Here is a 72,089-nt window from a genome sequence, read left to right as displayed (position 1 = left end):
ATTATGTGTGGAACCCTAGCCTACTTGGGTTTTTTATGAAGTCTAAAGAAAATGTCTGATGCTTTGATGATGTCATGTTTGGGGTTTTGGTATGGGTATGGAAACCCTAACTTGTTAGGGTTGAATGGTAATGTCTAAAATCCTGAACCTTTGAAGTATTGGTAATTTAGGGTTTGATATGTTTTGTATTGAAACCCTAGATCATTAGGGTTTGGTAGGGTGTATAATCAAGGCCCTTATAATGTCCTAGAATGAAATCCTTGGCATGTGTGTGTTTGTCTGATCAAACTCTAGGCTAATCAAGTTTGTTATATGTCTAAATTTTATTGATGTTTGTATCTTTAGGTTTGACTAACACATGTTATGATATGCTTGTACATGATGATGTAATCCTAGATGTATGAGTTGACCTAATCGTTGATGGTCATGAGTCCTAGGGTTTGGAACTAAGCCCTAGTCGAAGTTTGATATTCTAGGATGATATTGTTTGTGAATTCTAGGGTTTTGTAGCTAAACCTTAGTAGAAGTTAAATTCTCTAGTATATGATTTGACAAATCTGGGATTTATGAAAGGTTGATAAAAACCTGAAATTGTATTGTGATCAGTTTGATTGTTGAAAATTAGTAAATGAAAATCTAGGGTTTACATCAAACCCTAGTAGAAGCTAGTCATGTTGTTGATTGAGCTATGATTGGTTTTGATTGTTGAATCTCATGTATGAAATCTAGGTTTTCTATGAAATCCTAGTAGGAAGTCTAACATATGAATTCTGAAAGTTGTTAGATGCATTGTTATACTGGTCTCTAGGGTTTTCTATAAATTCTAAAAGAGTTTTTCATATCTCTGAAAGAAATATTGAAGCCCTAGATATAATAAGATTGATATATGGAGTTGTTGATGTGCTTTAGGGTTTGTAATAAAACCTAGTCAAGAAGTTGAAATATAGAAGTAGAGTCTCTTACTGATTATGTCTACAAAGTCTAATGCTTCCATTATTGTATGATTTTTATGAGGTTAACTTCATGTTTCTATAGATTTGTAGTACTTGCTATCTAGGTACATAATCTTCAAGATGGTGAAGATGTTCATAAGTAAAGTTGATATGATAAGCATGATGAAGAAATTTATATGAATGATGATGGTCATGATAAATCTGATGAGAAGGATGGAAGCCATGAAAGATTCTCCGATGTCGTAGAAAAGAAGTTGATCTTCCTAGGTTAAGAAGGAGCTTGGGTATATTCCTTGTATAGGAATGATGAGATCCTCCCTGGTAAAGACAGAGTGATGGATATTGTTCTCTACGTCATGTTTCATGCACTAGACCAGGACACATCCATAAGTCTTATTGGAGGCCATTAGTGAGAGAAGGACAGTCCACTCTTGTCTTCATGGAAACAAGTATCGAGTTGAGAGGGAGGAATACTATAGTTATGATGGACACATTGAAAAAAGAAATTGGAGAATGCATTTTGAGGGGTTGCTAAGATAAGAAAATCTAGATCTGTTTGCAGAATATGTTGTTGCATGTGAAGTAGGAAAGGAAGATGTATGATTAAGAAATCTTCTATCAAGATTCGTTTGAAAGTCCTACTATGATTGAGAAGCAACATCAATTTTCTGGAATACCTTGGAGGTTTGTGTTTACTTATGTACATTTGAAAGTTTGTTACTAATTAGGTTTGTGTTTGTATAGGTAAATCTCTAAGAGGTTTGATAACATGTTTTACATGCTTAGTGTTATCAATCGTTTGATTGGGAGAGATTTGTTGTTATTGATTTGTTTGATCGGGAGGGACCGTTACTAATTCTAATAATTGAGAAAGTTGAGGCTTTGTGTGTGAGACACATTTTTTGGGTTTCATGGTTGGATGATCTTTTTATTAGTCAAATTCCCAATTGTGGACTCCTAGGATTAATAAAGGGTCATTAGAGTCACTGCATATTTTATGAGACCCTTCTTGGGCTTTCAAACGTTGTAAAAAAAATTCTTTTTGAGTCAAAGATGAATTATGTAACCTCCACACCCAGTGAGCCTCAAGAAGAACAAGTCATCCTCAAGAAAGGTAATTAGACCTCATTGGAGGGCTATATATACAAGGTAGTTTGAATTCACTTGGAGCATCTCACTCTCTCACACATAGTTCGATATCTGAAGCTGGAGTTGGGAAAAGTGCGGAGGTGAAAAAGGAGGCTAAAAGGAGTGCGAGTTTGGTCAAGAAGGGAGGGAAGGACAAAATTGAAGCTTTGGGATCTTTGTCTCTCTCTCATGTGGGTTAATTTAGGAGATCGAAGTCTCCTTGTAAAAGTTGAAGCTACCACTGCTCCCTGTTGATGTCGGAAGTTGTCAAGTCGAAGTGTTGTTGCTACTAGGTCGAATGTTGGATTGAAGAAGGAAAGGTTGGCTTGCTGTGGAGGAGGTCTATGTCTAGGTTGAAGAGTCTCAATAAAAACTATTGAAGGAAGAGATTTTGACTGTGCTTTCCCCTATATAGGGGTTTTTACATGGCAGATTGCCTACATCTTATGTCTTCTGTTTTTATGATCTTCATGGACATATAATTTTGTAATTGCTTGATGAAAGATAATATAACAAATAATTAAAAGAAGCTAACATAATTCACAAGTAATTATCAAGAATGATAAATCTAACCCTAAGTGTACTAGAATTGATTTCTCAATAATTGAAGGAGTCCACAACCCCCTAATTTACATGCTACAACCTATAAGATGATACTACACCCTAATATCATGTTTCAACCAGAAGAATGCCCCAACGTCCTGTAAGTCAGGCCACAACCTGAAGAGTGCCCCAACACTTTGTTTACCAGGTCAGAAGAATTCTTCATGCCCTGTAATTTATCAACCCAACTGAAAGGACACCACAACACCTTGTGCAAGGCACGACCTTACCTAGAACCACCCTACCACCCTGAAGAGTTCTTAAGCCATGACCTGAAGGTGTTTCCAATCACCTTCCTTGCACCACCCTACCACCCAAATCAACAGGAAGACCACGTTTCACAATTTCAGACTAGATCCCCTTGTGCTCTAAATCAATAAAAGAATTTTGTATAGAAGATTATGTTGTTCTACTCAAATATGAATTTCTTTCCAAAACCTATTGCACAAAGTTGACTATTTCCAAATCAATCCACTTAACAAACAATTCACATCACTGACCACTGCCCATCACTGACAATTGAACATCACTAAGTGTCACTACTCATATAGGCCATTGCACATCTCAACTGAACCACTACATTGCACAATCATTGGTCACTACTTAAATTGATCACTATAGAAACTGTACCAAATCAATCAATATGTAGTGGTCACTGTACCACACAACTCATGTAAGGATAAGAACCATATGCTCATGATTTAATCAACCACTTCACTTCACTTTACTGTACCAAACTTCTCATAATATTGCAACCATCCGACACTGCTATCAAATTATGGTACAAACCAAGGTGGCTTAGGTATCCCTATGACCTGAATAGTTCTCAAACTTGGCCCAAGGAGGGCTACCAAAATATGTCTAATCATTGCTGCTCAGATATTTAATGCCTTGGAGCCATCATCACCCACTTCAATCACTGTCCAAGAAGTCTGTCACAAACCCACTGTAACATTGTTACATAAATGTTGTCACATCACATCAATTAGGCAAGCTACAACATGCTTGTCAAGACAAGAATCTTGGTCATCACAAGTACATTCCCAAAAGACATATGTCATTGTTTCACTCTTTTCAAGGTCAAGATATCATATCAATGGCTAAGTGTCAACTTGTTGTCCTAAATGTCAGGTCAAAGTCAATACATCATGTCAATGTCAATCTATATCACTCTATGACATTTTATATCACTGTCAAGTCATATGTCAACTCACTGTCATAAACCATTGGTGAATTCAAGTCAAGAGACCAAAGGACTGTTATAGTTAAGATACTAAGGTTAATGCTCTTTGTTCATGTGCATAGGATCATTGTAATGCTGTAGGTGTCACTCTAACATGTTAAGCCAAGATGTTTTGTCATAGTCAATGCCATTGTCTACTATTTCAATCTAAGGAAACTCTTGCTACATACATAAGGTTAGTGTATCATTAGTTCTAGATATCAATCCCAAATCATATTGTAATGCATTGTTGTCAAGTCAAATAATCTCATCAACTTACTGTACATGTATCAAGGTTACTACTATGCCAAAGTCAAGACATTAAAAGGTCTATGTCAAGTATAATGTCATTGTAAACAATAGGTGAGGTCTTGTCATTGTTTGCATTGTTATACTAGGACAATTAACAAGTGTTTATTCATCAAAGGTCACTATTTTATTAGGACAATCAAGATTAAATGTCAATATACTAAAGTCATATCATGGTGTCACTGTACTTTGGTTCAGAATTGCAATGAGAGGTTTGTCAACAAGGTGCTAAATCAATCATTGACTTAGTGCATTTCATTCCCCAAGTTACTCACTTATGCATGCTGAGATTACAACCACTATATTATAGTGAAATTCAATGTCATACATTGATAATGACACCTTTAACAAATATGTCTTTAATTATGTAACATTCAAATCTATCCATGTCTGTCTTTTTCTACAAGTTAGCAAAAATGATTTAATTGTTCCTAAATTACTTCCTAAGACTATCTTCAATCCATTGCAACATGTATCAATACAACGATAACAGACTAGGCCATAGACATTTGAATGAAAGAAAATTGCCCACAGACCCAAGCCTTTCTCTAGTGTATAAGTATGAAAGGATCATGAGCTCATAATTCTCTGTTGTCCTATAAGTGTGCCTTAAAAGACCAAACTTAATAACTATTTAGTTACCTTATGTCATCGTTGGTCTTGAGAGTCATTCCACCACAAAATATAACATTAATTTCAACTGGAATGATATCTAAGGGTTGCAATCATTGATTAGATTTCACATAAAAGAGTGAATCCAAATCCATTTTTTATTTATTTATTTAAACCTAGAAACCAACACAGATAGAGTATCGTTGTTCTGTTATAATAGATTAGTCCAATGAAAACAAGGTCTTTATCCAACAATTTGATGGTTTACAAAGATGAGCTTTGAATGAGGGGCCAAATTCTTGAATAATACTTGCATAAAATTGTAAAAGGATCCCTAGCCAAAACCAAACCCTTCCTTAGGTACCTTCGTTGTCCCTTTCTTCATTTTTTTCCACAAAGCAGAATATTTTAGAGATAATTTCATAGAATGGATGAGTTAAGAATGTTATGACATGATGATTAGATTAGGTCTTATTTTATGGTGTTAGTTTAGGCTAATTAAGGGTTATGAAGATAGATGTTGGACTAGATTATGGATTTAAATACCTTTCCTTTTTTAATAATTTTTATCTTATTTAATAATATTACTAATTAGTTACATTTATCCCTAGGTTAACTTAATTGAGAAGGAGTTTTAGTCTTGGGAGTTATGATGAATGCTTCATATGGGTACACTTGTGATGATGCCTACAAGAAACCCTTATGCATAGTTTTTGAATTCCCACAACCAATGAAATACCATGTCACCACCCCTTGGGGTTTTAGCCTAGAAATTGGGGTCACTAACTTCAAAAGTGAATATCTCTTAAACTAGGAGGCCTCTCGGGGCGTACCACATGCCACCAAAAACATATTTCTAAGGAGAATCCAATGACATGGATTTCCAAGTCAAACTCAATGTTTCAACCCTTTAGAAACCCCCGATAATGTTGGGGTAACCCTTAGTCTAGGGAAGCTAGGAAGCTTGGTTGTCTAGCTCATAATGGAAACATCTAATGAGGAAGTAAACATCTAGTCCTAGGATTTTATTTTATTTTTAGGAAAATCTGGGCAGATCAACCCTGAAGAGGATCTTTTAAAGTCCATTGGCTAGACTAGCAGGGCCTAACCCAAAGGGCATCAAGGAGAATCGACCCAGTGACCTCCAGATCGGGGAGGTACTTAACAACGGGGACTCAACCAGTTGAGCGAACCCTTGGGGCTAGTCCTAGGAAAATTATATCAAGAAAGACAATATTTAAATAATGTATTTAGCTTTTTCTTATTAGCAACTGGCTACAAAAGAGGCAAGTTCTAACTATGCATTTTAAAAACTCTTGAAAAGGTTATCAAGCCTCATGATAATATAACTGAATGCTAGAGTATTTATCTTATCTTGTGTGATTGTGTTTGATTCATTAATTCTGAGCAGAGTTTGTAAGGTGCAGGTGAGAGGTGAGGCTTAGTAAGCCTCACCTTCGATCAAATTGCATATCAATTGGTATCAGAGCAAGTCGCTCCTTGGGGTCTCATCTTAAAAAAAAATTATGCTCTAAATTTTTGCTAGTAGCATCCTCCGTATTTTCGAACTGCTACATTTTCTTATGTTCTAGCCATTCTATTTTCACTTTCTTTTTATTATTTGTATTTTTCTTCACACATTCCCTTGCTACGATGTCTCAGTTCCTCTGCCTCATCACAACATCTATAGCATCCATGGCCACTTTTGTTACAAAGTCTACAACACATTTATAGTTTAGGTGTATCTCTGGTGTGGCCTGGTTATGTACCCCACCCATAATCCATTAGTTTTTATATCAGGAGAAATATTCAGAGCGAGTTCCCTTTGGAGATGTGCCCTCCCACCCCAAGCTATGTAGGCACCTTTTACCTCATCAGTAGTCAACATCACATCACATCAACTCCAACAACATCTAAAAATATTTCATCCATGGCTTCACACTTCAACCGGGAGGAGGAAAGTAGGGGACACTTTCCATCTAAACCGAGAGGAATTGGGCCGCCAAGCTGCCTGGCTCATAATGGAAACATCTAGTCCTAGGCAACTTATAACAAGAAAGGCAATATCTCAATAATGTATTTAGCTTTTTCCTTTTTGGCAACTGACAACAAAAGAGGCAAGTTATAAATATGTATTTGTAAATCTCTTTAAATTTTTATCAAGCCTCATGATAACACAAGTGAATGTTAGAGTATTTTATCTTATCTTGTGTGATTGTGTTTGATTCATTAATTCTTACCAAAGTTTGTAATACCCAGTTGAGAGGTGAGGCTTAGAGAGCCTAACCTCTGATCAAATTGCAGATCAGAACCCAAACCCCAGGACTTGGATTTTCAACCATCCATGCCAACTTGATGTAATCCGAAAATTACTAAGAAGCGTTCATTAACCATTTGACATCAATGACTGGTGTTTTTAGTCATAGTCAAACCTCGTCAACTCCATGGGTTGACATCAATGACAACACCATCCAATAGAGGGTTAATTTAGATTAATTAGTTTTCATTTACGTTTCTTACCAAATAATGCAAGTTTGAAATAAGTGAGAAGCAATCCTTTTAATGGTTCAATAATATTCCAATAAAAATTGCTCACACACATGTTCAAGGATGTTTGCAGTCGTTCATCAAAATTTTAATTTTGACAAATATGTATAAATGATTTTCTTTGTATTTGATTTGCTTCACAATTTTATGAAATTAATTATAATGATGATATGTTTTTGTATTGATGTAGCTTGATTCTAAGCATCACTGGTGAAAATTAGAGACAAAAAAAGAGTTCTCAGCTCCTACCTATTCTACATATCTCAAGCCTTTCGTTTTTAAAGAATTAAAGTGGCTAATCGAATAAAAGTTTTGTGGAAAAGAAAATAATACAAGTAACATTTGCAATTATGGAAAGGGACAAAAACTTGTGGAAGAAAATCATGAGTTGAAAAAAATAAGCCTAGTTCATTGTGAGATCCTCACTTGAGTGAATTTTAAAACTCCTTATTTGCAAATACGTTGAGTTGGGGTAGATTTCTTTCATGACAAGTGTTGTGGATTTTTTTTGTGTCATCTTTTCTCGTCCCAAGACATCACCCCGAAGGTTTTTGTGGGGATCTCATTTCGTTTCCCTTGAGATTTAATTCCAAAGACGAATCACATGCCAACATGTTCCTTCTATTTCTATATCCTCTCCCCATTCATCCACTATTACTCCCTTGATGATTTCTTAGGGCCATTCCCACTCAAAACTCATAAGAGTCGTTTCTCCTAACATATACTCACTTTTGTGGTACTTAACACACAATCATCCGTTAACATCGTTTTCAAATAAGTTATATCTTGGCGGTTTTGAGAAGTCTTTCCATTTGATTTTCTTCCAAGATTTGTTTTTCCTAAGATGGACCATTTTTACTGCACTTAATGCATAATTTAATGTTTGCCTTGTAATAATCATCTTAGAGATTTCATTAACTCTCCTTTTATTTTTTCGAAGAAAGTTTCTTCCAATATGGTCCAACTCATGCGCCATTGTATGGGTCCATCACATCCATTTACATTGGTCCACATTTCCACCTCCTTAGATGTCATCCTGGAAATTTCCACTTGGAAGTTTTAGCAAGAACCCATTTATATTTGTTTTGATATTTTTATTTTTGATGTGGCCCACCTACCACATGTTTTCTCACCACTGCTTTTTATTCACCCATTTAACATCCACATGTGTCCATATTCTACATCATTTCAAAATATTGAATATCAGGAATAACTCAAGGCACCCCCTTTGAGCTTATTCCAAGATAGTATCATGTGTGATGATGTTGGAAGTCGCATGAGCTCATGGGTCATATCAATATTCCAATAAGTGCTTGCCATCTATCTACCTCACCTAGCCACTACATTTGAAGCAAGAAGATTTTGGCATTGATGAACATGCATCAGGGGGAGACCCATGGTTGTTGTAGTGTTATGTATAGAGTCATCATAGTAGCATGCTTAGTTGAGAAGCCATAAAAAGATGACTATGATAGCTGGGGAGTCCCAGAATTTGGAGGAGATTAAGTCTCAAGAGATCAACTTAGTTTCCCCTGAAAGTAGCATAGTTAGAAAGTGTTTGGAGAGATATTTCCAATAGTATGTGGAAGTCTGCAAATGGCCCTTTGGATCAAGATTTATGATCAATCAAAGTAAGGAACTTGGAGCCCTTAGTAGCAGTCCCCCGAACCCTGTAACCTTACTTAAAAGAGATCTAGGATATCCTAGCACTGGGGTAGCGGCAAAAGTACTTGGAAGTCCGAAAGCCTAAAATCCCAGAAGTTGAGAAGAAATGTTACAGGATAAGAATTGATTCGGGGTAGCCGGAACAAAACCCAGAAGCCTAGGAAACCCAAAAGATTGGAAATCTTGGAAGTCCGGAAGCTCGTATGGAATAAAAGAAAAAAGGATAAATCGTTGGGATTTTACGAAAAATAAGAGAGACGAGTGACGAAAGCTCGTGCCAAAATTTGACAATTTGTCAAATATCAATAGGCGCACCCATGACTTGGTTTTGTAAATATTTCATGTGTTTCAGTGATCAAGGGCTTTCGATCCATGAATAAGGATAAACACTGCAAGCAAGAGTTTGAAGGGGTTTGGGCCAAAATCGAAGGAAAGATGACAAGGAAAGTACTAAGGCCAGATGGGCCAAGCCCAGAAGCCTGCAAGCCCGAAATATCTTGAGGAGAGTTATTTATAAAAGTTATGGGCATGCAGGCATACGAGATTCCTGTGAAAAATCGTTGACCCTATTCCCTACTGCAACAACTAATTAATTTTTTCCTACTTGTTAATTTCTGAATCAAGTTATTTACAATGTTACACAATAAACATCGAAATAAAATCTACTGCAACCTTCACAACATAAAATAATGTGGAAACAAAATATTGCACATGAGAGAGATAAACACACACATAAATACACCATTGTTTTTGGACAAACATCCCCGGAAAAACCTAATGTGGGAAAACAAGAGCAACAACCTACAATTATCTGAATTGGAACAGGAATGCAACAAATTACACATATAACCATAAATACAAAGATGCAGTAAAAGTAACACCTCATTTCATTAATATTAAATATTGAAATATGCTTACAAACAGAATGGAAATAAGATTAGCTCAGGCGATGGGAGCTTATCTCTAAGAAAACCGTAAACAACCAAAACCCTAACCCCAGGATATGTAACGCCAAGAGTTTGTGGGCCCCGTTGGGGTTAGTTGGGTAGCCAACTTACCGGGGTCATAACTTGGTCATATTATCTCCGTTTGGCACGTACGATACCTTGTTGGAAAGGTCTCTTCGAGTACTACATATTTTGCCTCAGACCTTGCCTATTGCAATGGGCCTGTAACGGACCTCAAAAATCCATTGTTTAGGGGGTCAAAACTACTCCAGAAGTTCAAGACCCAAAAAATTGCCAAAAGTAGTAAATGATGAAATAAACAAGGAAACAAAAGAAACTGACTAGAAATTTAGGTGGGATAGGTGGGTGGCCACTAATATCCACTTGAATCATACAGAAAATAAAATGTCAAAGAGGTATTGATAAAAGCATCCAAAATATTGAATCAATTGTTTGGTCAGTATGATGCATCTGTCACCTGAGTCCTGACTACTACTAGACTCTGTGCTGCCACTGAAGCCTCTGCGCTGCTGTTGACTTTGCTATGTGCCATCTACACTACGCTGCCCAATATCTGACCATTACTAGCTACTGAATCTGTCACTCTAGCATTTGACTGCATCATCTGCCACTGAAACATCCTGCTACTGCATGTTTTTGGGCTCCCGTAGCAAGGTATTGATTCATGAGGTGGACCTCCTCAAGAGTCTTGCCCATCCTTTAGCTCTCTGGGCCTACAACTCCAAATCATCCCACCTCACTCCTGGAGGTATATCAGTGATCATGGCAAACACTTCCTCTAATCTGGAGGACAGCCCGTCAATCTTCGCAGATACAACCTGTTGATCCTGCTTCTCCTCCTTGTCCTTCTTTCTGAGAGGACATTGAGTGTTGTAGTGGCCAAGCTCACCACATCTGAAGCATTTCACCTTGGAAATGTCCTTCTTCCTCCTATGTTGCTCCTGTTGCCCCTATGATGCGAGGGCACATCCTCCTCTTCGTTTACTTGCTTCGTCCCACTGATGTTGTTGCTATTGGTGATGGTGGTCTTCACCAAGTTTCGCCTCATCTCCTCCTGTTGCAGATCAGCCCACATACGATCCTAGTCTGGCAACTTTTCTCTGCCCAGAATACTCTGGATGAAGACTTGCCACTCTTTAGAAACGTTGTTTAGAGCAAACCCCACCAAATCAGTAGGCTAAGGCACTAATCCTACCACAGACAGTTGATCTCAGATATCCTGAAGCCTAATAAGGAATGGGTCTATACACTCCCCTTTCTGCATCCTCGTGCATCTCAGCTTCTCCTCAAGATACATCTTCCACTACTTGAAAGATCCCTCGTATAGCATAGCAAGTGCTTCCCACATCTGTCGAGCAATGTCTTTGCCAGCTATGTGAGACACCACGTGATCTCGAACCCCATCGAGAATCAGCCTCTTTGCCTTCGCCATCTCCTTCTTGTAGGCCTTAAGTGGATCTGCATCTGCGGGTACAACTACCACGCCATTGATATAAACTTTGAGATTATACTCATCTGGAAGAAAAGAAATTATTGCCTTCTAGATCACATAGTTGGAGGCTCCCTCCAATCGATTATGATCTCTCAGCCCTACTGATGCCATCTCTGTAAAAATGTCGAATTCCTCCCCTTCTCCTCTACGCAGTTGTTGATTGGCTTTTCGCACTCCCCGCTGGAGTGGGAAAATCTACTCACAGCTACTACTACTCTACTAGGAAAATTCAAACTTCTGGGCTAGAAGTTCCATGAGGAAAGAATTCCCTGAATGTGTGCACTAGCAAACTGCTGCAAAATAACTGCATCCCAATTGAAGATCTTCTCTACAAGGAAAAATATTGTGTCTCCCTCTGCCTTTGGTAACCTCTGATCTGGAAAATCTATTCTCTATCAACTCTCTCAGAGAAATATTTTTTCCTCAGAAACTGACCCTCCTGGCCCAAGGACTGCGCTGCCTCTTGAGGGTTTCGAACTGCTACCTCTGCAAAGATTCGAAATTCCTCCTTCCTTCTGCTACTGAGCTCTCCGGCTTACGATCTGTGCTCTGATACCATGTGAAAATTCGGAAACCCCAAATCCTACTACAACAACTGATTAAGTTTCTTCTATTTGTTAAATAACTTGAACAAATTATTTACTGCATTCTACAGTAAATATCGAAACTAATACACTGCAGCCTTCACAAATACAATACTACAGAAGAAAAATAATGTTGGAAGAATAGAATCACACACACATAAATAACATTGTTATTTTTGGACCAATGTCCCCGGAAAAACCCAACTTGGGAAAACCGATGCAGCAGCTGAGGGTTTTATTTATTATGCAGTAGTAAATCTAAGTACAAATCTATGGAAGCTCAAATCTAGCTTTCCATACAGAGAAATAACTGACAGGAGATCTAGTGAGAAAAATCTCACTCCCACCAGTGATCTGACATTGACCTTGGCTCAAGATGAGCTACCCCTTGCTGCTTTTGTGCTGCCTCTACGTCAGCCTACGCAGATTTGTGTCCCACAACTTGAACCAACATCTCTCTCGCTAACTGATCAGTTGTTATCTGGAAAATCAATCATCCTGGCCTTCGGGCTCCCACTCCAGCTTCTGGCATTGAATTTCGACTTCTCCTCAGCAAGATACAGATCTCCCTTTGAAGTTTTGCGCTGCCTCTCTGTTATGCACTCACCAGACTGGAGAAACTTCCTTCCCGTCTTACTATCCCTACCCCTCTGTCACTGCTTCGACTTCACTAAATCACCTCCAACAACTGACTGCTGCTACTTTGGAGTTCGATTTCCTAGCAAAATCAAATTCCTTGTCCCTCAAGTGTGTTCTCCAACCCCCATCAAATTTCTTCTTATGATCTCTCATTGAGTTATCAACGAGCAAGATTAAAACATAATCGATGGCTAAGGTTAACTAGAACTCAATCCATGTCTTCTTCTAGAAGATTCTCACCATTACTTAATTAATTCCCTTTAATTAATCAGTTTTCCTAAGTTTGGACTTAAGTCTCATTAAAAAAGATTAATTGTTTTAATTAAATCGTCTCTAGATGGAATTTCCAAAAACGATTTCTGGGTTTTGGAGAATACATGTATTCTAGCCTCTCCACAAAGTTTCATGGCTAGAACACATCTAATGCTAAAAAATCAACAATTACCTTTCGAACAAAAGCGCACCTTTATCCAAAAGGAAATGTTGAATGGCGAGAGGTATGTGGTTGATGTAGATAGTGGAGGCACATGGCATATCATCATCCAAGAAGTGAATATCAAGGGTTGCTAGCTAATTGGTGTCCAATGTAGGAGAAAAGTTTTCTCCTATAGGGTTGCCCATTTTGGTGGGTAACAGAGCCCAAAACCCCTCCGAGGAGAACATCTCACTTAAGTTGTGTATATTTACACAACTAAAGCTCTCATTTGTACCATCTCATCTTGTGATCTTCTTGCTCTAAAATACAAAGTGCTATAAGCCAAAGGGTGCTTAATCTTAGTGTTCGCTTTTATGATTAACATCTTACTCTTAGATGCACTTGTGTATTCCTCTTTTCAACATGTATGATTGGATTTTGCACTCTTTCTCGAGCAAACTAGACTTGTCTTTCTAGTGCATTTGTGAGGAGGTTAATTCAAAACATGGATGAGATTTAGTTCCATCAATTATTTTGTTCTTCTTTATAAATCCCAACAAAAAAAAGCTCATAACTACTAGCACAATAAGGAATCATAATCAATGTTTGAATTGGAAGCACTTCAAGTGAAATTTGAAGGGTTGTACTCTTTCAATGAATATTTCAAGGAAACAATTATGTATTTGTGTTGGAAAATTTCACATTATTGTTCTTGATATTCCTCAAAAGTGGTAAACATGTTGACAGTAGGTATCAATAAGCATGCTATGAGTACATATCATTGCCATATTGTCCATCTATGGTAAAATACGCGATTGCATAGGATGCATGAATGCCCATTTGACTATAAAAGATTTTTAATTTAACGAGGAATTCATATAGTTTAAAATATTTCTTTCTGTGAGCCTAAGATGTTAGTTTAACCAGTTGTTGAACATTTGGTTAGATTCATACCAACAGATGCTCAGTTCATTTCCCCATACTTTGGGCACACTAGTTTACCAGGTTTCCTGAGAACACCGTCCCCAAATGTAACAAAGCATCGCTTACATTTTCATTGAAAAAAAAAAAAATTGTGTATGTTAACACGGCAAATGCATCTTATATTAATGATACTCTTTCTTCAAATAGTGATTCTCGGTCTGTAATATAGCAAATACGATACTAAGAACCCAGTCATAAGCAACAAAAAGTTATTTAATATGATAATATTGCAGATTTGGTAAAGTTAAATTAGTTAAAACTAAAGGAAATGATTAGAGTGCTTTATAAGGAGTAAAGACAATTAGTTTATCATTAAAGCTTTTAGCAAATCTTTGCAGCTAAGACATACTTGAACATAGCTCCACAAGACACAGTTGTACAGATTTATGATAGGATTTCTTCGAGATTATATATTTCTTGCATGTATGTATGGATGTGTTAGGTGTGTTTTATGAATAATACTACATGGATAACAATTATGGGAATACGAAGCATTAGGTGCAGTAAAAGCCGTCATCTAAATATTGGCTCTGGGTGCAACTCTCCAGGTTACCTTTAATACTAATATCACCTACTACAATGACATGTCCCTATGATAGGATATTATTCTACGTTAATGCTTCCTCTCTTCCTCTCACAGTAAGAGGTTTCAGGCTATCATGCAAAGTGTGATAAGCTAAGTTGTACGAAACGCGGAAATGTTTCGGAGTTTCCAAAACAGATACGTTTAGAAACGTCAATTTTCAAAAATGGAAACATTAGCCAAAAAAACATTATATATAGATGTGTGTGTGAATAACATGTTATCTTTCAAGAAAAAAGGGAATAAGATGCCTAGATGACACTCTAATAGATGATTACATCATAGTCATACAGTTACAGCGTCAGGGTCCTTGAATGTCCGTGCAACATAGGTGATAAGCCTCTGGCAAGGGCTAACCAGTCTGCCATAGGGCATTAAATGACCAAGTATATGCATGCTCTGTAACAAAATAACACACTACCTTTATTTTTAATTTATGTAGCCATCAAAGACTGTTATTTTGTTATAGAGCATGCATATACCTAGGCATTTAATGCCCTATAGCAAGCTGGTTAGCCCTTGCCATAAGCCTCTAGGCTTATAAGTGGTTACAGCGTCAGGGTCCTTGAATTTCCGTGCAACATAGGTGATAAGCCTCTAGGCTTATAGGTGGTGACAGTAAGTGTTTGACATCATCTATCTATTCTTCTTGTTTTTCTTGTACATTTGGAATAGAAAATACCATGATAAAACACACCATTTTATCTTATTGTTTCTGCAATCTTTTGATGCTTAAGCAACCTCTGAGAACATAGATTATACAAAACCAAACTTACTGTCTTATCATATACTATTGCAACACTGAAATTGAGTACTTACAGCAGTACATGACACTGGTTTTTATCAGCTCCAGAAGGGCTAAGCTTACTCTATAAGATACTTGAATTGTATATATGTAATTGATTTTGAGCAGAATAGTTCAAAATTAACTCCACGCTTATTAAACATCCACATTCTCACCATGGTTTATCAGATCCACACTTGTTTCACAGTACCAAATTGCAAAATAATATTGTAAACCCAAAATACAAGTACTGATATTGACTGAAGCTAACACCAATTTCTATTTTCTCCTGCAATCCCTTGTGCTTAAGATTAAATGAAACAACAAAATCTGGCTTATTCATACGCAATTGTCAACTTATAGAACCCCTCCCAGGAGATTGCCCCAGGTCACCAGGACCACTATGAGAAAAATCGTTAGTGTGTGAACAGTGATTATTAAAAATTTGTGAGCTGCTAGTGCACACCAACCAAGCTACAATGAGAACGTAGATGCTTAATAAGCGACATTTAAACCCTAATCTTTGCCTGTTCAGAACCCCCAAAAAATGCAAACCAAAAATAGATTTCATTGTTCTACCTAAAAAGGATTAAAAACTTGCTATACAGAGACAAATATAAAATGACATCCGTTTCAGGCATAAAGCAAATGCATAATAATGCAGAAAATTTTGGCCTTTAAATCAGAAAAGTCAGTCAACAATGACAGCTCACAACTCTGGCACTGGAAACACTAAGATATGTTTGTGATGCCTTCTTTAGGATGTGTTCATTCTTCACCTAACAGAAAACTACTCTAGAGTTGCAGAAGTTATATTTTTCAAAATATTTTACTGTACAAGACCATTGCCAAGTTCATCTATGTTGCATATTCCTTCATATGCAGTTTTCAATTTTCAACATGACAGTCCTGTTAAGGATTACCGCAGAATTCCTTGTCAATGCCAAAAAATAGTATACAACAGTACATTCTAAGCAAGCTGCCTCAAGAAAGTTGATTTAAATCAACCTTGCCTTTTTGCTTAGCTGTATTCTTATGTAGAAACAGGAGAACGTGGTGAACCTGAGTCAAGGAGAAAACTTCTGCTACAATAAGACCTAGAAGTACTAGGAGAAGACTGCAAGCACCTTAAATCACCATTAAGGTCGATACCATTTGAAGACCTCACTGTCTCTACTTTTCCTTTGTTCATTGTCTTAAAATTATTGTTGTTACCTGCATCTTTACCTCGAGTTAACAACATGAGGTTATGGCTGTCTGTGTCTAATTTATTATATAGAAGACGGAGAACTTGCTTCATTGAAGGCCTTGCTTTACCTTCTTTTTGGGTACACAGTTTTACAATGCTAATGAGAACCTGAAGCTGTTCAAAGTTGTAATTATCTGCCAGATTAGGATCGACAATTTCAGGCAATCTAGAACATGTTGTAATATATTGCTGGGCCCATTCTACAAGATTTTTGTTTTCGTATACTGCCTGCCGAGCAGTGATAAGTTCCAGAAGCAAAACCCCATAGCTGTATATATCACTCTTCTGTGTCAACTCCTGAGTGGTAACATATTCAGGGTCCATGTACCCTGCAATATGGGAGAAGACTTAACAATTAATCACAAGCAGCATTGGCTTGAAAAACTTTATGTGGTTGTTAAATTGCTTAGAAAGAAAAGGTTACCAGGGGTTCCACGGATATCTGTGTTGATCGGTTCAAATTTAATTGCCCCACTTGGTGCAGCATGTGCAAGGCCGAAATCTGCTACCTACAGTAGTTCAATTTCGGTACAAAGTACTCAGCTGAATAATCGTGGTTAGCCCCATTCATTTTGTAGAATTTGTACAGAAACAACGTAGAATGTTAGAAATAAAATATGGAAGATTATCTTGCTCTTATGTTAAATTAGCTAAGTGAGAAGGACCCATTACTTTTCACAATTGCTCAACTATCTCTGCTCCTGAGCTGTTGATGATATTGATTATACATAGTGATTCTTCAAAATACAGGAATCACAGTGCAAATCCACAGTTCTCCATATCTATCTACCTATCTATATGTGTGCACACATGATGTCTCTTTGCCTCCCGTCCTGGATACTCTTACTATTAATCTATGCAGAGCAACTTTAGAATTGTCTCATCCTAAACTAGAAGTAGTTCTGTCCTCGTTTATATGAACCTCCTTTTTCAATTATGCTGGACCCTGAAATATAGTTCTCTAGGTCTGTCCCTTAAATGAATGAAATATGAACTATGACAATCCTTTCTATAGATATCAGTTGAAAAGGATGTAAGGACTTTAAGTTACCTTTGCGACGAAGTTCCCATCCAATAAAATGTTGCTAGATTTGATGTCTCTATGGCAGAGTGGAGGATCACAATAAAAATGAAGATACTCCTGCACAGGCATGATACAGTGTTTTACAAATAGAAGGAAATCTGAAAAGCATAGTTATGAAATATAACTAGAAATGGAGTTGGGACCTCTCAAACTCACCAAAGCAGTAGCCACATCTGCAGCAATCTGAATTCTGGTTCGCCAACTCATCGGGGGTTTTCCTGAAGCTGCAAGTAAAATGTTCATGATCAAGTGCAAAATGCAGAAAGATGTATCCATATTCATCGATATCCCAGGCTAAAATGGTCATACTTGATCAAGTGCAAATATGGAAAAATGCATGCATCTTCCTCAATGATAGATATACCATATTAAATATCAGAAAAGGCTTACCATGCAGGTGTTCTTTAAGACTCCCATTTTCCATGTATTCATACACAAGAAACCTGTGAAAGTAAGACCAGCCCAACAATAAGAAGCCACATGCAACTATGAAAAAAATTACTCAGCAATCCAATTTCAACAACTTGAATGGTTGTTATCGTCCAAAATATTAAACCTTACATTCTTATAAAACATGTCCAGTTTCTTATCAACCCAAAGGACTGAAATCATTAGGTAGGGATTGCTTACCTCTCATGTTTCTCTGCACAAAATCCTCGAAGTGTCACAAGATGTCGATGATGTAAACGTCCTAAAAGTTCTGTCTCCTTACAGAACTCCTCCTCCCCTTGCTGAGAGACTTTGTTCATTCGCTTCACTGCCGCAATAAACCCATTTTCAAATTGAGCTTTATAAACAGTTCCAAATCCTCCCCTGCCAATTATGGTACAGAAGCCATTGGTTGCCCTCTGAATCTCCTTGTAGCTGAACCGCCTGAACATGGTCGATGGATCTGAGGCAAACAGGTTCAGCATCCCATTATGTCATTCAATTATAGATGGTTTTCAGTACAACTATTAAAGAGGGAGACAATCAAACCAACCTTTTCTCCATTTCCCGATCTTCCAGCGGCGCTCTAGAGTCAACGTCCTGTTCTTAATGAACGAATAAGGATCTTTAGAATCTGCTAACTCCTTCCTTTTTCTGCAAATGAGAAGGATCAGATAGACCAAGAGAGCACAAGCTACTCCTGTAACTCCAATTCCAACACCCGGAATCACTGTTAAATGATAAAGGGAATAAGGATTCCTGTGGAAAACTCCACTGGAAGGTGCAGATACTGGAGAGAGGAATGGTCTGGAAGATACGATAGAAAGATACATCTGTGAGGGTGGCTTGGAGTTTGGCGCTAAAGCTGCACAGTGCACATATATAAGAAAATGGTATCAGAAAAACTTCCATGTCTGCATTCTGTTATAGATTCCTAAGTCTTATAGTTTTTCTGCATTTTTTCCATAATGTCCATAACATTATGCTTGCTTCATGGACATGGACTCACTCTGAGTGAATGCTACCCTGCAGTACAAACTTCAGGTAGTCTAGTACTACATGCAGTTTTCAAATAGAACTCATGAACTTCTTAATTTTTGTGAAAATGATGCTTTGACAAGCTATATTGGAAGAATTCCAGCACCCTATTTAGTTGGACAAAGCCACCCAACAAGGATGGACCATAATGTGGCTGACGTGCACAGGCGAACAGGGTCACAAGTCACAACACTAAACACATGCCGTCAGAGAGAATGGAACCCTAGTGGACAGCTTCAAAGCAACCACCCTCGCTATTGGACCACAACCCCATTTCAATAACATTCAATTCAACCAAGTCTCACATTCAAATTCCTTTGGACTTCTTATGGAAATAACAACTACAGCGACTGTCTTAATATGCATGTTGCAACAACTGTTTTCAGGCTTAATCTAAGCCCATTGAAATCAATAAGGCCAACTGGCCTTAGAGGTAAAAGTTACAAACGTTGAACTTTAGATGATGGAAAGACTAGATAATTATTAATTCAACTAAATCACGTTTGACCAAATAAGGAGTTTTCCTCATATTCATGGACTTGAATATAAAGATTCCAAGCTATTCACCTCTGTTCAATTTACCATCCTTCAAAATTATCAGTCCCAAATTGAAATTTGCACAAAGTTGCACTTCTGCAAGGGGTTTTTGAATAATTTGATATATTTTCGAAGACGAAGAATATTAAATCTTTTTCCAAAAACACACACACTACTCCTTTAGTTACTTCTCCACCTGACAAAATAAGTACTATGATTAAGTCCACCAGTCACCTACATAATCAACAAAACAGTTAAATAGGTGAAACATACTGTGCAAACGAAATGTCCAGACTTAGCTAATATAAGGAACAGCTAGAATATGCACAACTACACACTAAGAAATAATATGGACTTACACCAAAGGATTCACTAAACGAAGCTTTTAGATAGCCCTGTGTATTGATAGACAGAGTAAAACAGTTTTGGTTTCTATATGCCAAACCAAGAGAGTGATAGGTACTATGTATTTTATTTTTGTTCCATGGACATGTTGAAGAATGTAACTAGGTTTGGTATTCATATTTATATTTGAGTCAAAGAATGAAAATGAAATTTTTATTATTATTACAATGACTTATTAAAGCATGGGTTTCATGCTTGGGTCATCATTTTATAGGTCAAAGTCCCCATTGAGGACTTCTAGATTTTATACTGAGTCATTAGAGTCATTTTCCATTTTATGAGACCCTTCTTGGGATTTTGAATCATGTAAAAAGAATTATTATTGAGTCAAAAATGTAATTTGTCACCTCCACACTAAGTCGGCCCTTGCCTGATGAAGTCGGCCTACAAGAGGACAATTTGACCCATAGAAGAGGCTATATATACAAGAGCAGTTCGATCTATTTGGAGATCAACTCAACAAGTTCGATACACTTCAAGGAAGTGCAGAAAAAGTGCGAAGTTCAAGGAGAAGAAGGAAGAATTGTAAGTCGAAGTTTCTATGCTATCTCTCTCTCTCTTCTATGCGAAGTCACTGGGCTATTTGTTGGATCGAAGTACTACTGCTGGGAGGGTCGAAATTCTGAATGTGGTGGGTCGAAGTTTCGCTGCTGGGAAGGTCGAAATTCTCGATTCACTGGGTTGAAATGTTGCTGCTGCAAGGTCTAAGATCTAAATCAAAATTGTTGAAAGGAAGGGATGACTTGGTGGTTGGAGGAGGTTTGTGTCTAGGTTGAAAAGTCTTGGATTATCTCGTCTTAACTACTGATGGAAGAAGTTTGACTGGGTTTTCCCCTCGATAGGGGTTTTGCCTTGGCAAAGTGCCTACATCTTGTGTCTCTTGTTCTTGTGATCTACATACACACATAATTTGGTAATTTCTTGATGAAAGATGATCTAATAAAGAAACAAAAGAAGCCAACATAATTCACAAGTAATTATCAAGGAAGAGAAATCTAACCCTAATTCTACTAGCATTGATTTCTCAACATGGTATCAAAGCTAAGGTCAAGGAAGATTGGAGATCACTCTATTGGCTTGAAAGAAAGGACTACTCCCTCTATGATAAGATACTTGAAAATGGGATTCAATATTGCAGGAAGCTGGATCAAAAGAATCATCTACAACTTATTCAACAAGGTCAAAAGCAAAGGGTTTTTGGTTGCACTCACAGGTTCACTCAATGATGACAATGCATGGATTATTGATAGTGGAGCATCAAGACACATGACAGGAGATAGCAAACAACTTCACACTCTATCAAAGGAACAATCTTCTCATGCAGTGGAATTGGGAGACAACAAAAGCTATGTTGTTAAAGGCCTGGGATCAACTTCTTTGAAGTTGGACAATGGAGCAAAGCTACATCTCAACAATATATTCTATGTTCCAGGTTTGAAAAAGAATTTACTTTCAATTTCTTGCTTAGAAGATAAAGGTGATAGAGTTGCTTTTGTAGATGGAAAAGTTTTGGCTTGGGGTAAAGATTCAAGCATTGATAAAGCTAGGGTTATTGGAATTCGTGAAGGAAGTCTATATAGAGTAATAACCCCACCTCCTCAAGCCCTAGTTCACATGGAAATCAATCCCATTGAACTATGGCATAGAATATTTGGACATTTACATTATAAGGTTATTCTCTCTCTCAATAAATTGGTAAATGGCATTCCCAATATCAAAGAAGATCGTGAAGGAATATGCAAGGGATGTTCGTTGGGAAAGAATACAAGGAAACCATTTACAAGTAGTGAAACAAGGTCTAAAGAAATAATGGACCTCATTCATTTAGATGTGGGTGGGCCTATGTCTGACAAATCACTTGGAGGTCATCTTTATTATGTAACCTTCATTGATGATCATCTAGAAAGACATGGCTCTATCTACTCAAAACAAAGGATGGAGTATTTGAAAAGATCAAGGAATTTAGGTCTGAAGTAGGTACCTTAACCGAAAGAAGAATAAAAACTTTGAGATCCAATAATGGTGGAGAATACACTTCAAAAGAAATAATTGCATATTGTAAAGAAGCAGGAATTAAGAGGGAGATTATTGTTCCCTACAATCTCGAACATAATGGAGTTGCAAAAAGGAAAAAAAGAACACTTGAAAAATGTATATGAACAATGATTTTTTATCAAGATATACCAAAATTTCTATGGGGAGAAGCAACAATGATCATTGTATATATACAAAATAGAAGTCCTCATAGAATCCACGATAATATGACACCTGAAGAAGCATTCACAGGAAGGAAGCCATGTGTGGACCATCTTTGAATCTTTCGATGTCCCGCCTATAGCCACATTCCAAAGGGAAAACAAAAGAACTTAGATTATACAAGCATTAAAAGGATTTTTGTTGGCTACAGTCTTTCTTCAAAGCCATATAGAATCTACATCAAGGAAGGAAGACATATTGAAGCAGGCAAGGACGTTATATTTGATGAAAATCATGCCTACAAAAGATCCAAAGATATTCCTATAGATTTTGATGACGAAGACATACCACTATTCGAAGAAGAAGAGCATCACGACAATCCTACCACAAATCAAGAAGAAGAAGAAGAACCAAGTGAGCCTATTCAACCTGTGATCATACTCAACACAAGGAAGAGGCCAAATTGGTTAAAAGCTACTCTTGAAGATGTTGAAGGGCATAGAGCTGCGAAAGGAACTTTTAGAGAAAGCAAAGGACCAAAAAGATATTCTAGATATGCTGCATACATGACAAAACTAATGGAAGTTGAACCAACTACATTTGAGGAAATTGTTCATCAAGAAGTATGGAAGAAAGTTATGCAGGAAGAATATCAATCCATCATGAAAAATGGGGTTTGGGAAATCGTTCCTAGACCAAGTGACAAATCGGTTGTCACTTCTAAATTGATCTACAATATCAAGCACGTTGTTGATGGAGGCATAGACAAGTACAAAGCTAGATTCGTTGCAAGGAAAGCATAGACTATGAAGAAACCTTTGCACCTACTGCAAGATATACTACTATAAGATCTTTGGTTTCATTGGCTGCAACAATGGGATGGAATATCCATCAAATGGATGTAAAAACAACATTTATGAATGGAACCATCGATGAAGTACACATTGAACTACCTGAAGGCTTTGAAATAAACGGAAAAGAAACTCATGTTTGTAGACTCAAGAAGGCACTATATGGTTTGAAGCAAGCTCCTTGGGCATGGTATGCGAGAATGGATGCATACCTTCTAAGAATCGGGTTTGTCAAAAGTTTTGTTGATCCAAATCTCTATATCAAGGTTGCGGATAATGAGTTAGTTATTATTTTACTATATGTGGATGATCTATTTATTACAGGTGTAGAGCGAAGGATACAAGAATGCAAGAAGATGTTGGCATCGACTTTGAAATGAAGGATCTAGGACTGATGCATTATTACCTAGGTTTGGAAGTATGGCAGAAACCTGGGGAGATATATTTGGGGCAGTGTTGCAGGAATCGCCCCCCCCCCCCGGATCCAAAGGCAGAATCGCGAATCGTACGGAATCGATCCGGAATCCCCATAGGAAGCGCGATTCCGTTTTTGAGGTGGCGCGATTCCGGGTTAAAAAAACGATTCCTGCCATTTGAGGTTGCGGCCCCCCGGAATCGCGGTTCGGGAGGCGATTCGGGCAAGGGGTGGCGCCACGCAACCTGCCCGGAAGCGCACGCCACCCGCACGCCACCCAGGCGCAACCCGCACGCAACCCGCGGAGGCAGCGAATTAAACGTATTTTTTTTTTTATTTCTTTTAAAATTTAACTTAACTAGCATGAGGGGGTGGGTTAGGGTGAGTTTAGGGTGACTTTAGAAAAGAATAAAGCCCCCATTCTCTTCTCATTTTCTCACTTTGAGTTTATGAGAGTTGGAGAAGAGAAGAGAGGAGAGGAGAAGAGAAGAGAGGAAAGGAGAGGAGAAGAGAGGAGAGCTTGGAGGAGTGAAGAAGGAGGAGCTAGGAGAAGGAGGAGGAGCTTGGAGCAAGAGCTTGGAGGACTTCATCTACAAGAGCTAAAGAGGTAAGTTCAAACCCCAAACTCCCTTGTTTTTTTGAAAAAAAAATTGTATTTTTCTCCTCCCTCTCCTACTCTTTCCCATTGTTTCTACTTGCTCCTTTATTTACAGGTTGTCCACCACCTATATCCATATTCCAAGATGGTGTTCTTTTGGCTTCTATGTATCATTCCACTCTTGGTTTTAATGATGGCAAGGGTGAGGAATAGAGGGGAAGAGGAAGGGGATGAACTTGGTCCTAATAGTAGTGACCCAATGTATGATGAGGAGGAAGGGTTTGAAGAGGAAGGGGATGAACTTGAAGAGGACACTGAAGCACAAGATGGGAAAGGTACATCAAATCCCTTGTGGAACTATGTGACCAAACTTGAAGGGGGAAAGGGTGGTGGATCTTACAAATGGATGTGCCCTCATGGTTGTCATGGAGGAAAACCATATACGGGTTCATATACCCGTCTGAGGAGGCATCTTTGTGGGGTGCTAGATAGTGATGAAAAAAAGGGTTCTGTGGGGGTAACCATTTGCCCAAACATTTCAAGTGAACAAAGACAAAAATACATCAAAATAGAGATGGCTGCACAACGAAAAAACAAGAAACAAAAAACTCATTCTGAATCAAGTGCAACCTCTAAATTTGGTAGTTGCCCATCTCCTCATGGTACTTTTGCAACCTCTGGAGGTAGAAAAACAATAGGGGATTTCCTTAATGTTGCTGGGAGGGATGATGTGGATGGAAAGATAGTCCGTTTTCTTTGTGCTTGCGGTGTACCATTCAATGTGCTTCGCTCTCCCTATTGGCATGAAATGGTAAAGGCCATCAATGAAGCCCAAAAGGATACAAGGCCCCCAACTATGAGAAAGCTAGAACAGTGTTATTAGAAAGAGAAAAAGCTAAGGTTCAAAGAGCTTTGACACGTTTTACACATGAGTGGGTGGATTCTGGGGTATCCATTGTATCAGATGGGTGGACAAATATTAGAAACCAACATTTGATAAATGTTCTTGGTGTTTCTTCTAGTGGTGCAGTATTTATTGCATCTCATGACTCCTCCTCCATCAGTGCAACTGCACCAAACATTGCAGATCTCCTATTGAAATCAATCAAAGATGTTGGTCCGAATAATGTGGTTCAAGTGATCACAGATAATGCAGCAAATTGTAAGTTAGCAGGAAAAATTATTGAGCGTACTCATCCACACATCTTTTGGTCTGGGTGCCTGGTTCACACATTGAACCTTTTGATGCATGATATTGTGAAACACAAAGATTGTGGGTGGATTGCTGAGGTTTACAGGAAAGGGAAGCAGCTCATTAAATTCATCACAGGGCATACAAGGGTAAACTACTTCTATGGCACTTACTCCAAGTTGCAATTGCTTAAAATTGCAAAGACAAGATTTGCTAGTTATTACCTCACCTTTAGGCGGCTAGTGAGGGTGAGACAAGCTTTAACTAATCTGGTGTGTGCTGAAACATGGGATGAAATTAACACTGACACAGATGGTGCTAATGAAGTCAAGGACACTGTTCTTGACAGTTACTTTTGGTCACAGGTTAAATATGTTTTGCAATTCACCAAACCAATTTATTACATGATCAAGTTTGCAGATTCAGATCGACCAGTAATTGGGGAGGTGTATGAGCAAATGGATAGCATGTTGGGGCAGATTAAAGACATTGTTGAGCCTAGAGATACCACCTTGTACAATTATATTCGTGAAGAGGTGGAAAAACGATGGGATATGCTAAATGTTCCATTGCATGCATTAGCATATGTTTTGACACCTAAATACTATCATCCATCATGGCTTTCAAAACCAGCACCTGGGGGGGGAGTCAGGAAAAAACCACACCAAGATAAAGAGGTTCACGAAAAATATATGGCTGCATTGAGTAGATTAATCCCTGATAATGAGGAGGCTGCATTGGTACGGAGACAGGTGAGCAACTATACGAGCAACACTGGTCCATTTGGGAGCATGCATGCAATTCAAGATCGAGAGCATTTTTCTGCTCTTGAGTGGTGGAACATGCATGGAGGGCCTACTCCACTTCTACAGAGTTTGGCATTGCGGGTGCTATCACAGGTGGTAAACACTTCTTCTGCAGAGAGGTGTTGGAGCTCTTATTCTTTCATCCACAGTGTTAAAAGGAACAGGTTGAATTTAGACCGGGCAGAGAGCTTGGTTTATGTTCATTAAAACTTGCGATTGTTGTCCCATTACTGTGAAGATGCAAAGTCTAATAAAGACTTGTTGACTTGGGACAAGAATCCAGAGGAGCCCAATTTGGAGGATGGAGTGTTGCGACTAGAGCAATTAGAGGATTCTCTTATCCAGGTATGTCCATTGTGGTATGAATTTTCCAATTTTCCCTTATAAAGCATTTCTCTAATTCATGTTTTTAATTTTTTTGTTAACTAGTGTTTTTTTTTTTTGCATGAATTTTTTGAGCGATTCTAGGATGATGACACGGGTGTTGATATGCCAACACCCCCATCTGGTCCCTTGGTTTCTAGGTTCCATGGTTCAACACCAACGGCAGGGGGTTCTTCTTCATCAGTTCCAGTGCCACGACTTACACAAGGACCATCTTCTTCATTGCCACCACGTGGAGGCCCGCCATCACGTTCTATTCGTGGTGGAAGGAGGAGAGATTAGTAGATATATTCACAATCTACTTCTTTTTGTCATAGATTACTCATTAGACTTGTAGACTTGTGAATTTGAATTTTGAACCTTTTTGGCTTGGCGGTGACCAAGTGACATATTTTGTAAACATTATTATTTGAATTTTGGACATGACAAATGTTGACAGTTGCTCACTTGCTAGATAAATCATAATATGCTCTATGTTTTATGTTTTATAATATGCTTAAATGTTTTATGTTTTATAATATGCTTAAAAATTTGATGTATGTTTGTAATAGCTAGAATATAGATGATTGTTGTACATACTAGTAACTACAATGGAATCATGGATGCCATATCTATCTTGATTTATGCAAAAATATGCATGTTTTCATGTCTTCTACAATTAATTTGGTATTTGGGATGTTTGTTTTGAGTATAAATGCAAAAAAATATAAAAATATATATATATATAGCAGACGCTTCCGCGGACGCTTCGCTTCCTAGATTTTTGGAAAATGACGCTTCCGCGCTCCGCGCTTCCACTTCGCTCCCGCTTCGTGCAACATTGATTTGGGGCAAGGAAAGTATATAATTAAGTTGTTGCAGGAATTCAATATGATGGATTCCAAGCCCATGACTACTCCCATGATCACCAATCTCAAGAAGTTGAGAAGCTCTTACTCAAGTCTCATGGATCCTACCACCTATCGAAAGTTGGTGGGTTCTCTAATGTATCTGGTAAACACTAGACCAGATATATGTTTTGTTGTGAACATTCTTAGTCAATTTTAATTGGAACCTCGTCATGATCATTTGATAGTTGCCAATCATATATTAAGATATCTATGTGGTACTATTCATCACTGCCTAAAGTATGATAGCAACGAAGTCAAGCTGACAGGTTTTACAAATTCTGATTGGGGTGGCAGTGAGACTGATGGAAGAAGCACTACTGGTGGATGTTTTAGTTTGGGATCTGCAATGATTTCATGGATAGGTAGAAAACAAGATCATGTTGCTTTAAGTAGTGTTGAAGCTGAGTACATGGCTGCATGTGAAGTAAGAAAGGAGGTTGTATGGTTGAGGAAACATCTATCAAATTTGTTTGAGAAATATCTAAGTCCTACTATGATAAATTGTGATAATCAAAGCAGCATTAAGGTGTTTGAAGTTCTCGTGTTCCATGCAAGGACAAAGCATATCAATAATAAGTACCACTATATTAGAAGTTTGGTACAAGATGGGATCGTGAAGCTACAATATGTTCCGATCGACGAACAGGTAGCTGATGTGTTAACAAAGTCTCCTCCTAATAAGAAGTTTGAATATTTGAGAAGCATGCTTGGTTTGGTTGATATCATTGATTTCATTAACGAAAAGTGTTTGGAAGACTTGAGGAGGCATCTTATCTGATACAAAATTCCTGGGAGGACATATCGCCGGCATATGTGTTGATGTTTAGTTCCCAAAGTAGGGAGGGTGGCGTTGGTCATAGAGCTCTGACCTTGCATTACACACCTAATTCCTTGGGTTGATGGTTAGTAAGAAAGCCTTAAGGTACCTAGAGAGGTTGAAAGCTTTAGTCCATCTTAGTCCCACCCAGATAGATTGCCCTTGGTCAGGAATCTAGTCTGTGGCACCGTGTGTGCCTAAGTTCTTCATAGTTCTTGTGTTTTGAGATCTTCCTTATACTTGTATATATGTGTGTAAATTATGAATACCTCCCTAGTTAAAAGGGAGTGTTGAAGAATGTAACTAGGTTTAGTCTTCATATTTATATTTGAGTCAAAGAATGAAAAAGAAATTTTTATTATTATTACAATGACTTATTAAAGCATGGGTTTCATGCTTGGGTCATCATTTTATAGGTCAAAGTCCCCATTGAGGACTTCTAGGTTTTATACTGAGTCATTAGAGTCATTGTCCATTTAATGAGACCCTTCTTGGGCTTTTGAATCATGTAAAAAGAATTATTATTGAGTCAAAAATGTAATTTGTCACCTCCACACCAAGTCGACCCTTGCCTAATGAAGTCGGCCTACAAGAGGACAATTCAACCCACATAAGAGGCTATATATACAAGAGCAGTTCGATCTATTTGGACATCAACTCAACAAGTTCAATACACATCAAGGAAGTGTAGAAAAAGTGTGAAGTTCAAGGAGAAGAAGGAAGAATTGCAAGTCGAAGTTTCTAGGCTATCTCTCTCTCTCTTTTATGCGAAGTTACTAGGCTATTTGTTGGATCGAAGTACTGTTGTTGGGAGGGTCAAAATTATGAATGTGTTGGGTCGAAGTTCTGCCGCTAGGAAGGTCGAAATTCTAGATTTGTTGGGTCAAAGTGTTGTTGCTGCAAGGTCGAAGATCTAGATCGAAGTTGTTGGAAGCAAGGGTTGACTTGGTGGTTGGAGGAGGTCTGTGTCTAGGTTGAAGAGTTTTGGATTATCTTGTCTTAACTACTGAAGGAATGGACTGGGTTTTTCCCTAGATAGGGGTTTTGACCTGGTAGAGTGCCTACATCTTGTGTCTCTTGCTCTTGTAATCTACATACACACATAATTTGGTAATTGCTTGATGAAAGATAATCTAATAAAGAAATGAAAGAATCCAACATAATTCACAAGTAATTATCAAGGAAGAGAAATCTAACCTTAATTCTATTTGTATTAATTTCTCAACAGGACAAAATCTGTGGAGTATGAAAAGAGCAAGATATCCTATACACCAAAGATTTCTCAACCAAGATTGCAACAAGTAATTTGGAGTGATTGATTGAAGCTAAGCAGAAAAGAGAAATAAGAAGTTTTCCATTGCCATTGAAATAACACAAAAATAGGGATTTATTTCTAAAACATCAATTTCATGGCAAGAAAATTAGAAGCACATAGAACTCAGACCATTGTTTGGAACGATCTTTCTAATTAAGGAGCTGGAAGCATTTTGGGGAGCTTTGGTTCCTTCCCTTCTCATTTATCTGCAATTATAACTCCTCCTTGAATATCAACTTTGCATTGTTACAAGTTGTAAGCAAATAGCCCATCAAAAGGTGGGATGGAGAAGTACACCAGCATAAATTGCGAAGTCAAATAAAACTGCTATCGGAGTACCTTCTCGTTCTAGAAAAAGGAATGGCTCAGGAATCAGGATTTTACCCAGCCTACTTGAAATCTATTATTTATTTGTGTTAAAACAACAGAAAAAGAAACATATCAAATAAGGCCAAGTCAGGAATATTTGAGAGATAGAAATCAGCCAAATCTTTCAAATATCAAAACAATTTGTCAATCTCCAACTTTGAGTTAATAATAATTACAAAGGTAAAGGGACTGATTTACATAATAAAGGTCAACTTAAAAATCTGGATACCTGGTATAACTCCAAGGTCTTGAAGGCCAAAAAAGCAGCTTGCCATGTCAAGTGTAAATTTTGAATCACCATGGCTTGCAATAGCAACAAAGATAGCATCCCTACATGTGCTCAGAGCCATATGATCTTCTACATCCACTAGGTGGCGAAGAAATACTGCACTTGCATATAAACACTTTTTGCAATTTCCTGATGATGAAGCTGGACTTATGCAATTGAGTGACACTTCCTTAAAATTTGAGGTCTGTTCCATCTCTTGAACAATCATATGACCATTGCAACCCAAGTTCATGGGAATCTTTGTGCCTAAACCACAAAGTGCTGTTGTATTGGTTGAAAGACCATTGAGCTGAAAGGCATCAGACATTGCACTTAGGCACGTCTCAAAGGATTCCGGAGGAACTCCAAGCTGACCTGTTCCATTTGCATAACGAGCTATAGAAATCCCAACTAATGCATTGATATAGCGACAACATCTATTTCTGCCTTCTTCTGAGCATGCAGAAACAGCTTCTGTATAATTCAGGTCATTCAGATCAAGAGGACAACCTGGGCCAATTGTAAACAAATACGCATGAGCAATTGCACACTTAGAATATATTTTGCCATTTCCGAATGCATTCCATGAAAATGAATATCATATCTTGGATAAGCTTGACAGGAAAGACAAAATTCATTTTACTTTCACTGCATTTTGCCTTTTTTGTGTTAAACGTTTGGCATAGAAATTACTATTAGAATAGGCTAGTTTGAGAGGTCCTCAAAAAAAGTTGAAAAGGAAACATCAATGATTATTGGAATAAAAGCAATTAAATTCCAGTTGCTCGAGTCAAGAGGCCAATCTATGCCAACCATAGACAAACACCCATTAGTTGAAAATAACCAATTGTACCCTCTGAAATTTTTTGCCACTTTAAAATGCATCCTTGAATATGATTTCATATCATGTCTTGGTTATGTTTCACAGGACAGCAGTCAATTGGGTCTATCCCAAGTGGTTGTGAGGAATGTTATGCTTCCCACCCAAGTTCAATTACCACGAGTGACATGTTGAGTTTTTAATGAGTATATTGTTGTGATGTTCTTAAGCCCTGTGTTGACAAAGCCTTGAACTTCGGAATCCAGTTTACCTTTGATACCATCCTCAAAATAAGGAGGGGCGCCCAGCAGGTTTCCCTGGGATATGTATTTCACAAAAAAAAGGGTCCAGCAGGACAGCCAGAATTCATTTGAATAAAATTTGGATATTTGTCATAATAAGCTAGTTCAAAACATCCTGAAGGCTAACTTGAAGGAATATCAGGTACAATTGGGATTAAAACAGAAGGCCTTAAATTAGCAGAAATGAATCCAAAATGCATTTTTGAAGCTACCTTCAGAAAAGTTTAATGATATTCCTACTTCTTTACAAGATCTTTAGTATTTTCTTTTGCAGCATGAGATACAAAATCAATACTGACCAAAAATTCCAGAGTACCAAAAAGTTTCAAGATAAGAAATATTGTCCTCCAATTGGCATGTTAGTGATGCTTCTTACAAGCAAAGTTTTTGCAAGTGGCCATTGCAGACCTCCCAAGGGACAGTAAGAACACAGGTTCCTAATAAGCATGGATCTATTTTTGAGCCTTGAGCTTTGCCAGCTCAAAATGAGTAAAAGGTCAATCAGATCCATTTCGTCAAATTTTCAACTTCAATCAGAAATTGTCTTAGACACATTATCAAAGCTTATTTGAGAGGAAGGAGCCACTGCAGCCATTACAATGGCCTTCAGACATTGACTATTGCCAATGCAACAAGAAACATCATCATAACAATGAGATACTTTGGGAAGTTACCTAAAAAATAGTAAAGGGTATCTCTGCTTCTATGATTTAATTCACATGTTTGGCCATTATATGTCCCTAACAAGAACATGGGGGTGGACCAATATACATCCTTTTGAGGCTATTCAAAACTTCTTACAAAGAAGTTTCATATGGCCAAACTTTCCTGTAGCTTGCCAGCTAAGTTGCATGATACGAGGAAACAGGTATGTGTTTCTAAAACAGAAATGCACTGCAAACGTGACCCCAAAAATTTTTGGAAATGGGGAAACGTGACAGCACATTATATTGAAACTTGGAAAGAAATCATTATGAATAAATGAGCAAGAACATTTAAATGAAAAACATAAATGACAACAATGTTCCACCATCACTTATATTGGGATCCTCATCATTAGTATCACCCTTTGCCTCTACCTCAATCCTCTAGGGACATCAGTCAACACCACCCAATTTTGATGAAACTACCTAATCCAAGCTTTAAAATATGCTACAAAAGCCCTAGGATCCTTGATCAATGATTTTGGTTTGAGTGAAAAGTAGATTTTTGCTAAGGCTATGACAGAGGAGTCCAACAAGCAATATCACTAACATCAAGGTACATAAAGGGCTTGGTGCTCTTGATTAACTACCAATTCCATACCTTCATACATGATAGAATCTAATGAAAATAATCCTGAAATTCTGAAAACTGTTAAGTTCGTTGAATTTTGAATAGGATATGAAATTTTACTTTCTCCATACAAAGACTGATGAGGTTGGAAACCCTCTCAAACATTTTGAAACAACCAATGGCAATGTTTGCTATATGGAAAATATATTTGGAACACTATATCCTTCAGTCTTTCTGAATAGCCGGATAGTCTAAAAAATTTTGCTATGTTTAAATGCCCCCATGGTTCGAGGGCAAAATCCATGGATTATGATCCTCCAGAATATTGTACATATTGGCTCTGTATTTTCAATTTTTCATATACATAATATAATCTTTATGGTGCTTTTTCTTCTGAACAAAAAAAAATAATAATAAAATAAAATAAAATGTTAAAAGTTTAAGTGAAAGTGACATTTCTTTTACTTTAAGAATTTTGCAATACCATTAATTAACAACGTTTTTGTGCAAACTAAGAGTGAAACCCTTTTTAAGAAAAAATTTCAGTCTTAGAGCTTCCTAGAAGTCTCATTATTTCATAATTGACTTTTGATTAGGCAATAAAACCAAAATTGTGGGTCCCAACAATTAAATCAAGGCAAAATCAAACGAATTTCAATTGGAAACACATTGTACAGGCGTTGAAATGTGTCAAATTTGTATAAAACACATTTTTGACATGTGAAATGCATTTCATACAAACTGAAACATGTTTCATTCAAGTTTCATATTTTGAAACGGAAATGCAGCTGATATGCAGGGGGGGCAAGTTTCCTGCAACATAGTTTGCCAGCCTCCCTATGAAGATCTTTGGCAGTGAGTTTGGTATCGTTACCTCTTCAACTCACATATAAGCTGAAAAGTCCCAATCCATGGATGCAACCTTGAGGTAAACATAGGAAAGTACCACTGTCACCTCAATATGATTCTCCTCTCTCTTTTGGCCAGCTCTCTTAAAGCCGATAGGGGTATCCCTATATGTTGAATGATCAAATAAACTAAGTCTATAAATGATGTATTGAAATGAAAGCCTTAAACTTAAAAGAAAATCCGAGTTATGATGAAATATGATATTCAGATTTACACTTAGAGTTATCACCACATTAACTAAATCCAAGTAAAGATAAGACTTACAAAGTAAAGAAGATTTAACGTGTAAATGATATGATTGATGTGACACTTCATACAAATAAATCCAAACAATAAAACGATTAAGAATACCCCCAGTAAATCTGATAAAAGGTGAGCATTTATATGCACATTGAATCTATAACTCAAATCTAATTTTTATGATGTAATTGAAGGCAATTTACAGATTTTAACAAGTGATGAAAACCATTTGTTAAACCCATTAAAAGATGTGAAATTAGTTACCAATAGTTAGGCAAATATGATTTACTCTGCTGAAATTTAATTTTTAAATTTGTTGAACATGACAAATAACCCAAGTGAACAATAAGTAAAATGAAGAATGACTTAGGTTAAACACAATCTGATCTAATAATAAAGTTCAAGTGAAGTTTCAAAATTGTGATCAAATAACATAAGTGTAATATGAATGAGCTAAGGCTATGTAAACTAATTAGAATTCAGTGAAATCTGATTATGATATTCAGAAATTTATTCCAGATTTCATCTAACAAAAAAAGTTTGATTTTTTTTCAATTTTAAAGTGGTGGTTGAAGGGAGAAATCAGTGCCAAAAAACCCTAGGGCTAATGGAGTCATGAAAACAATCTAAGAGGGCTATTTTTTATGTATCTAGAGCCTGAAAAGCTGCATAAAGCATACTATAACCACCCTAATAGTGCTGGAAAATAATGGAGAAAATTCATCAGGTTGGGTTTTCAAAGAGATGGACCTTCAACTAGTTACTTGGGTTTACTCTAGAATTGGAAATAAAAATCTGCAACTATTCCTAATGTAATACCACTGTCTGTCTAAAGCGATGTAAACATATGTACTTGTTATTAGGCTGGTGAGCCGGATGTATATTGTGGGCTTGCATGCCTATGTGTTTATGATATGTGGCCTGCATGCCCATATAGATATGTTATATATTGTGGAACCAGCATTCCTGGGCATATGCGCCGGTGGTTGTTAAGTCGCCAGAGGGCCTGATTGTAATACAATGTAATTTGTAAATATTTTAATAATAATAATAAAAAGACAAGTTGTGGAGCCCACTCTGCGGTAAGAGTATGGAGGGTGGTGCAACTCCATGGACACGGGGCAACAGTGTTAGCGACAGATGTTAGTGAAAAAGGGCACCCGGGGCCCACGTGGCTTTAGGAATGCCACATGGCAAAGAAAGCCATGCAATGTGAAAGTATGTATATAGTTGCCACAGGCCTGATGATTATTCATTATCACTACGATGATTACTATTCTGATAATCATTGCTCTAAAGAGGATTATGTGGACTTGGGTCTGGAGCAACTAGCTTGTAATATCCCCCATCACATAAATTGCTAGCAAGGAAGCCTTCAGCCCAATTTTGTCACTTGGGCAAAGAGGCAAAGGTTTGGGGTAAAATTTTGGCATTTTTGGACTTAGGAGATGTGGGTAAATGGGCCGCACACTCAAATGGGAGCCACAATGAGGCAATACGCACCCTTAGAGAGAGAGAGTGCAATTTTAGTGGGAAGTGGAGGCCACTAAGGAGGACGCATGAGCCAATGGTATATAAAGGAAAAAGGGAGGCATTCCAAATTCTCTTTTGACCATTACACATTTAGAAATTAACCTCTCTTGAAGTTGTTCAACGCAAGGGTTTGAGTGTGGTTGAGCACAAGGGTTTCAAGCGAAATCCAAACCAGTTTCAGAGAACTTCGAGTGTCTCCCTAGCTGGAAATTTGGGGAGTCTATTCAAGGGCTTCCATAGGTTGACATCTTCAGCAAATCAAACCAGAAGTGCACACTTACTGGGCGCAAAGGCAATGCAAATTGGCACTTAGTTGGGCTAGCTATAGGGGATTTTGTGAGCGGGAATTGTAGGAGTAGTTCTACATCTCAAGGCTAGAATTTTGGTGGTGAATTGCAAGGGTATTTGGGAAGCGTTTTGGTGGGCTAAATTCCCCAATCTTTGGCAGTGTGTGGGCCTCTCTAGGCAAGCCTGCACAGGCATAGGAGCTTAGTAGATTAATGCTTAAGGGGCTAAGGAATTCAGGTGTTCTAAAGGCAGATTCTTGTTGAGTTGGGAGATTCTTCAGTTGAGGTATTGAGGTTTACTCTAGCAGAGAATTTCATTAGCCATACGCCCTAGTTGATTGGTTGGGTACTTGCACTAGTTGGAGGGCTTCTACATTACTGGGAACCGGACCAAACCATTTCCGAGTTTTTGTGGGTTTTTGGAGAGGAGTCCATGGGTGGAATTTCAAGTTGATTTAGGCAATCCTCTAAGCAAAAATCGCATTTCAGTTGGCAACCAACAGCAGATTACTCACTGGGCAGTGCGCATTTCTCATCCTGGGCTATTGGCAACCAGCAGCAGATTACTCCAAGTTACTGTTTTGGTATGCACTGTTAACTTTTCCATTAGGAATATTACACAGTTGGTGAGCCCTAAACTTAGATTGTAGACTAGATGAGAGTTGTGTCGACATGTTGGCCTGAAGGGTGCTTGAAGCCCTCGAGTAGCATGTATGTTCGGTTGGCACCTTGGCAGTTGGCCTGGAGGGTTCCTGGATCCTTAGAGCATCATGTTTGTTGGGTTAGTACCTTGGGAGTTGCCTTGGATAGTGCCTAGAGCCCTAGAGAAGCATGTTTGTTGGGTTGGCACCTTGGTAGGTAGCCTAGAGAGTGCCTGGAGCCCTGGAGTAACATGGTTGTTGGGTTGGCACCTTGGTAGTTAGCTTGGAAGGTGCCTGGAGCCCTGGAGCAGCATGGTTGTTGGGTTGAATGCCTGGAGCCCTGGAGCAACATGACTGTTGGGTTGGCACCTTGGCAGTTAGCATGGAGGGTGCTTGGAGCAACATGACTATTGGGTTGGAACTTGGCACCTTGACCATGGAGATGTTGTGATGATCGGTTTACCATTGCCTATGGAGTTGCAACATCGGTTCGGGGGTGACACGTGGTTGAATCGACGAACCACAAGGTCTATGGTCGGGTGGAAATTGGAGTGTCCGCAACCAGTTGGTATTTTTATGTAGATAAGTATTTTACTTGATGTATTGACTTATAGATTTATGGTTAAAACCCAGTTTCAGGGTTTTTGTGTTATTACGAATTAATTCGCTTGTATTGAGTTGTGGATGTTAATTGGTGTATATATATATATGTGTGTGTGTGTGTCTGCATTTCAAGGGTTTTTGTGTTATTACGAATTAATTCTCTTGTATTGAGTTGTGGATGTTAATTGGTGTATATATGTATATGTATATGTATATGTATATGTATATGTATATATATATATATATATATACACACATACATACATACATACATACATACATATATATATATATAATGTAATTGATGGTTAATTAAACTATTTTCGTTGTGCGTTCATGTATATGAAATTGAATGAGCTATGTTGACAAATATGATGCCATTTCCATTATAAACCCTAGATACAGTTCGGGATTCATGTATTTATTTTCCATTGTGTGCATTTTATTTGATATGAATCTAATTGCTTGTTAATACATGTTTAAATGGTTTGTTGTGCCATTCTATTTAATATATGTCTTTGCTCACAAACTTTCTATGAGTTCTGAGTGTGGTAAATATAGTTGTTGCATGTGCCCACAAATTAAGAGTGTAGACCCTAACTCGTTAATTATACATGATATAATTGGTATTCAACAGCTAGGGTTTATACCCAAGTTACAGGTTTGCAAGAAGGATTTGACAATTGCAATTACAAATTATGAGATGAAATTTGGATTTTGGTTAAGTAGTGTTGCCCAGCTGGTGGTCGGGGACACTACAAAGTGGTATCGTGTTAGTTTTTGTAGCATCAAATATGTTCTAGCCACGAAATTTGGTGGAGAGGCTAGAATACATGAAATCTCCAAGACCCAAAAATCGTTTTTGGAATTTCCACATAGAAGTGACTTAATTAGATTATTAACCAATTTTTTAATGTTTCCTATGTCTAAACTTAGGAAAACTAGTTAATTAATCAGTATTAATTAAGTCAATGTGAGAATCATCTAGAAACTCACACGAATCGATTCCAAGATGATCCTAGCCATCGATTAAGTTTTAATCTTGGTTGTTCATGCTCCAACAATGGATTATAAGAGGAAGTCGATGGGCACTTGGAGAAAACACTTGAGATCACCAAAAATTTGATTTCCTTGGAAAATCGATTTCCAGAGTAGCAGCAATCAGTTGTAGGAGAGCCAAATATCGAAGCAATGAGTGAGGGGCAGGGACAATGAGTCCAGAGGAGATTTTCCAGATCCGAAGAGGTAACAGCAAGAGGGCTGAGTTATTCTCAGTGAGGCAGCGCACAGGACTGTGCAGTTGCTTCAAATTGGCAGTTCGACTTGCTGGAGAGAATTTCATTCTCAACTCCAAAGGCCAAGGAGAGGTTCTTGAGTGTCGAAGAGATGATTTCCTCGACAGAGGCAAGCAAAACGACTTCATCAAAGACTGGTTGGAGGCTTGACGTCATAGAGACTGCGCAGAGCAATGCAAACGCTGATGCAGAAGTTTAGGAGACCGAGTTTTCTGAAGGCAGGTTGTGCCGAGATTGCTTGTCGAGGAAAGGTAATTCCCTTCAATCATTTTTCCTAGATATTCTTGTTGTTTGGAATTCCAATTGGGCATCCATAGATGTACTCAGGTTTTCACCATTGCATAGTAAAATAAAAGTTAAAACCTTAATCTGTTACACCAGTTTTCCCGCATTGGGTTTTCCGAGCGCTTTTATCCAAAAACAACGGTGTTATTTTCATGTGTGCTAGTATTTTCTCAATTCCAACACTATTTATTTTCCGCAATTATATTTGTGAAGTTTGCAATGTGATTTATTCAGTATTTGCCATAGCAAACAACAAATAAATTGTTAAGTAAAATTAACAATTAGAATAATTTCTAATTGTTGCAATAGGATTCCGGTTTCCAGAATTTTCACATGGCATCAGAGCGTATTTGATCAACCGGGAAGCTCAAAAGCGAAGCAAGGAATTTCGTTGTTCAATGAGAACAACATGCTGAAATTCTTGAGGCAGCGCAATTCATTGCCAGGCAAGCCGAGTTGCTTGGGGAAGTTCAATTTTTCAGTGCAGGAGGCAGAAAAAGTTTGAATCTCCCAGATCAGTGATTCTAGCAAGCAAAGGAAGTTGCAGCAACTCAGTTTTTTTAGTAGATTCCTGGTCGGATGCAGAGAGTTTTGTTGAAGGTTGCAGAAGTAGAATTTGCATTGGGTGGAAGAGAAAAGCACACACAACAGAGGGAAAAATTTACTCAGGGGACTTTGAGCTCGAAAGTTCGAATTTCCAGTTGCAGATTGGCAATAGCAGCTAGCAGAGCCATGCATTCCAAAAGGGAGTGTGAATAGCAAAGCAGCAGCCAAGCATAGGGAAAGAGGGAGTTTTGACATTTTCAGAGATGTCCACTACAAGGCTTAGAGATTAGGATAGGTTGGATGGATCTTCCAACTATGTCATCCAGAAGGCTAGAATATCCTTCATTTTAGATGTATATGGCCTAAAAGCCTACATTGATAATGTAATGGCAATTTCACAGGATGCAAATCAGCAGAAAGAATACAAGAAGAAAATGGCGAGGGCGAAGCAATTGGATCTTGGATGGAGTCCAGGATCATATAGTCTCACATATAGTGGACGAGGGAACGACCAAAGAAATGTGGGATGCTCTCTCCACGCTGTACCAAGGCACTTCCGAGCACCGGAAGGTGTTCCTAGAGGAGAAGATGAGATGCATCACGATGCAGAAGGGGGAAGGCATAGATTCTTTCCTCACCAAGATTCAGGAGGTTTGGGACCAGTTGTCAATTGTTGGGGCAGCACCTCAACCTTCAAAGTTAGTATGCTTGGCACTCAACAATGTCTCAAAGGATTGGCAGGTCTTCGTCCAAAGTATATTGGGCAAAGACACGCTTCCAAGATGGGACAAAATGTGAGTCGATTTGCAGCAGGAGGAGTTGAGACGAGCTCTGTTGAAGAGCTCCATCAGTGTCAACAGTAGCAGCAGATCGTAGTTGTTGGAAATTGTAACTAGGTTCGGTCTTCATTTAATGTATTTGGGTCATCATGAAATGTACTTTTCAAAAGAATAAAGAAAAAGAATTTTTATTATTGTAACAATGACTTATTAAAGTATGGGTTTCATGCTTGGGTCATCATTATATTAGTCAAAGTCCCCATTGTGGACTCCTAGGATTAATATTGAGTTTATAAAGTCATTGTATATTCAAAGAGACCCATCTTGGGCTTTTGAGTCATGTAAAAAGGTTTACTATTGAGTCAAATATAACTTACGTATCCTCCACACCAAGTCAGCCTAAGGACACTAATTAAACCTCACTTGGAGCCTATAAATAGAAGCAGGTTGAAGTCATTTGGAGCATCTCATCTCAAGCTAGTTCGATATCTCAAGAGAAGCTGGAGAAGTGCGAAGTAGGACGAAGTGGGTCTAAGGAAGCTGAAGGAAGTGCAAGTTTGGGGAAGTCTAAGGAGAAGAAGAAAATTGAACTTTTGGTGCCTCTCTCTCTCTATTTCGTGCCCTAGTTTGGGAGATCAAAGTCTTCCAAGTTTCACTAATGCCGGAAGCTGCCTGATGCTGGAAGTTGTTGCCTAGTCGAAGTTGTTGGAAAGGAGGTCGAAGATCTAGGAGGCTGACTTGGTGTGGAGGGAAGGTTTGGTCTTTGTCTAGGGTGAAGAGTCTCAAAGAATACTATTGAAAGGAAGAATTTTCTTGATTGGGTTTTCCCCTCGAGGGGGGTTTTGCCTTGGCATAGTGCCTACATCTTGTGTCTCTTGTTTTGTGATCTTCATACACACATAATATGGTAATTGCTTGATGAAAGATAAGATAATAAAGAAGTAAAAGAAGCCAACACACTCACAAGTAATTATCAAGAAAGGAGAATCAAACCCTAATATAATTGCTTTGATTTTCCAACATGGTATCAGAGCTAAGGTTAGGAAAAGTCGAAGATCACTTTGTTGGCATGGATTCTCCCTCTTTGATGAACTATATAAGAATGGGTATCAACACTGTTGGAAGCTGGATCAAGAAGGTCATCTACTACTTATTCAACAAGGTCAAAAGTCAAGGATTCTTGGCTTCTCTTACAGGTTCTCTTAATGATGACAATGCATGGATCATTGATAGTGGAGCATCGAGACACATGACAGGAGAAAGTAAACAACTTCATACACTATCAAAGGAGCCATCTTCTCATGCAGTGGAATTGGGTGACAACAAAAGCTATGATGCTAGAGCCCTGGGATCAACATCGTTGAAGCTGGATAATGGATCGAAGTTGCACCTTAACAACATTCTATATGTTCCAATTTTGAAAAATAATTTGCTTTCTATTCATTGTTTAGAATATAAACGGGAAAGAGTTGCTTTTGTTGATGGAAAAGTTTTGGTTTGGGGAAAGACTCTAGCATTGATAAAGTTAGGGTTATTGGAGTTTGTGAAGGAAGCCTTTATAAAGTCATTACACCACCTCCTCAAGCTTTGGTTCATACGGAAATAAGTCCCATTGAGCTATGACATAGGAGGTATGGGCATCTACTAATAAGGTCATCGCTACTCTTAGTCAATTGGTTCATGGTATTCCCAATATGAAGTTAGATCATGAAGGTGTGTGCAAGTGATGCTCTTTGGGAAAACATACAAGAGATCCATTTCATAATAGTGAGACTAGGTCTAAAGAAATATTAGACCTCATTCATTCTAAAGTGTGTGGGCCCATGTCTGACAAATCACTTGGAGGTCATCTCTACTATGTGACATTCATTGATGACCATTCTAGAAATACATGGCTCTACCTCCTCAAAACAAAAGATGAAGTATTTGATAAGTTCAAGGAGTTTAGGGCCGAAGGGCAATACACTTCTAAGGAATTGATTGCATATTGTAAGGAAGCAAGTATTACGAGGGAGCTCATTTTTCCCTATTATCCCGAACAAGATGGATTTGCCGAAAGGAAGAATAGGTCAATCGAAGAAGGAATTTGAACTATGATCCTTGATAAAAGACCTACCAAAATTCTTATTGGGAGAAGCAACAATGACAATCGTATACATTCAAAATAGAAATCCTCATAGGAGTCTTGATAATACAACACCCGAAGAAGTATTCACAAGAAAGAAGCCGAGTGTGGATCACCTCTAAATCTTTGGAAGTCTAGCATACATCCATGTTCTAAAAGACAAGCAAAAGAAGTTGGATTCTACAAGTATCAAGGGAATATTCGTTGGATATAGTCTCTCTTCAAAAGCATATAGAATCTACATCAAGGAAGGAAGATATATTGAAGTAAGCAGGGATGTCATATTTGATGAAAATCAAGCATACAAGAAATCAAAAGATATTCCTATTGATTCTGATGATGAAGAAGTTCCCATATTTGAAGAAGAAGAAGTTCATCATGAAAACTCTACTACAAATCTTGAAGAAGAAGGACCAAGTGAGCCTATTCAATCGGTGGTCATCCCAACCACAAGGAAAAGGCCAAATTGGTTGAAAGCTACATTAGAAGATGTTGAAGGACATGAAGCTGTGAAAGGAACCTTCAGGGAAAGAAAGAGACCGAAGAGATATTCTGGTTATGCTGCATATATGACGAAATTGATTGAAGTCAAACCATCTACATTCAAGGAAGTTGCGCATCAAGAGGTTTGGAAGAAAGCAATGCAGGAAGAATATCAATCCATCATGAAGAATGGGGTTTGGGAAATCGTTCCTAGACCTAGTGACAAATCGGTTGTCACATCCAAATGGATCTATAAGATCAAACATGATGTTGATGGAAGTATCGACAAGTACAGAGAAAGATTCATTTCAAGGGGTTGCTCTCAAAAGGAAGGCATTGATTATGAAGAAACCTTTGCACCCATAGCAAGGTACACTACCATTAGATCGTTGGTTTCATTGGTTGCTACAATGGGGTGGAATATCCATCAAATGGATGTGAAGACCGCATTTCTGAATGGGACCATTGATGAGGAAGTGTACATCGAACAACCCAAAGGCTTTGAAGTTAATAGCAGGGACTCTCATGTTTGCAGACTTAAGAAGGCCCTATATGGTTTGAAGCAAGCACCTAGGGCATGGTATGCAAGGATGGATGCATATCTACTTAGAATTGGGTTTGTGAAGAGTTTTGTTGATCTGAATCTCTACATCAAGGTCGTGAATGATGAGCCCGTCATTATTCTACTATATGTGGATGATCTATTCATCACAGGTGTGGAGTGAAGAATTCAAGAATGCAAGAAGATGTTGGCAGCTGAATTTGAAATGAAGGATCTAGGACTGATGCACTATTACCTGGGTCTAGAAGTATGGCAAAGACCTAGGGAGATATATTTGGGGCAAGGAAAGTACATCATCAAGTTGTTGCAGAAATTCGGGATGATGGATTCCAAGCCGATGACTACTCCTATGATCACCAATCTCAAGAAGTTGAGGGACTCTGACTCTAGTCTCGTGGATCCTACCTCCTATCGATAGTTGGTGGGTTCCCTAATGTATCTAGTAAATACTAGGCCAGATATATGTTTTGCAGTAAACATTCTTAGTTAGTTTCAGTTGAAGCGTCGTCATGATCACTGGATAGCTACCAAACATATATTGAGGTATCTTCGTGGCACTATATATCACTGCCTAAAGTATGATAATAAGGAAGTCAAGAATTGGCTTCACAAACTCTAATTGGGGCGGTAGTGAGACCGATGCAAGGAGCACTATCAGATGATGTTTTAGTCTGGGAGCCGCTATGATCTCATGGATAAGTAGAAAGCAAGATCCCGTTTCTTTAAGTAGTGCCAAGGCAGAATATGTGGTTGCATGTGAAGTAGGAAATAAGGTTGTTTAGTTAAGGAAGCTTCTGACAAATTTGTTTGAGAAGTCTTTGGGTCCTACTGTGATTAATTGTGACAATCAGAGTTGTATCAAGATGTCTGGAGATCTCGTGTTTCATGCTAGAACGAAACATATGTTGATTTGGGGTAGCATCGGATGTGCTCTAACCACAAAAATTGGTGGAGAGGCTAAAGCACATGAGATCTCCAATACCCATAAATGGTTTGGGCAGATTCTAAACAATTTGGGAGACATTAAAATAATTAATATTTTTAATGGAGTCCCTAAGTCTAAACTTAGGGAAAATAAAATATTAATGTGAATTAATATAAAACTATGTTAGAAGGGTCCAAAAGTCATGGATCAAGCGGCTTGAGGGTCACTTGGAGAACACATCGAGTTGATCAAGAATTCGATTTTCTGGGGCAGGGTTTGCTGAGGAAATCGAAGGAGTGATCAAAGTTGTAGCTAAGGAGCAGTGAATATAGAAGCAGAGAGGCAGAGATAATACCGAGAGGATCAACGCAGAAGCCGTGAGAGACGGACTCAGAGCCAGCTAGAGGATCACGCAGAGGCAGCCAAGAGTTGCGCAGTGCCTCAGTTAGCCAGCGTGGGTGACGCAAAGGCTCTAAGGGCTGACGCAGTGCCTCCAGAGGCTGATGCAGGGCGAGTTAGGGTGATGTTGGGCAGACATTGGGCCAGAAAACGCTGACACAGTCCCTAGAGGCAGACGCTGGAGATTTCGTGGGGCAGATTAGGAGCTGAGAGTTGTGGGATTGTTTATCGGGGTTTTAGCCGGAATATCTGCCTCCGACTAAGAGGTACTACTGCCGAGATTATTTTCTGTTGGGTGAGCCAATTTTGGCACCCAGATTGTATTCTGAAACTGCTTAATAATTAAAACCCTCAGATAGTTGCACCAGTTTTCCTGCATTGGGTTTTTCCGGGGACATTGGTCCAAAAACAACAATGTCACTTGTGTGCTTGTTTTGTTTCCTTCAGCTCATGATATATAATGTGTTGAGCATGTACTTGTATTTATTTTTAGAATTTACATGGTAAATAACTTGTTAATTAATCAGAACAAGTAGGAAGAAATAAATCAAAAAAGTACATGAAGGGTTTCTAACAGTTAGACAATCCAACATGGTATTAGAGCGAGGTTGCAGATCACAAAAGAACTGAGGACATCAGCCGAGCAGAGTAGCAGCAGCAGAAAGAAGTTGTCCCAAGTGACAGAAATTGTTCCTAGCACAGAAGTAGCAAGGAAGGGGTTTGAGCCGAGAAGAGGATCAACACAGTGGCAGAGGGGAGCAGATTCAGCCTATGCAGTGCCTGGTCATCTTTCTCAGTCAGGAAGGATTGACGCCCGTGGCCAGGAAGTGCAGATTTTGCTAGTGTCGGGATTGCGCAGAGCCTAGAAGCTCTAACCTTCAATTTGTTGGGGCTTAGGAGGCTGTGGGTAAGTTGCAGACTGAAGCTGGTGGGGTATTGTAGTCAAAACAGTACCTAACAAGGCAAGACCAAGGAGGAGGGAGTTGTTGCCGAGGATTTCTAGCCAAGAAATCCGGATCAATGGTGTAGTTGCACTAATGATCGGAATGGGGGCATCTCGACATTGGTAGAAGGGTTTCCAGGAGGGAAGTAGAGGAGCAGCGAGATGGCAGTGAACGGGGTAAGAGACCAGGACAGACTAGACAGAGCCTCAAACTTCGTAGTTTGGAAGGCCATAATCTTATCCGTTCTAGACAGAAACCGTTTCAAGCAATTCGCCTTGAGGACAATAGCGGTCCTAGTTGACCAGGCTGATAATGATAGGTACGAGAATGCAAGGGCAAGGGCCAAGAGCATCATCCTTGATGGGGTCAAGGACCATGTAGTACCACATATTGCCGAGAAGAATACGGCAAATGAGATGTGGGAGGCCCTAACAAAGTTGTATCAGCATACTTCCGTGCAAAGGAAGATGCTACTAGAAAATCAATGGCGGTCATACCAGATGCAGAAGGGAGAACAGATCGACACCTTCCTTAGTCGATTGAAGGAGATCCGAGATCAACTGACTTCCATAGGGGCCACGCCAGATCAAGAATTTATGGTGAGAACAACCTTGAACGCAGTCTCAGAAGACTGGGAGGTGTTTGTCCAAAGCATACTGGGCAGGGCAACCCTTCCATATTGGGAGGAACTATGGGCGGCTCTTCGCCAAGAAGAGATTAGAAGGCTGACCAAGGCAGAAAGCAACAGCAAGGGGGTCAGAATCAAGAAGGAGGAGGAGGTGGATGTTGCCCTAGCATCTGAGAGAAAGCAGGAGAAACGGAAGAAGAAGGACCTCTCCAAGGTCAAATGCTTCCACTGTGGTGAACAGAGTCATTATGCAACCCAGTGTCTAAGGAAGAAGTGTAAGGGAGAGGCTTCCAAGACCAAGGCTGCACCAGCAAGGGCGGAGAAGGAAGTGGACACAAATGATGATTGTGCCATGAGTGCTCACATGCCACTTGAGCGGAAGTGGCAAGACATCGAGCTGTAGTCAAACGGACTACAGGGGATGAGGAGCAGGATCCTTGAGGTACCCAACCTCTTGGATTATACCTGGCTACGGGAGCCCCGAAGAGGAGTAACAGTCCTGGAAAATGTTAGTAGAGACGGATGAGGATGGAGCGATAGAGGGAGCTATAGTGCAAGATTCTCAAGACAGCGTGAGGTAGCAGTGCGAGATGCATGGAGTGGTTGCAGCAGCGCAGAGGTCAAAGTGGGAGCATTTGTCAGCAACAGAGGGGGTTTCAGCTTCATGGGTGTCTCTACCCTGACGGAGATGTCAGAGTTGGGAGATCAGTTACTTAATTCTCAGTCACTGAGTTGCAGTGCAGCAGTTAGCAGTGGCAGTGTTATGGGCAACACGATGCAGAATGATGAGAGGGGTTGTCGTATGGATGCAGCAGTGGCAGTGGCAGGGCCATGGGTAGCAGTACATGATGCAGCAATGCAGAGGATGTTGGGCAGCAAGCCTAGCATCAGCACCAAGACCGATGCCAGATGATTAGGGTGATACTCAGTGAGGAGTATTATTAAAGCACAATCCTCGCTAAGAGGGAGTGTTGATTTGGGGTAGCATCGGATGTGCTCTAGCCACAAAAATTGGTGGAGAGGCTAAAGCACATGAGATCTCCAATACCCAGAAATGGTTTGCGCAGATTCTAAACAATTTGGGAGATATTAAAATAATTAATATTTTTAATGGAGTCCCTAAGTCTAAACTTAGGGAAAATAAAATATTAATGTGAATTAATATAAAACTGTGTTAGAAGGGTCCAAAAGTCATGGATCAAGCCAAAGTTAATCTTAGCTGTTGATTAGGGACTTAATCTCAGCCGTTGAATTGTCAACTAGAAAAGTATAAAAGGAGGCTTGAGGGTCACTTGGAGAACACATCGAGTTGATCAAGAATTAGATTTTCGGGGGCAGGGTTTGTTGAGGAAATCGAAGCAGTGATCAGAGTTGCCGCTGAGGGGCAGTGAATACAGAAGCAGAGAGGCAAAGATAGTACCGGGAGGACCAGCGCAGAAGCTGAGAGAGAGGGACGTAGAGCCAGCTAGAAGATCACATAGAGCCAGTTAGGACCTACGCAGAGGCAGCCAAGAGCTGCGCGGTGCCTCAGAGAGCCAGCGTTGGTGACGCAGAGGCTTTAAGGACAAACGCAGTGCCTCCAAAGGCTAACGCAGGGCGAGTTAGGGTGACGTTGGGCCAGAAAAGGCTGACGCAGTCCCTAGAGGCAGACGCTGGAGATTTCGTGGGGCAAATTAGGAGCTGAGAGTTGTGGGATTGTTTATCCGGGGTTTTAGCCAGAATATCTGCCTCCGACTGAGAGGTACTACTGCTGAGATTATTTTCCTGTTGGGTGAGCCGGTTTTGGCACCTAGATTGTATTCTGAAACTGCTTAATAATTAAAACCCTCAAATAGCTGCACTGATTTACCCGCATTAGGTTTTTCCGAGGACATTGGTCCAAAAATAACGGTGTCATTTGTGTGCTTGTTTTGTTTCCTTCAGTTGATGATCTATAATGTGTTGAGCATGTACTTGTATTTATTTTCAATATTTACATGGTAAATAACTTGTTAATTAATCAAAACAAGTAGGCAAAAATAAATCAGAAAAGTACATGAAGGGTTTCTAACAGTTAGACTTAGAAAATCCAACAACATATCAACAATAAGTTCCACTTTATTAGGAACCTGATGCAGGATGGGATCATGAAGTTGGAGTATGTCTCAATAGATGAGCAAGTAGCAGACATACTAACAAAGGATCTTCCTAATCAGAAGTTTGAGTATCTGAGGAATCTGCTTGGTTTGGTAGACATTGCTGATAGTATTGATGATAAGGAAATGGAAGAAATTTGTTAAGGCTTTGCGAGTGAAGCATTGCCTGGGAGGACATCTGGCTAGCACTTTGTGTTCATGTCTAAGTCCCAAAGTAGGGAAGGTGGTGTGGGTCATAGAGATCTGACCATGGATACACACCTAACTCCCTGGGTTGGTGGTTAGCAAGTAAGCCTAATGGTACCTAGAGGGGTTGAAAGCTTGAGTCCACCTTATTCCCACTTGGATAGATTGCCCTGGTCAGGAATCTAGTCCATGGCATTGCGGTGCCTAAAGTTCTTCATTGTTCATATAGTTTGAGATCTTCCATTGTATTTGTATATGATGAATACCTCCCTAGTTAAGAGGGAGTGTTGGAAATTGTAACTAGGTTCGGTCTTCATTTAATGTATTTGAGTCATCATGAAATGTACTTGTCAAAAGAATAAAGAAAAAGAATTTTTATTATTGTAACAATGACTTATTAAAGCATGGGTTTCATGCTTGGGTCATCATTATATTAGTCAAAGTCCCCATTGTGGACTCCTAGGATTAATATTGAGTTTATAGAGTCATTGTATATTCAAAGAGACCCTTCTTGGGCTTTTGAATCATGTAAAAAGGTTTACTATTGAGTCAAATATAATTTATGTATCCTCCACACCAAGTCAGCCTAGAAGAGATCAAGTCAGCCTAAGGACACTAATTCGACCTCACTTGGAGCCTATAAATAGAAGCAAGTCGAAGTCATTTGGAGCATCTCATCTCAAGCTAGTTCGATATCTCAAGAGAAGTTGGAGAAGTGCGAAGTAGGACGAAGTGGGTCTAAGGAAGCTGAAGGAAGTGTGAGTTTGGGGAAGTCTAAGGAGAAGAAGAAAATCGAATTTTTGGTGCCTCTCTCTCTTTGTTTCGTGCCCTAGTTTGGGAGATCAAGGTCTTCCAAGTTTCACTGATGCTAGAAGCTGCCTGATGCCAGAAGTTGTTGCCTAATCGAAGTTGCTGGAAAGGAGGTAGAAGACCTGAGAGGCTGACTTGGTGTGGAGGGAAGGTTTGGTCTTTGTCTAGGGTGAAGAGTCTCAAAGAATATTATTGAAAGCAAGAATTTCCTTGATTGGGTTTTCCCTTCGAGGGAAGTTTTGCCCTGGCATAGTGCCTACATCTTGTGTCTCCGATTTTGTGATCTTCAGACACACGTAATATGGTAATTGCTTGATGAAAGATAAGATAATAAAGAAGTAGAAGAAACCAACACACTCGCAAGTAATTATCAAGAAAGGAGAATCAAACCCTAATATAATTGTTTTGATTTTCCAACAGAAGGTGGTGAAGGAAGAGGAGAATGTGGCCCTCACATCAAAGGGTCCCAGTCAGGGGGCAGGGGGAACAAAAAAGAAAGAAATACTTGTCAAAGGTCAAGTGCTTTAGGTGTGGTGCACTTGGTCACTACAACACACGGTATCCTCTCAGAAAGAAGGACAAGTCGGAGAAGCAGGACTAGCAGGCAACGTCAGCCGAGATCGACAAGTTGACCTCCAGATTGGAGGAAGACTTCACGATGTTCACAGATATACCTCCAGGAGTGAGGTGGGGAGATTTGGTATGGTAGTCCCGGAGAACTACAGAAATTGGGCAGGGTCCTTGAGGAATCCACTTCATGGATCAATGCCTTGCTACAAGGGCCCACAGTGTTCAATAGCAGGATGGATCAGTGGCAATTGATGCAGTCAGAATCAGAATGACAATTGCATATTAGTAGCAGTCAAATGCTGAGGAGCGCAGTGCAGTGTTGACAGCAGAGCAAGTGGCTCAATGCAGAGTTGGCAGCAACGCAAATTCTTCAGTGACAGTGCAGATGCTAGTAGTAGTCAAAGACTCAGGATACAAATGCATCATACTGAACATAGCTAGTTCAATATTTTAGATGTTTTTCAGTTGGAGATGTTGCAGTTGCAACAACAACAAATGACAGGGATTTATAGTGCAGATGCAGTGTTGGCAGCAACAGTATGGCAGTGTTAGCAACAGCAGAGATGCAGCATCAGAATTGCGCAGTAGTTGGTGGGCAACAGCCAAACATCAGCAACGTGACAGGAGATGATACAGAGACAGAGTGTTGTGGCAGGATGTGCAGCACCAGAACACATTCCTTGCTAAGAGGGAGTTTTATTTTTTGTAGCATCGAATGTGTTCTAGCCACGAAATTTGGTGGAGAGGCTAGAATACATGAAATCTCCAAGACCTAGAAATCGTTTCTGAAAATTCTATCTAGAAGTGACTTAATTAGATTATTAACCAATTTTTCAATGTTTTCTATGTCTAAACTTAGGAAAACTGGTTAATTAATCAATATTAATTAAGTCAAGGTGAGAATCATCTAGAAAGTCGAAACTCACACGAATCGATTCCAAGATGATCCATCAATTAAGTTTTAAACTTGGTCGTTGGTGCTCCAACAGTGGATTATAAGAGGAAGTCGATGGGCACTTGGAGAAAACACTTGAGATCGATTTCCAGAGTAGCAACAGTCTGCTATCAGAGAGCTAGAGATCAAAGTAGTGAGTGAGGGGCAGAGACAATGAGTCTGGAGGAGGTTTTCCAAATCTGGAGAGGCAACAGCAAGAGGGCCGAGTTATTCCTAGTGAGGCAATGCAGAGGACTGAGCAATTGCTTCAGATTAACAGTTCGATTTGCTAGAGAGAAATTCATTCTCAGCTCCAGAGGCCGAACAAAGGTTCTAGAGTGCCAGAGAGATGATTTCCTCAACAGAGGCAAGCAGAATGACTTCATCAAAGACTAGTTTGAGGCTTGATGTCATAGAGATTGCGCAGAGAAGCACAGAGGCTGATGCAGAAGTCCAAGAAACCGAGTTTTCTGAAGGCAAGTTGTGCCGGGATTGCTTGTGGAGGAAGGGTAATTCCCTTCAATAATTTTGCCCAGATATTCTTGCTGTTTGGATTGCCAGTTGGGCATCCATAGATGTACTCAGATTTTCACTGCTACATAATAAAATAAAACCCTCATCTGTTGCACTGGGTTTCCCGCATTGGGTTTTTCTGGGGACTTTTGTCCAAAAACAACGGTGTTATTTTTATGTGTGTTTGCTTCTCAGTTCCAGCAGAATTTATTTTCCGCACTTTTATTTGTGAAGGGTAGCAGTGTGATTTATTCAATACTTGTCAGAGCAAACAACAAATAAATTGTTAAATAAAATTAACAATCAGGAGAATAATTTCTAGTTGCTGCAATAGGATCCCGGTTTCCAGAATTTTCACATATCAGAGCCAGCATCCAACACTTGGCTTGATTAGGCCACTATTGAAAGTAAAAAGAGAAATTACCAATTGTTCGCCAACTGTTTAACGAAATGTTGCCCACCTACTGTTTGAAAAAAGTTACAATGGTGGAATTGAGTTCAAATTCGCCTAGAGAGGAATGTAAATACTTAGGAAGGATTCAGGAAGTAAAAATTGTTGTGAATAAAGAAAAAAAATGAGAAAAAATTGTCTATTACAACTAGAGTTACGCACAAGATAATTAACTTTGTACGTTGGTGAATTATAACTATTTTTAATATATATATATAAGGTTGATATAAGTCTCATTAAGGTTGTTGGATGCGAGATTTGAGGGAGCAGGGTCGAGGCGGCTAACCCTAGCTTCTCCGGCCCTATTTCGTGTCTCCTTTCACTACTTTGTCCAGGCATTTTTTCCTTAAGGTTGTTGCTTCTGGATCATGCCACCCTGTCCGAAATGTTCCAGTTTTTCTATGGCTCTGTTGCGGCTGCTTGCTTTTCGACTTGCATTTTGTTTATGGCCCACTTTGGGAGGAGTTGAGGGGGCAGAGGGCTGTATGGCTTCACTTTGTTGCTCGACCCCCCGGATTCGTGCCTTTTCTCACACCTCCATGGTTTTGGCCGTCTCTTGTTTGAGGCTTTTTTTCGGCGAGGTTGATTTTTCTTCTAGTGATCTTCTTTGGTTTCACCAGTAGTGCTCTGGTTCGTGTTTTTTACAGTGGGAGTGTTGTGTCTATACCAGTTCTCGTCGTTGTTCTCGCCATCTACAGAGGTCAACCTCGCAGATGTTCTTCATGGGGGACGTTGTGTTTTTTTCTTTGGGGTTCGCTCCCTTTTTTTGTTTTTTGCGGCCACGTTCTGGGCCACTTTCTAAAGCTAGCAGGGCAACTTGTGCCTTGATCTATTTTGCATTTTCATTTGGTCATGTTTTTTGGCTCCTTTTTTACTACTATTGTGGCGAGGGTTTTATGCCTGGTTTTTTTCAATCTTTGTCATGCAACGTCTATTGTGGCGAGGGTTTTATGCCTGGTTTTTTTCAATCTTTGTCATGCAACGTCTATGTTCAATTTGTTTCAGACTATGCTCTTGCTCTTCATTTTAGACCTGTATTTTCTCAGATTTCATACATGTGCTGTGTCTACAAAATATAATTTTTATTTATTCTTAATAAAAATTATGGTTTTTTCTCTGAAGAAGAAAAAGGTTTTATGTCTGGTTTTTTTCAATCTTTGTCATGCAACGTCTATGTTCAATTTGTTTCAGACTATGCTCTTGCTCTTCATTTTAGACCTGTATTTGCTCAGATTTCATACATGTTCTGTGTCTACAAAATGTAAATTTTTTTCTTTTTCCTTAATAAAAATTATGGTTTTTTCTCTGAAGAAAAAAAAACTCATCAAGGTTGATATAAGGAGTCTATATATTTTTCCAAAGGAAAAGTCGAATTAAGTTCCATGATTTATACATGTATACACGATGTGTTTGTGTTCATGTGTTGTATTGTGTTTGAATGTTTGTGATTATTATATATATTACATTGTGCCATGTATTTATATATCCAGTTAACCGTTATGGGCAGTTTTACCCTAGTTTGGATTGGTTTTTTTATGTGCCATGTTACAACTTATGCTTAATTACGTGAAGGCATTATTCCATGATGCCTAGGTTTAATCTGTTGCATATGAGCCCTAATAGGTTGAGTGAATATGATTATGCATTAATTGGGTATGTAGCTAGTTGTAACTACTGCATGAGACTCTGCATTATTGTATGAAACTCTAATTGTTATGTGAAAATTAACAGGTGAAGAACTGCAGTGACGACTTATTAATTACGCAAGATTATAATGGAATTAAATTAGGGTTATTACCAAGGTTGTTGAATTACAGAGGCTCTAGTCATGAGCTAGGGATTATTAATGGAATTCACAAATTATGTGTGCTTCCACTGAAATATTGGTTAATTTAATTAATGAACTTTGATTTTGGGTACGTAGTGTTGCCCGGCTGGGGTCAGGGACATTACACCTAAGATATAAGATGCAAATAATTATACCAAAACTAAAATAAACAAGGAAATAAAAGGGTAATACCACACCAAATTTCTCCGATGTAGTAGATGTATTAATTCATGGACCAAGTAAATAGCTCTCGCATGCAAATAGACCAACATCAAATCCTAGCTCGAAGCTCAAAAATATTTGCCACACATACACAAGAAAGTCTCCAAATCCTTTATGCTTAAATTTTCAATAACAATTCCAAGGAGGCAAAACTTCAAAAATCCAACCATGAGAATTAATGAAGAAAGCAAACCACTATACAGGTTTGCACTCTATCTTCATCTACAATAAAATAATAATATATACTACCAAAACCCTACATCTATCCTAGGAAGGAGTAAAGAAACAATATCTTTAACTACCAAGTCAAGAAATACATAAAACAACAGTGGTAAAACTACATGTACATATCTCCAATAAAAAATATTCCTGGAAGGTAGGACATCTCCATCAAAGAGAGAATAAGACCATGCAATTGTTCCAATGTCTAGCCTCCAAGTGTTGTGTCCTCATCAATGGCATCGAACATAGTGCAATGACTGAGTAAAACTAAGTAAAACCCTCCGAGAATAGCACGTGTGGTTCCCAAAGGTAGATGTCTTATCAAAATATTAACAAAATAATCCAAGTATGGTCTCCAAGGTATAGTCATTTATCTAGATTAGTCCCAACAATCATGTCACATAAAGTGAGGGGTCAAGCTCTTGAGTCCTAACAACATTATGTTATAGATTCACATGCAAGGAAGCAACTAACATCATGAATACAAGGGATGGCCCCATCAACTCAAGCAAGATATCCAATACGTAAACCATGTGCCTCAACATGTGCACCAAGAGAGAGAAAACTATACTTTGGATGATGAGTCATCCCCAAGAAACCAAGAAACAAATCTGGCAACCCTCAAAAGAAGTTATTCCCTCCCATGATATGCCCCTCCATCATTCCAAATACATAAAAATATATATTAAGTCGGGGGCACTCCATATGAGGGCATATCTCATGATATCTACGTGTTAACGACATGTCGAATAACACCCAAAGTACTACGGAACTCATCACCTAGATCAAAATGTCACATACATACATAAAGCCATGCTTGAGACTAAAGGGGGAGTAGTTCTAGGTATATAACCTTTACAATAACATAGGACAATTTTACAAAGAGGTGAAGTGAAAAAGCCTAGTGGAACTATAAGCCATGTATCCCAATAGACCCATCCTAAGATATCTACACACCCACCTCAACCATGAAATGGTTATAATGGGATAGTTAGAACAAGACATATGGTCCAGCTCATCCTTGAAATGAAACCTAGAAGGATGTGCCATCACCAACGCCATAGCTCTAGAGGACCTCCTAATTAAAAAAAACAAAACAAAACACTTTTACATAGTTGTATAAGCATGGTCTTGTAAAACAAATGATATAGATGATACATCGTCACAATATTGGATCATCATGGCACACTAATAAGCCTTTGAACTCACGCATGCACCATTGATCATGGATCATCAAGCTCTAACATTTCTTCACAAAAAAAAGGACATACAGCTAGGACAACTACACAACTAGATTACCCTCATGCAATCTGAGGGGTAACAAGTGTCAGCTACAGTTGTAGGCAGCTTGACATAATCCTTCCTCTTCGTTGTTTCCAACTCATGAGCCCCAACTAATTAAATATATTTGCTACTTATTCAATAGTTGATTCTCAAACATTATGGCTAAGTTCAAGGCTTGTTCATAACCCACCAATGGAAGAAAATGTGGTATTTGCACAACTTCAAATGTGTACCAATAGGCTTTACACAAAATACCTGAAAATGTAATGAAGAAAAATAGGACACGGATTCATTTAAATTATAACTACCATTATTCTTCATCAAAATCAATTATCAAAAAACTACCATTTCTTAAAAATGGTCAAAGGATCTTGAGATCTTTGAAAGCAACCAAGAATAGCATTTTCAACTTATACCAAGTGAGATTAGAACTACAATGTATAGTGATCCATTCCTTTAACAGGTCTAGGTGATAGATGGCCAACTGATTCACAAGATGTGTGATTCATTCAATTGACTGGAAGTGCAATGCCAAGATTGCTATTCCCACCATGAATTGGTCTAATAATTAGCAGTATCGCTGTCATCAATATTGTTCCGTACTGTGCTTGACATCTCCATGAACAAAGTACTCTTTGCATAGTAATTTACAACCAGTGTTATAAAATATACAATGACAATTGATGTTCATCTCCATGAACAAAGTACTCTTTGCATAGTAATTTACAACCAGTGTTATAAAATATACAATGACAAATGAAACATCAAGACACTCTTCTTCCCTAGTAATTCCACCTACCATAATTATTAATGTTTGACTCCAAATTCCTCAGCAACAAAATTAGTCAGGGTCTTCTTTGGCATAACTTCTACTTTGTCAATAATATTATTACATTTATCACTTTCCATATTTTTTCTAAATAGAGTGCAGTTGGTGCAAGCCTTCCAAGCCACAATGAGAACGTGGGTTCCTACTAAGCACAAACTTACATTTAAGACCTGAGCTCTAGCTCAAAATCAAAGTAGGGTGTAAGACATTAACGTATGTCTCAATGTGCATATAAAGTGCTTATTTGTGCTAGTCAATACCATGTTCTTTGTGGGAACATTCTTGTTGAACAAGATTCCCATGGTCAATTTCTGGGCCTTGGCTGTAATCTTTGTCCAATTCTTCAACTGTTAAAGTTAAAGGTTAAGCAATTTTTTTGCTTTGCAAAATTTTGTAAAAGATAGTTTTTTTTTAAATATGCTTCATGTTTACAAACAATAAACCAAAAAGTGGAAGATATACAAGATGGAGTTTATATCCTTTTTGAAGAGCTACAAGAACCGAAATCAAATTTGAATAAGCTACAAAGGCTAAATCTTAAGCATCTTTTATCAATGAGGCTCCTTTGGACAATAATTAGTGATGTCCTTCATCATGTCACGATGCACAAAAGTGGATAGAGAACTAACCATGATCTCAAAAACAAACTTACACAAGATTTTTCAAAAAGGAAACAAGACAAAGACTCTTAAGTACTAGCAATTCCCAACGAAGGATGAGCAAAGTAGATAACTGCAATCACCAAACAACATAGCTTGCCAATGAATCCAACCTCAAAGGAGAAAAAAGTAATGATCTTCAATGAATACCCAACAAAGCCTAGAAAATGAACAGCCCCCAAAAATGTGCTTCACCATCTCAAAATGGTGATAAGCATGGTAAATACCATCAAAAACCCCACCCCTTGCCAATTTGGTCTTTAGAGGGGATTCCCCAGTATAACAAGCTAGGAAAAGACTTTCAACTTATGAGACAGTCAAATGGACCATGCTGTATGAAGTTTATACACCCAACTATCCTCCAAATCATCTAAAACCCATCTCACATTGAGAACCGAGACTAGTAAATGTCGCTGATGCAACAACAAATAAAGCCAATGAGAGTCATACTGCAACAATGACTAATGAAAACTCCACCCTCAATCCCTCCAAAACAGCCTCAACATTCCAATATTCATTTTAATCAAATCCTACTAAGGAATGAGCCCTACCAACTCCATAATGAAATACCTATCACGGGTAATAAAGCCATACTCCTATCCCAAGGATTACCAATCCTTACAAGCTGAGTAGCTGCATTCCAAAATTCCCAAAAAAGATGTCTTTCCTACTCAACTGACGAACCTGAAATCAAAGCACCTTTGCAACGTAAGTGCAATGAATCCTCTAACTCTAAATGTGGTGTTGTTTTAGAACCCATCCGCTCATATTTCCTTCCATATTCCACCTAACCAAGCTAAGCACTAGTCTCCACACTAACCAAATACTCGTGAATATAACTGAGGCCAAACCCTGCAACAGATGCTGGCAAGAGATAAACCACATAAAGCAAAAGCCCTGAACCTTCCATGCCCATTTCATTGACATCATCATATGCCGAAGCAAAGTAACCTACCACAAACAATCACCCTCCAAACACTTAATGACACATTTGGCAACAAGAATGGAACCTTGAGTGTAACATCAATCAAACCAAGCCTCCCCCTCCCCAACAACTCGTCATCCTTCAACATAGTATAAACATCCCAAGGGAGCAAATAAAGAGCTCTCTCTCCACCATAATATTATTTTATTATCTTTTCTTGAAACATAATATTTTTATAGCTTAAGTACTGATTTTCCTAACCCACCTGGGCTTTTTTTAAGTAAGAGAATCTTTGCACGAATATATTCTGCACATACTAATGTCATAAAGGAAAGAATCTTGTAATTTTAGAAAATAATAATAAATAAACAGGTAAGAACTGGTGAACTACTCTCTTCAGGGCACATACCTACTAAATTGCATTTACGATTCACCCTCACTTTGACTGGCCTGGTTGGATTTTTTTGAGGGGATGATTTGAAGAGTGTCCTGGTTGGATTCTTTTGAGAGGGGTTGGATTTTTTTGAGGGGATGATTTGGAGAGTGCCCTGGATCAATATTGTTATAAACAAATTTGCAAACAGATAGAGGATGATGATTGAAAATTAATACAAATTCACTGCGGATCTCCCAAGTCACGATGAGAATATAAATACTTAACAAACATGCTAGAGAAAGGGGCGAGCCCAGTTAGTAATAAGGCCATAAGGTTAATAAGTTTTTTCTTTTAAGAGAGAAAATAGAGAAAAACCGGTGTTGATATAACTAGAAGGATGTAACTATCATCCTAAATTGTTACATTTTGAGTTTTCCAGACTAATGTGCAATCCAAATGGCAGAGGTAGGATTATAGTTTCAAAAGAGACAAACTGATGTTGATATAACTAAAGGAATGCGAATGTCATGATTTTTACTAATTTATTACACATTGAGTCTTTTAGATTAATGTACAATCCAAATGACAGTGAGGTAAGACTATATATCTTTATTACCAGCCAAGAAATAAGAGCTAAAGTGAAAAAACCAAGTTGGAAATAAGCTCACTGAATAAAAGGCGGGTACTGTTACAATGTAGTAAGTTACCTGCAATGGCTGCTTGTGCTTGGAAAACCAGTAAACTCACGATTACCAGCTTCGTTGAACAACACATTTTAACAGAAAAGGATTTCCTTAGACTTTCTTTCTGATTGCCAGGATCCATTGCATTGCATAGATTCCTGAAAGCCTTCTTCTGAACTATTAGTGCGCTAAAGAAATATATAGCAGTTTCTCTTTCATTGTTTGATCATTCCCAGGTCTGTTGGTTGGGAGTGTAGAGCGGTAATAATGCAGAGTTCTGCCTCCGCTCAGGAAATCTGACATGCTTTAGCGTTTGTGTTAGTATTAACAAACAGAGATGCGCCAGTCATTCAAAATTCAAATTTGGGCACGTTAATCGGAAAAAATGCTTTCTTAATTGATTCCAAGATACAGGGAATGTTGTCGTGTTATGTTTCAAATAAGGTTGTGGGCGAGGTAATGCACATGACTTTGCATAATGTTGACATGATTTCTGAAGTTATGTTGTCCTCTAATAGAGTTTTTTTCAAACAAAGTGGTAGGTGAGAGGTAAATGCATATTCAAATCAATGGGCATAATATTTTGTTTTTTTGGGATGTGAAAGTTATTTATATTTATTTTATTGGGTGATTGTTTGGTTAAAATTAGTAATTTTAAAGTTCATTATAATTTTTGAAAAATTTGGCCATGTCTATTTCAAGGTTGTTAGTGATTTTAGTAAGTTGTTATTTAATATTTTGTTTTTTAATCAATTTTTTAAGTTTAAATATTTCAAAATTGTTAGTGATTTTAGTAAGTTTTTATGGAATGTTTTATTTTTTTTAAGTTTAAATATAATTTGTTTCAAAGTTTAATAATAGGGATTCAATATATAAAATAAAATTGCAAATTTTTTGTTACTTTTTAACTAGGTCATCCTCAAGGTTAACCAAGTTTGGATCACTTGCAAGTTCCAACTCCATTGAGCTAATGTATACGTGATAATAAGAAATAAAAACTTTTTCGTAGTTTAAGAATATCTCTTGTAATCTATCTATAAGCATAAATATAGGACAAACTAGTTATATATATATATATATATATATATATAATTATAATGAAAACATTAAAAAAAGCAATGCAAATTTGGAAATATTATATAAGTTATTTTTTAATACTTGTTTTTTTTTACAAGAGCAAACATCTTGAAATATCTCATACAATGGTGATTGGTCTCCGCTCGCTGACCTAGCCACTCTGCACCCCTGAGCTACCTCCTGCAGCCTCCCCGCTTGGCAGCCCCTGCTGCTAGGACTCCTCGCTCCCGGCCTCCTCCGATCAGGGCCACCTCCATTCTGAGTGAACGGCTCCTGCTGTGACTGGGACTGTTTGCTGCGATCAGACATGCCGCCCTCAGGGGGTCTGGAGCCATTGGACCCTCCCCTGCCCCCTCCACCGGAAGTGATTGCTTTCAAAGCAATGATCGACTCGAACACTAAGCGCCAGCCCTCAGCCAGACAGCAGAAGTTTGTCAAGAAGATGGATTCCATACCATCGGTAGCTCTCCCTGAAGAAGAAACCTGCAAAGCAGCTCTAAATCTTGCTGAGAGAGGCCTCATAGGCCAGTTCACGGGCCTCTGGCCCTCGCCTAAGTCGGTAGAGGAATGGACTCAAAGGAACTGGACGTCGTTAATCAAAGAAGGAATCAAGAGCTACTTCGTAGGTAAAGGTTTCTTTGTCTTCGTCTTTGAAAGTGCAGAGGACAGAAGCCTAATCTTCAGAAACGGACCTTATTTTATGGGCCCCCAAGGACTATATCTCAACAAATGGTCGCCAGACTTCGACCCAGCTCAGGATGTCCCATCTGCTATTCCGGTGTGGGTGCGGCTTCCCCATCTTCCCCTCCACTGCTGGAACCAGAAGTCTCTTCAGATCATCGGCAACGGATTAGGAAAATACATAGATCAAGCTGCAAGAAAAGATCAATATTCATGTGCACGCATCTGTGTCGAAGTCGACCTGGAGGAGGGTCTACCGGAAGCCATTAAACTAACAGTCGCAGGATGGACGCATGTACAAGAGTTGGACTATGAACAACTTCCATTCAAATGTAGGCACTGCCATGGTTACGGGCACTTCGCCAAGCATTGCAAGAAAAAGGCGGAAGAACAGTCAGACAAACAGAATGGTGAGCAATGGACCCTAATACAAAAAACCACCAATCACAAAAAAGGCAATGGAAAAGGCATTTCGAAAGAGGCACCAAGCAGCTCCAACCCCATCCAAGAAAAGAACTCAAATGATAAAGAAATCAGACAGAGTAAGCCAGCCACAACAGCCCCGGAAAACTTGGATCAAAGCGCTCCTCCTATCTCTAACAAAGAAGATGAGGAAATGGCTCACCTGGAAGTCCCCCAAGGAAGCCCTTCCAATCCCTCATACGCAGATGTCACAAGGAAAAAACCAGCTGAAAGCTCTGACTCCTCGGAGGAGGAAAACTACGAGCAGCCCACAAGAAAAGTCGGCAGGAAATCCCGCAGAGAAGCAAGGGAAGAGGAGGCGGAAAGGCTCAAAACCCAAGGAAGCCAGCCCACAATTGAGATGTCTATCGGGAGAAACTCCAGGAACAGGCCCCCTAAGGGAGGCTCCCACCCCACCCCTGGTAAATAATGTGCCTCGTCTCTTGGAACTGTAGAGGTCTTGGCAACCCCATGAAAGCAGAAGCGGTCAAGGATCTGCTCAAAATAGAACCCTCAGACATTCTCATGCTCCAAGAGACTAAGATAGAGGGGAAAGCCCTTCTAGACATCAGCAAGAAGAAATGGAAGAAAAGCGCAGGAAGAGCAGTCAGCTCAAGAGGCTCATCCGGAGGGCTTGCAACTCTCTGGACAGAAGATCTCTTCCAGCTGATCAAATCCCATGAGACCCAGCACTGGATCTTTACGGAGCTAACACACTGTTCAAGTAAGTTGACCATATCCCTCTTCAATCTTTATGTACCTGTCCTGTATTCTGAAAAGAGAGATTGTTGGAATTCACTTAATGAATTTTTAGAGCAGCATTCCCCTAGTAATATCATTCTTGCTGGGGATTTAAACATTGTTTTAAAATCCAAAGAAAAAAGGGGAGGAATCAATAGCAGAGACACCATGCTCCCCATGGTTGAAGACCTCATACAGCAATGGGATCTTCTTGATTTCAATCCGGTCAAAGGGCTCTATACATGGACCAACAACAGAGTGGGAGAGGAACATATATCAGCCCGTCTGGACCGATTTCTTGTCCAAGACACTCTGATGATGAACAAGAAGATAATCATCACCAAAATTCTACTGAAATTGACCTCAGATCACAAACCAGTTCAACTCATTCTAGAAGATGAAGAAGATCTTGGTCCAATCCCCTTCCGATTCAGCCCTCTTTGGATTGAAAGGGACGGATTCACTGACACAGTGAAAGCAGCATGGGCCAAATCCTTCACAAGGTCCTCCAGCTATGTGTGGGAACAAAAGCTCAAAGCCACAAAGCAAGCCCTGAAGAATTGGATAAAGAAACCAGCTCCAAACCCAACCAGTCAAAGAAAAGAAATTGTTCAGTCTTTAGAGGCGTTGCAAGTCGAAATGGAAACCAGAGATATTACTCCAACGCTGCTCAACAAAGAAGTAAAAACACAATGCTCATCATTTCGATCTTTCCGAATGGAGGAAGAGTACTGGAGAATCAAGTCTCGAAGTCTGTGGTTGAAGGCAGGCGACCGGAACACCTCCTTCTTCCATCGCCAATATCGAGCAAGACTCTCCAGAAACCACATCTCTGAAATTACAACAGCAGAGGGGCAGATCTGCAAAGGGTTCAGCCAGATAAAAGAGGCAGCTGAAAGACATTTCAAACATCTCTACACCGCAGACACCCAAACCAACGAGGAAGAAACTGTTGATCTCCTCTCTAACATTCCTCTCCTGGTCAGCCCTGAAGACAATGCCATTCTCACTAAGCCCATCACTGAAGAAGAAATCATAAAAGTCATCTGGTCCATGGAATCGGACAAGGCCCCTGGGCCTGATGGATTCACAATTCACTTTTACAAAACTTGTTGGGACATCATCAAAGCTGACCTTTTAAAGATGATAAAAGGATTTATGAAAAAAGCCAAAGTAGGAGGAGGAACTAATTCCACCTATCTCGCCCTTATCCCTAAAGAAACCAATCCTGAAACCTTCGCCAGATTCAGGCCTATATCGCTTTGCAATGCCTCCTACAAAATTCTGGCAAAGCTCCTAGCTAACAGGATCAAGCCATTGCTCAACAGGCTGATTTCAAGCAATCAAGGTGGCTTCGTAGAAGGCAGGCACATTCTGGATAATGTCATCCAAGTCCAGGAGATAATTCACTCAAGCAAACAGCGAAAAGAAAAAGGCATGCTGATAAAACTCGACATGGCCAATGCTTTTGACCGAGTCAATCGAGCCTTCCTCTACAAAGTCCTCCATTCCTATGGCTTCTCCTCCCATTTCGTCAATCTCATCTCAGCTTGCACTGACAACCCCTGGATTTCCCCTCTCGTAAACGGTCGCCCTACTCCCTTTTTCCAAGCCCAGAGAGGCCTCAGGCAAGGATGCCCGCTCTCTCCCTTCCTGTACATCCTGATGGCGGATTCTCTCAGCAAAAAGCTAACAGCTGAAAAAGCCTCAGGTTCCCTTCCAGGCCTAAAACCTTCCAATACCTCTCCAGCTCAGAACCACGCTCTTTTTGCTGATGATTCCCTCCTCATGGGAGGCGCCTCTGTTAGAATAGCCAAAGAATTTGACTCTGTCCTAAAATGCTATTGTAGGGTCTCTGGTGCCTCAATCAATGAAAGAAAAAGTGAAATTTATGGTTGGAACATTGGCCAGCAAGAGCTTACAGGAATCTCCAACATCCTTGGCTTCAACGGACATGCCCACTGGGAAAAGATTAAATACCTCGGCCTTCCCATCACTAACTGTTGCAACAAGAGGTCGCTGTGGACAGAAATCATCAGCAAAATAAAATCAAAAATCTCTGTATGGGGAGGCTACTGGCTCACAAAAGGAGGTAAGGTCATCCTGATCAAGGCTGTGTTATCTGCGCTCCCAATATACCAAGCAGCCTTCCTTCTCGCCCCAAAAAGTGTGACGGATCAAATCTCCAAACTTCTCCGCGACTTCCTTTGGCAGGGGGGGAAAGGGAATCAACACAAATTTCATTTGGTGAAATGGGAAACGGTCAAACGTTCAACTTCTGAGGGAGGCTTGCAAATTCGTGACCCTGCAATAGTAAACCTGGCGATGGGAGGCAAAATCATGTGGAATCTCTTCAAAAATCCCAAGCATCCTGTCAGCGAAATATTGAAGTCGAAGTATGCCCATAAAGTCCCGCTCAGAAATCTGCAAGAAAGCCAAACAAGTCACAGCACGCAGGTATGGCGATTATGCAATAAAAGTTTGAACTTCTTCAAGGGAAAGGCGTACAGGATCCCAGGCAACGGAAAGCAAATAAATCTGTGGCACGATCGCATAATGGATCGAGAACCCCTCGCAGATAATGAAGAATTGCAGAACTGAAAAATTGGCTGGAACGTGCAGGGATAAACAGTGTTTATGAATTATCCAAATGGGACAGTCATGACGATTGGCAAGGGTGGGACTTCTTTGGAGTTCCAGATCGCTTAAACCAACAAAAACGCATTCTAGAAGAGTTGTTGGAAGAAGCGGCCCCAGTGAACAGGAAAATGAAAGATAGCTGGGGGTGGGGGAAATCTGGAAGCTATACAACAACAGAAGCCTACAACGCTCTCCAGCCAATCAGGAACAGCAGTAAATCCCTAGAATTTTGGAGGAAAGTTTGGGATCCGCTAGCTTTACCTAAGGTAAATTTCTTCTTTTGGACACTGGTTCACAACAAGTTGTTAACAGGAGACAATCTGGAAAAAAAAAAAGCATAGCTGGGCCGCATAGATGTGAGCTGTGCAGAAGCAGCTCAGAAACAACCAAGCACCTCTTCATGGATTGCAATTTTGCCAAAGAAGTTTGGAGTCTCATTCTTCATGAGTTAAAAATCACAGTCCCCCAATTTAATTCTGTAGCAGACCTATTTGATGCTTGGAATCAATGTTATCCTAACAAAATCCCCAGCAAATCATTTTGGAGGAAAGTCTGGAATGCCATCCCCAAATATGTATGCTGGCAGATCTGGTTGACCCGGAATGACCTGATTTTCAATGAAAAGCAGCAAGCCCCTTTTTCGGCAGCGGCAAAGGCCAAAGCCTTCCTCCTGGAAGCAGCTCAACAACAATATTTTTCAGATGATGCTTTGCTGCTCCCTGAAGAAGAGAGGTGGTTGGGCCCCCTTTCTCCCTACCCACGGAAGCAGTTATCAGCCCCTCAAGCAGCGAACCCGGATTGGCGAAAAAGAGACTCCAAAGCTACTATTCAAGAATGGTGGCGAAAACAAAAAATTACCACGATCTTCTTCGACGGAGCCTCCAAAGGTAATCCTGGGACAGCAGGAGCAGGAGGGGTCATCTATGCCTCGGACAGTTCAAGAAGGGACAGTTTCTGTTGGGGCATCGGGCAGAAAACCAACAATCAAGCAGAGATCCAAGGCCTGCTCAAAGCTTGCCAAATAGCCAGAGACAGAGGAGACAAAGAATTCCAAGCTTTTGGAGACTCAGAGATTCTAATAAAAAATTTAAACACGGGAAAATTGTTCACCAATGCAAGCCTCAACAAAACTCTGAACAGATTAAAGAGAATCTTGCTCGACTTCGACTCCTACAAATTCCTCCACATCCTCAGAAACTTGAACAGTGAAGCAGATCTGTTGGCGAACAAAGGTTGCACTCTTGGGAAAGGGCAGCTTCTCATAAATGACGAAAGTTCATTCCATCCTTGTAATCCATGAGCAATCTGCATTTTGTAATAGTACAAGAAACAGAAACAGAAGCATTGTAATGATGGCTGCCAAGGCGTAAGTCCAATCTTTTCCTCAATAAATAAAACATACCCGTTTCAGTTAAAAAAAATATATATCTCATACAATGGTAAAGAATTTCTTTTCATATACAATTTGCTGAGAGTAGAAGTGTGGATAATGGTTGTTGAAAATGGAGAATTAACTTTGCTAGATTTTCTCCAAGATGTTAAATTCTTTTGGGCATAATCTTAGCTTATAACAAGTATTTGGTGAGAGATGTTAGGTTTCCTTCCTCTCTTCTATATGATCTCTACATGCCCCTTCATGGTGTTATCTCCTTAAGCACTCTCATTGATTTTGCAATCAAGAAAGCAAAAAGCGAAACACGGAAACATGGAATCATTTTGTTATGCAAATTGAAAGAGCTTTGCGCATGCAAGTAAAATGTGTCATATGAGTTAGTAAAGCCATACAATTTGCAACTATGGCCATATTTGTAATGGTTTTCAAGCTTGTCCTAAAGTTTCAAGTGGTTGAATAAACCAATAATATCATGCAAGTAATAATGAAATATTTCTTGCCCAAATTTGTCCATATATTCAACCCTTGGAACATGTCTCTTTCTCTCACACCGTGAGGGAACTCAATCAAACTGCAGATAAGCTACCAACGGAGGCACTACATTGTTAGGAGGGATTTGTTTCAGTTGTTAAGTTCAAGGATGATCAAGAGATTCAAACTACATATTTTGATATTTGTGTTTATATTTTGACTACTTCTCAACCTACCAAGCTGAAACTTTCAAGAAATATTGTCTGAAATGTCAATGTTTATGTTTTGAAAGGTTTAAGGCTCCAGTTTGGGACTCTTGATGTTTTGTGATAAGGGAGATTGGGCATGGATGTTTTTAGTGCCCATATGTAACTTTTCATTTTGTATGAACTAGTAATGATAAAGCTTATTTAGGAAGTCCATTGGGACATCCACATGTATATTCTCTTTTTTTGGAATATAATGGTTTTTTTTTACGAAGAAAAACAAATAAATATTTGTATTGTGGGAAAGCACTTTCTCTTCTCTTTAGAATTAAAGAGGATAGAGAAATTCTTTACATACAACTCTTAAGGCTCAAATGGTGTGTATCTAAGCCGCTAGTCTTTATATGTCGATCTTAAAGGGGAAACCCCTATGGAAATGCTTACATAGGTAAGGTTGTCTTTCCTCCATTGAATTTTTTGTATGGCAGAGCAATAAAAGAAACTGTCAATATGCTTGGCAAATATAGGGAAATTATATGGATGAATTAGAGCCAATCAAGGATCTATGCATGCACTAAGATGTGTCAACGTATACCTCAAGAAGGTATTTTGGTGGTTATTGAATTAGACATGTAGGGTTGGATTAGTGCTCAAAAGCTAGATTATGAGAAAATAACCTTCAAATGACCACAATGCATGGGATTGCCTTCAAAAAATCCCATGAATATGAAATCTCCACCAATAGAGGATGGGTTCTAGAATCTCTCAAATTCCATAGGAAATAATCGATCTTAGCCTTGACATAAATATCATTAGCATAAATCAACAAAAGTCAACACTATATAATCAAGCCATCAGTTATCACCATGGAAACAATAGATTCTGAAGTTGAGAAAACAAAGGAGATTCTCATAATTGAAGCCCTACAAAGTCAATCCTAAAAAATCGAGAAATCCTTACTGCATAAGGTGAAAAGAGAATGATCTTCATTTGACTTCAAAAATTTTACGAAAACCCATTTTTCAAATTTTCGATACCCCTTCCCTAAGGAAAATATTAATCTCTACCAACAAATATTGGGAGGAGCCAAATCAAAATCTTCATTATTTTTTTACACAACCTTATGTATTCAAATATAATTTTCAATCAATCGAGGAATGGCATCTTCCCTCTCGTAAAGAAGATGAGAATACACCCAAAAAAAAGTGTAAAGGCCAATTAAAAAATTATGAGAAAATAAAGTAGCCAAAAACAAGGTCATGGAAATCAATTAACCCTCTATCAAGCCTTAGCTTTGGGTATAATTCTAAACCTCACAATTAATAAAAATGATTTCATAGAATCATTAAGATTTGGGTAGTTAAAGAAAAAATAAATCTTTAGTTTTTTTATAAAGGTCAAAATACCTAAGACAATAAAGACATTTTGTTGACATGTAATGTTTGGGATTAGGAAATTATTGTAAATAGATAAATGAAAAGATGAAGAGACATTGGAATATGAATTCCAATAGTCTCCCTCTCCTGTGGATTTACTCAAACATGGCCAAAAATAGTATCATAGCAACAGGTCCCACTTCTGCTCTCTGCTTACGTAACTCCTATTCATTGCCATATTCCTGCCATTATTCTTGCATATTTTGTCTCTTTAGTCGTTGCATTAATTACAAACTCAGTCTCATGTTCTACGTGTTGGTTCATTGTTAAATGTTAGTGTCTCCTCCTTGAATTAATCTCATGTGTGTTGAATCTCTTATGCATTGTCGTGTGATGAATCTTTGCAATGGAACCCACATTGAATGGCATGTATGATTTTGATGAATGGTCGTTTGGCTTATGGATGTCGCGTGATGAATCTCTACAATGGAACCCACAGTGAATGATAGTGTGTTGTTTAAGTTCTATGTGATGTAATGAAAATGAAAATGAAATTTTAACATCCACGAGACTAGATATAGTCTATGGGACCACTAGCTTCCCTTGATTTTTCCTTATGCAATTCAAACCTCTTATTATTCAAATTAATGATGAGTTGACCCAACCTTCTAACAGTCCCTTTGTTGAAAAGACAATGCCAAGGAACTAATGTTAACATATTGGTGTAACTGTCTTTGATGCCTCTGAAAGCATCACATTCCAAAATGAAATGTTTTTCCAATTCCACTGCCCTAGAAGTGCAAAAAGTACACACTTGTTCTTCCCAAGCTTCTTTAGGTCTTTTCCACCAACATGTTTCGCACCGTAGTTGGTGTGAGTTTGTTCTTAATTGAGCAATAAGAATCTTTTCTCTCCATGGAATGCTAGCTCCAATGTACTCTTTTTGTTGGAGATCACAAGTGGGGTTGAATTCTAGACATATTAATTCTTCTTTCTACCCAACTCTTTTCCCCATATACACTTACGAAAATTCTCCATAATAAAACTCTTTAAATCCTTGTTATTTGTGGGACATGCATTGAGGTAAATATTCCAGTTTTGCATCCATTTGTTGTTTTGTCTCATCCATGATTTCTTTCTTCCACTCATTCCTTCATTGAAGATAACTTTAGGCCATCTACCTTCTCCCATTTGCTGAATTCTTTGTAGATATCTTATGAGATGCACCATAGCAATTGCTTTGATGGAAGTTTCTCTTGTTTCACTCAACATTACCTCATAAGAAACTGAAATTTTTATTTTAAACTTGCTCATGATCAAGCGTTTTTGGATTTTCTCAATTTGCTTCCATTTTGAGACAGTGATGCCGCTAGCCCACACTTCACACCCATATAATATCACTGGAAAAACTAGGAGCCCAAAAATCACTTTAATTGTTTTCCAATCCCATAACTCCGCCTCTCTACATCTATTTTGAAGAGCATATATTGCTTTCCATCCTCCTAAAATTATCTTCTTTCTGCAATGCTCCCAATTAAACTTGTTGTTGAAATCAATCCTGAGCATGTGAACACAATGATTGATTGCGTGTAATTATTGGTGTTGCGTTGAATGTGTTAAATGGTGCGTAATTGTTCGTACTTTTTCATATGGTGCGTTGACTGCTTCATTTCAATGGTGCATTCCATGCTACGTTGATTTTAATACTTTGCTTTGAATAGTTTTTGAAGGTCATAAATGAGTTTTAAAGATTGAGTGATGGCATATATTATAGTATGGTGATGGTATCATATTCATATATATATATATATATATATATATATATATATAGAGAGAGAGAGAGAGAGAGAGAGAGAGAAGGGTTGCATACCATTATAGTCTGAGAGTTGATTGGTTTATATATATGATTTGGTGATGAGTTTATGCATGCCATAGTTTTGAACAGTGGCTTTGGTTTATTTCCACTTGTTAAAATGAGCATTATTTCCTTATTGTTCAACTCATGTAAGAGAACCTAAAGTTAAACTTGGTAATTCTAGTGTTATTTTTTAAGGGTTTTTTTATTAATTTTTGGGGATAAAGTTGTATGAATTTTGCAAGATGCATTCACTCATCTCCATATTTGGAGTAGTTCTCTCTAGCAAATAGAACTACCATGAATGGCCCAAGAAGATAAAACATATCATCATATTTAATGAATTGTGGAAAGGAGTTTGTGAAGGAGAAGGTGGCAATCCTTTAGAAAAGACCACTTTTGACAAAGAGCTCCCCATATGGGAGAACAAGAACAACACGACGTGTGCCTTGATTGCAGCATCAATAAATGAAGAGGTGAGTCATCATATTATGCCATTTACAAATGATTTTGAAGCCTTAAAGAAGTTGAAAGATTTATATGACTTGCACTCTGAGCTTGAACTAGTCCAATTAATGATCAAATTGTTTAATTTAGAATTGAAAGGTGATGATCCCCTTGCTTTAGCCTCTGAAATAAGAGCATTATGCATGATATAGAAGCTACCGATGTTAAAATGGGTGTTCCTCTCATAGCTTTCATCAAGCTGCTATGTCCCACATATTCTCGTTATCTTGAGTCATTATAACCTAGTGGAAAACTTAAGGAGATTTCCTTGAACTCTCTTATGGAGAAGTTGCTGAAAGAGAGAAAGCTTTTGGGAAGAAAAAGATAGTTGCTTAGTATTTTGAAGAACTTGTGTGCCTTGAATAGAAAGAGAAGAATCAAGCACAAGATTCTTCTAGAGGAAGAGGTGGCCGAAGGGGATGTTGAAAAATGCAGCAAGAAAGTCTCAATTTGATTTTGTGTTGGTCAAATTGAGAAAATTTGAATTTCCACATCAATAAACAACTTGGATGCAATTAACTTGTGTGACATTGCTCTTGTCACTTAGTTAGCTCAATAAATTCGAGTTAGAGGAGTTGGAGTTCAGTTAAGCATGTGTGATTGCTAATTTGTAGCAATCAAGGTCAATTATTTCAAGTTGTTTTAAGTTAAACTAGTCCTAACTATTGGAGGAACTAGTGGAAGGTTAGTTGTGTCGTGGGACAACAATCTACCTCAGTGATCATCCAATTAATGGGTCAATCAACCCAAAATAGATAGTGCATGCAAATAAGTTGAATCCCCTAGTTGTGGTGGAGATTCCAAACAATGTAACACCAGTTGTAGACTAGTCTTGAGTGTACAGGTGTTGCATGCAGTCAGATGATAAACCTTGGAAATTACACAAGCATTTTGGAGGAAATTCCTAAATAATAGGGTTCTAATTTCCTCAGGAATTGCACAAGGAAATTGGGGCTCAAGAAGAGGCAGAAATTGACTAAGTCTAGGTCAGAGCTTCTCAGTGAGCAAAGAGATAGGTTATTCACTTACAGGTTGAGCTCAGATTGAGCTAGCAATTGTAATACATCTCTATTCATCAGATTAATGCAAGCAAGCATAGGGTTTTTTAGCAAATTTATTTCCCTTGGAAAAATATTGTGTGCATGTGTGTTATTTCTCATTACATGTTTGTGATTGATGTTCTAAATTGTGAATTGAATTCCATAGAGCAATAGAGTAGGATTGTGTCTTGTGATTTAGATTAAAATTTCATGAGTAGCTGCAATTCTACACCATAATTTATATAGTGTGGAAGGAAGATTAATAGAGGTAGGGGGCATACATTACCAAGGTGGAAGACCTGATCTTCATTGTATACAGTGCAATAGAAATGGACATGATTTTTCCTCATGCAAGCTCTCTTGGGATAGGATAAGACAAGAAATGGATGAAGAGAAAGGAAAATCATCAGATCTAGTGAAAGGTAAAGCACATGAATCCACTCATTATGTTTTGGCACATTGCAGTATTGGAGTAACTGAAGACTTGTTTAATGCTTCACTTGCTTCATGGAAAGACTCACAATTGCTTGATTTAGGAGCAACTTGCCACATGACTTTTACAAGATATTTCATTGAATATTTCAATGATAATTTTGATGGAGCAATATACTTTGCAGACAAGTCAAAACTCAAGCCATCAAAGGCTTCGCACCATCAGGCTCAAATTGCTTGGTCTACCAAATTTTCTTCTACTGATGTTCTCTACCTCTCGAAGTTGTGCAAAAACTTGTTGTATTTGGTTCACATATGCCAACAAGGACACTCCATCCACATGTTTGATGGAAAAGTTGAGGTCAGAAACTCATCATACAACTCGCTTGTCATGACTAGAATAGGAAAAGAAAGATCCTTGAAAATGCAAGGAATCTCTACTCATGCACAAAATTTTGCATATAGTTCTCAATTTGATGAAGGTAAAATACCATCTAGTCTCTTATGGCATGCTAGATTTGGACATCTGAACTATGACAGTCTGCGTTTATTAAAGAGAAATGGTGTTATTGGTTTTCCAACCATTCCTAGGAAATTTAAGTAATGTGATGCTTGTATCTTAGTAAAGCACAACAAATAATATTTTCATGATTATCATTCCATAACACA

At 38.7% G+C, this 72,089-nt stretch overlaps 1 protein-coding gene across 2 annotated transcripts; it reads right to left on the bottom strand.

Moving 5' to 3' along the window:
• Nucleotides 1-16,165: 16,165 nt before the first annotated feature.
• On the bottom strand, nt 16,166-58,970 carry LOC149214291 (Protein kinase superfamily protein). Of its 2 annotated transcripts, XM_089392257.1 has the most exons (9): nt 58,564-58,968; nt 30,293-30,841; nt 18,804-19,115; nt 18,452-18,713; nt 18,212-18,264; nt 17,978-18,045; nt 17,789-17,878; nt 17,162-17,246; nt 16,166-17,066 (listed from the first exon to the last, which is right to left on the bottom strand). In XM_089392257.1, the coding sequence occupies exons 1-9, from the start codon at nt 58,679-58,681 to the stop codon at nt 16,522-16,524; spliced, it is 2,082 nt and encodes a 693-aa protein (XP_089248383.1). In that variant the 5' UTR covers nt 58,682-58,968; the 3' UTR covers nt 16,166-16,521. The 2 variants fall into 2 exon arrangements, with proteins under 2 accessions (XP_089248383.1, XP_089248384.1); XM_089392258.1 differs by lacking the exon at nt 18,804-19,115 and having other exon boundaries at nt 18,452-18,578; nt 58,564-58,970.
• Between the last annotated feature and the right edge of the window lie 13,119 nt (nt 58,971-72,089).

Source organism: Pinus tabuliformis, chromosome 1_1 (genome assembly GCF_031772625.1).
Source record: "Pinus tabuliformis cultivar Carrire ecotype Pingquan chromosome 1_1, CPIR1, whole genome shotgun sequence".
Classification (NCBI taxonomy): Eukaryota; Viridiplantae; Streptophyta; class Pinopsida; order Pinales; family Pinaceae; genus Pinus; species Pinus tabuliformis.
This window is presented reverse-complemented; position numbering and strand designations above follow the sequence as displayed.

Excerpts from the sequence above, each read along its gene's own strand:
- LOC149214291 (XM_089392257.1), bottom strand. The coding sequence starts at position 58,681 with ATGGATCCTGGCAATCAGAAAGAAAGTCTAAGGAAATCCTTTTCTGTT. Across the intron at positions 18,714-18,803 it reads GATCGGGAAATGGAGAAAAG|ATCCATCGACCATGTTCAGG; the intron begins GTTGGTTTGATT and ends TGTTTGCCTCAG. Across the intron at positions 17,067-17,161 it reads AGATATCCGTGGAACCCCTG|GGTACATGGACCCTGAATAT; the intron begins GTAACCTTTTCT and ends CCCATATTGCAG.